The sequence below is a fragment of the Adiantum capillus-veneris genome, chromosome 18 (genome assembly GCF_014529385.1).
Source record: "Adiantum capillus-veneris isolate H3 chromosome 18, ASM1452938v2, whole genome shotgun sequence".
Taxonomy (NCBI): Eukaryota; Viridiplantae; Streptophyta; class Polypodiopsida; order Polypodiales; family Pteridaceae; genus Adiantum; species Adiantum capillus-veneris.
Window position 1 is genome coordinate 102,614,160 of NC_140948.1, and position 72,089 is coordinate 102,686,248.

General features: G+C 41.6%; 1 protein-coding gene across 2 annotated transcripts; it reads right to left on the reverse strand.

The window, feature by feature from the left end:
• Window positions 1-28,980: 28,980 nt before the first annotated feature.
• LOC147436110 (pre-mRNA-splicing factor SLU7-like) lies at window positions 28,981-46,953 on the reverse strand. 2 transcript variants are annotated; one of them, XM_086489010.1, is made up of 10 exons: window positions 46,818-46,953; window positions 46,440-46,603; window positions 46,243-46,355; window positions 30,941-31,357; window positions 30,727-30,862; window positions 30,286-30,585; window positions 29,980-30,196; window positions 29,798-29,901; window positions 29,640-29,708; window positions 28,981-29,563 (listed from the first exon to the last, which is right to left on the reverse strand). In XM_086489010.1, the coding sequence occupies exons 1-10, from the start codon at window positions 46,831-46,833 to the stop codon at window positions 29,486-29,488; spliced, it is 1,614 nt and encodes a 537-aa protein (XP_086345136.1). In that variant the 5' UTR covers window positions 46,834-46,953; the 3' UTR covers window positions 28,981-29,485. The 2 variants fall into 2 exon arrangements, with proteins under 2 accessions (XP_086345136.1, XP_086345135.1); XM_086489009.1 differs by having other exon boundaries at window positions 46,691-46,823.
• Window positions 46,954-72,089: the final 25,136 nt, after the last annotated feature.

Below are 72,089 nucleotides of genomic sequence, written 5' to 3' on the forward strand. Positions count from 1 at the left end.
AAACAAAGGACTGTGAGGCTAACACTCATCATTATGACAAGAAGAATCCAAGAGGGAAGAAACTAGAATCAGCAAGACCAAGGAACATTCTATTGATTTTTCCTTTCCTATATTCAAAGGAGGAAAGAAGGATGACCCCGATGTTCACATACAAGATTTTGAGCAGTATGCTAAACTAAAAGACATAGACAAAAATTAATGGGGGGGATAAATTTTCCTCAAATATGGAAGGATGCAACTAGGAAATGGTATTACCATTACCGAGCCTGCCAACTCACATCATATCAGAAGCTCATTAAAGCCTTCAAACTAGAATACTCAAAGAATAGGGGAGGTGAAGATATTTTGTGTGAGCTAGATAAGATCAAGCAAAGCAACTTGCCCGTCAGAATGTATGTGGAAAAGATAAAAGAACTAACCAGACAATTACAAGAACTTCCCTCAGAGAAAAGGATGAGAGCTTGGTTCCTGAATGGCTTTAAGAGTAGGAAGCTATGAGAGCAAGAAGTACCAGCACCAACAAGAAAATTCAATGACTTGGTATAGAGAGCATTGAAGGTGGAACGGCATGCGAAAAAGGAAAAGAGGCATAGAAGAAGGCAATCCAGTGATGATGAATCATTTGCTAAAGAAAGTTCAGAAACCAGAATCGGCAAGTGTAAAACTAAGAAAGGGTCTTAGACCAGGAAGATTGAAGAAATGTCCAAGCAAATTACCGAAATAGCCAAAACAAGATCCTTAGTGAGGAAAACAAAAATATGGTGTTCTAAGTGCAGGTCAAAGGACCATATGTCAAATGAGTGTTCTTAATGCACATATTGCAAAGCCTTTGGTTATGTATGTAGCAATTGTGGAATTTGGATTCATCACTTCAAAAAGGAAAGGACCTATCAATGATTGCCCTCACAAATCCAGAAGTGCGCAAGGCAGATGGAGGCAGGGGGACTAGGGAAAATGAAGCTACTACAAGCACTAGAGGAGACATGGGATGCTACCAAAATGGGATTGGAAGGGGTAGAGGCAAGGGAGACATTTCTAAAAGAAACATGAACTACTACACTTTTGGCAAGTATGGCCACTTCGTAGCTCAGTGTCCAAATTTACCAAAGCCAGAGGTAGCTGACCAAAAATTGCAAGAACCAGTACCCATAAGAGTAGTTAGAAGGAGCAGAGGAGAAGTGATTGAGGAAATCCCTACTGAAGAAGATATTCAAACTGATGAGACCAGAAAGTGGGAACAGCAGAGGAAAGTGTGGAAGGCTAAGGGTAAACAAAAGATTGTAGATGAATGGCAAGAACAAAGGGAGCTTGCAGCAAAAATCACTGAGAACTTATCAAGGAAGCTTCCAGAACAACTAAAAACTTCAGATACTTGGACCATTCACAAAATACCATCTCAGCCTTCAGAACCAAAACCGGAGAAGGCAGCAAACTGACCAGATGAGTCTATGATTGTTGCATTAGAGAGTTTGAGAGAAGAATCAAGGCAAGTCAGAGCAGACTTGGTCGAGGATGAACATATTGGCCTGGGAAGGAATCAATGGATTTATCACAAAGCCAGCTAGCAAGTATAAGAAAACCAGTAGTGGAACTGTGAAGATTCTCAAGAGAAGTCTTTTGGTTTGGATAGCGAGAGCTTAGACAATGAGCAGGATGAGATATATGTCAAGGTCTGTGATCCGATACAAAAATTAGTTCTAGAGTTGGATGACATTCGACGCACATTGCCTGAGGCGGCCAAATTTATCGGACGGAAGAGGAAAGTTAAAGCAAATGCCAAAACAATGGATCTAGCGGCTATCAGAGATGATGACATTCCAGTAATGCAAATAGACTATAAGCTCCAAAAACAATGGGAACCATTATCTGGTGTTATTCTGGATGGGAGATCAGGAGTGAATATTCTTGGCGAGCATCTTCGATAAAAGTTAGGAAAAAACCAAGATGAAGCCAACTCCATTCAGAATAAGAATGGCACATCACAGAGTGGTGTAAACCACTAGTCTCATTGAAAACATGCAGATAAGGGTGGGGAAAGAGAAATTCAAAACCAGTTTTGTAGTGTTGGATGTCCAAGGGGCTTATGGAATTTTATTGGGAAGACCATGGCTCAAAACTGTTGGGGCTATACATGATTATGCAAACCAGACATTGACTATTCAAGGCTCTAGCATGAGAATCTAGGTCAAGACAAATAACACCAAGTCATCAAAGGCATTAAGACTAGAAGAGATCTGTAAGAAGTATGGTACAAAAAAGATCGAGAGGATGCTAGCCTCCATGAATATCTTCCTTTAACAAAGATCGACCTCAGCATGGTGCTAATGGACAAACAACAAGCTAAACAATAGAAATAGAAATAGCCCAATCAGTTCACTGAAGTAAATGCTGGGGAGAGATTGGTACAGATAGATGTTCGAGAACCAGACCAATTTGTACCACAAAAGCTCAATGAAAGAGAAAAAACTAGTTCAAAGGATCATTCAGAGGTAAATGAAGAAACTCCAGTAGTACCACAACAAAATCTTCAGAATGATCTCCCGGAGGTCGGAAACCATTTAATGATTATGCTATGGGTATTCAAACAGACTAGGAAGCTAAATCATTGGCCAAGAGAAAAGGAGGTGGACAAAATTAGTTGCTTCCAGATGGTCAAGAACTTGAATAACAGAATCTTGGCTGAGAGGAGGAGCCCAGAATGATTAAAATCAACAAACGTCTAAAGCCAGAGATCAAGGAAAAATCAAAATCAATGTTCCATAAGTATAAAGACGTATTTTCTTGGGAGCATACAGATATGAAGGGAGTGGATCCGGAAGTATGCCATCACCACATACCACTGAAACCTAATGCCAGACCAGTAAGACTGCAAAGATACAGAATGAATCCTAATTATGCAAAGAAGGTCAAGGAGGAGATTGATAATTTGCTTTAAGGCATGATTTATTACAGAGGTAGCAAGCACTGACTAGTTATTTCCTATAGTGGTAGTCCCAAAGAAGAACTGTGAGGTCCCTGCCCCTTGTCGAGAGGAGCGGAGTACCTTTGATAGGTCTCCAATCCTGAGAAGGAAAAACCAACGGACATTGCCTTAGCTACTACGTAGCCACGGGCATGAACCGTTAGTGAAGGATTGGTCCTATCTCGCTATGGCGGAGCGTGACCACGATAACCCTATCTAAAAACTATCTATAATCAATTATACCTAAAAGTATAAATCTTAGAGTGACCAACCTGTGCGCTTTTTTCCCCATGTTTCAGAAGCACAGCCGCCAAGGTTTGTCTCTTTTAAGATTTATGACTAAAAAAAAATTCTAGCGTTGGAAAGTTACCCGACTCATCGGGTCCACCCGTCCATGGAATGATATCGTCGGGGTATCATTCTCCCACTTTCCACACCACACTCACCCTTCTTTTGTTATCTAATTACTACCACACTGTTTAAACATACATGTTCCTTTACTTTATTTATGATACTGGTTCGTTAAAACAGCCCTTCAAACAGTATTACAAACAATTGTCAAACAAGAAGTCGTCCAATTTTTAAACCAACAACCCTTGGATTAGGTTCACTCAAGAATCTCTACTGGCGCTATTATGTCCGATCGGTGTATACATTATTCATAAAAACCCTTGTCCTCATGAGCGTCCCATACCGCTCGACAAGTACTCGTTGTGCTAATCTGGACGTACTCCCGTCACAGCAACAACGGTGCCAATCTGGGCGTCATCCTCACGCCACGGCAAAACAAAACCGCAGTATCCCGCTGGGCTAATCTGGGTGTATTCCCACCACAGCATCAGCGGTGCCATCTTGGGCGTCATCTCACGCCTCGGCAACTGCCACATAATACCAGCGCTAATAAGTAGAGATACTTGAGAAAAACCATACCGAAGGTTTTGGACAAACATTCTTTCCTATAGCAACCAGTTTAACCAGACAATCTTTCCTACTTGTCAAACATATGACGCATTTCTTGGGGTTAAGCCCCGTGGTTTCGGTCCGTATTTTCTTTTCATAAGGTAAATAATATATTCCTATGGTCTCGCATATGCAATGATGTATAACTTGAAACTGCAATACTAACCTGTACCATAGCTCCGATTGGTCCGATTGGTGGAGACATAGCATTTTCCGCAGGGATTCCATCGTTACTTGTACCAGCTTCATGATCATTAGTGCCTTGTGTTCGAGCACGCTTTGGAGCCATTTTTTTGTACTACACTTATGTTATACACTTAGAACTTTAAATTGGTCAATTTCCCTAGTAATCTCCTTGTTTTCAAAGAGAGTCTGTAATTTGAACCCTCGCCAACTCGGATTCACACTTAGTGTTGTTGTTCTACATATAATTTCTATACACCAAATATTTGCTAATCTTAAATTAATAAATTAAGTGTGTAAATTATGAGTGAAAGTTTAGGAATGCATTACTTTTATGCTTGACATTTCTAATCCAATTCTAACTTCAATTCTATACTTCAACTAAATCAATTTTTAGTTATTATTCAAAATTCTATTTAACCTAATTGACAATAACACTGGTGAATGAGAATTTCATCATGTATGATAAGAATACGATGAGTTCTCTTATGTATTAACTTTCAATTAACAATATATAAGTTAATAGTGAAGATGTACTAACTAGAGAGAATAGGTATACTTAGAGAGATTAGAGTAAGAGAAAACATACACACACATCTATTCTAAAGTTAATTGAATATCCCCAATCTATTAGAGAGATTAGAGTAAAAGATAACACACACACACACACACACACATATCCTTCTTAAACTAATTGAATCTTACTAATCTATTAGAAGATTAGAGTAATAATAGATAGCACACACACACACATAACTAATTGAATCTTACTAATCTATTAGAGAGATTAGAGTAAGAGATAGCACATACACACACATAACTAATTGAATCTTACTAATCTATTAGAGATTAGAGTAAGAGATAGCACACATACACATTACTAATTGAATCTTACTAATCTATTAGAGATTAGAGTAATAGATAGCACACACACACACACATAACTAATTGAATCTTACTAATCTATTAGAGATATTAGAGTAAGAGATAGCACACATACACACATATCCTTCTTAGAACTAATTGAATGCTCAATTAATACATACCTTATTAGTCCACTAGAGTTTTTACTCTCTTAGTGGTTTGTGGACGCCTTCTCTCTAAGAGAAGTGGCAGCACTTCGTGAGCGCTATAGAGGCAATCTCTATGTCCAAAGTGTGAGCATGGATGCTCTATTTATAGCAGAAAGAAAAACGTCCAACTTTTTTTTTCAAAAAAAAAATTTTTAAATAAAAAAATATTTTTTTATTTTTTTTTCAAAAATCATATCCGCGTTTTTGGTACCCTTGTGGTACCCATGAGCTTGACCACTTTGTCATTATCATCAAAAGATAAGGCCACTCCTTTCCATGTGATAGTGTGTCCCACTTTGTCCCCTCCTATGTGATCCATGTGCCTTCATTTGTCATCCCTATGTATTATTTTATTTATTTCCTTGATGATAATTTACTTTACATTTTTAAGTTAAACTTTACAGTCTTATATTAACTTTACAATAGTAAAAGAAAATTCTACAATCAGTAAATAAGTCTTGCAATAAGTTAGTTAGTGATTCATATAGCTAAACATGTCAGAATTTTGTAGCGTAAATTTTAAATTCTAGGTTTTCTCAACCTACGATTCATAATTTGAACTTGAATATCTTAATTAATGAGTGATGGTTAAAAAAATTCAAGTGCGTAATAGAACTTGTGTGAAATTTGAAAGTAGAGACCTTACAAGAACGGCAAGCTCAAAGTCTCTCTCGACTATAGGAAACTCAATGCCCATACCGTTAAAAGACCCCTATCCATTACCGTTTATAGATATGGCGCAGGACAAAATTGCAGGCCATGAGATGTATAACTTTATGGATGGCTATAGTGGTTATAACCAACTGAAGATTGCACCAGAAGACAGAAAAAATGACATTCATAATTGAGTGGGGATCATTTATGTATCTGGTAATGCCATTCGGACTTTGCAATGCTCCAGCTACATTTCAAAGGTGTATAATGGAAATTTTCAGTGAGTTTGTGCATAAATTTTTAGCCATCTTTGTGGATGATTTCACTGTGTTTCCACTAAAGAGATGCACGAGATGGTTTTTGAAAGGTGTAAGGAGAAAAGAATCTGTTTAAACCCATTCAAGTTTTTGTTTTATGGTCTGGAAAGGTCAGTTATTGTGACACATTTTTTCGAGAAATGGAATCGAGATGGCTGAGGATAAGATCAAGAGTATTCAACAAGCTAGAGCACCAACTAAGGTTTCAAAATTGAGTTCATTCTCGCGGCACATAAATTTTTATCGAAGATTTGTATACAGTTTTTAGCTAAAGCCTTACCACTTTATGAGCTCACAAAGAAAGGAACTAAATACATCTAGACTAAAGAATGTGAGAGAAGCTTTCAATGCTTGAAAGATGCGATTAGCAGGAAGCCAGTCCTTTGCCAGTCCCCAACTGGGATATTATCTTTCACGTACATGTTGACACTGCAGGAATGGCAATGGGTCCTATACTGGCTCACTCTGATGGGAAGAAAAACTACCCACTCTACTTTGCCAGTCGTAGACTCAATTCTGCTGAACAAGGATATTCAACAATATAAAGAGAGGCACTTGGAATGGTGTTTAGTGCAACCAAGTTCATACATTATCTACTGGGGAAATTATTTCACTTTTATGTTGATCGGGCTTTATTGGTTTTAATTAAGAAGGTGATCATACAAGGAAGATTGATCAAGTGGATGATGCTCTTAATGGAATTTGTCTTCAAAATTTTCCACAAACTAGGAAAGTCACATTGCAGAGCTGACTTTCTTTTCAAAAGCACTATTGGTCACTCTGACACATCCTTGAGAGATGAACCAGTAGACAATGAACTATTTCAAAGCACAGCTAAGGAAGAGCCAGACCTAGAATGGAAAGAAGTATATGATTTCCTTCAGTTGGGAAAATTCCCAGAAGATTGGCCTCAAAACAAGAAAAGGGCACTTATCATCAAAAGTCTAAAGTTCACCATTATTGCAAGAGTGCTTTACAAATTGGGAATTGATGGAGTGCTTTGGTGTTGGGTACCTTTAAAATGACACATGCAAGTTATCACTGAAGCACATATGGTGATTCCGGAGTTCATTTCTTAGTTGACGTCACATACAAGAAAATCCTTCAAGCAGGATTATGGTGGTAGTCGATATGGCTGATTTCTGAACATTTTGTAAAACTTGTGACATCTGCCAAAGGATGGGTAGACCTACAACAGCTAACATGACACCACTAACTCTACTTATATCATTGGGAATCTTTATGAAATGGGGACTTGACTTCATGGGACCATTCAAAAAGATAACTCCCAGAAAGAACAAGTACATCATTATGGCTACCTGCTATGTCAGCAAATGGGTGAGGCAAAATCTCTACCAGATAACACTACTAAGTCAAGTGCTTCATTCCTATGAAAATATCATATGCAGATATGGTTGTCCCATTGAGATAGTGTCAGACCAAGGCACTCATTTCATTAATGATACAATGGAAATTCTCATGGGAATGTTTTCAGTCCAACGAGAGTCAAACACAAGAAGTCAAAAGCATATTATCCCACATGCGATGGTCAGGTTGAAAGTAGTAATTAAACCATCCAAATCATTGTTACAAAAATTGTTCAAAAGAACCACACCACTGGGATACCAGACTTCACACATCATTATGGGCCTACTGAACTGCTTACAAAGTCACAACGGGCATGACTCCATTTAAATTGGTTTATGGCATAGAAGCAATTGTACCCATGGAATTTATGATTCCAAGATTAAGACTGGCAATTGAATATGGCACGAATTTCAATAAGAACCTTAAGCAATGACTGGATGATATACTATAGCTAAATGGAATCCGACAAAGGGCTATCTTAGAACAAGAAGTGGTACAACAAAGGAGAAATAATTGGCATGACAGTAGGATCAAGGTCAAAGAGTTCCAGAGAGGTGACCTAGCTCTACTTTACCATTCCAAATTGGGGCCAAAGAAATCGAATCTAAAAATAATATGGTCAAGGCCCTATGAAGTGGATTGGGTATTTCAAATGGAACATTGAGACTCAAAGATTTGTCTGGTCTACCGTTGCCAAAAGTGTACAATGGGGCCAAGATTAAGCTCTATTATTCAAGAATAGAAGGGGTTCCAGAACAAGAACTAGAAGGGGAACTACTCGACTTGTTGTATGTTAGTTCGGTGAGGGAACCAATACCAATGCAATACTCAACCAGCCATCTGATCGGTTCAGTGAAGGAACTAGCACCAGTCATCCAATCAGTCTAGTCCTAAACAAATAAACAATTTAAAGTCCCAGTTAGCAGTAAGTGTAGAATGAACCAAATCCCAAAGCAAATCTCTCTAGTAATGATTAAGACAAGACAATGCATGTTTGACACATCACAAATAGAGCACAGAGATCAAGGGTGGCCAGCTAGTTGAGCATTCCTGGCAAGGATACGCATAAGTATGCAACGGGTTCACCCATCCACAATTTACTTACAACCCTTGGCGCCCACTTGCTCCTCCACCTGCAAAGAGTATGTCTGACCCACAATTACCTCCTTTGTCTGCACAAAGTGTAGCTCCTTCAACCATAACCATACCCAGCACGCCACATTACTCCTTCAATGACTCATCACGACATCAACAACAAGTAGGTCTTCTTCAACCAAAACTTATTTGTCTGAGTCGTGTATGGGCAGAAAGAAAATGTCACAGTATATGAAGGAATCCATGGACAAGATGCACGCTCACACAGAGAGACTTAAGGATTTTCTAGGTCTCATACCACTCAACAAAATAGCAAAGTATGTATTCCAAGAAAGTGAGCAGAAATTGCTCAAACTATGGGGTTTAGAGGTAACAATAGGAAACCCAGTGGAGCAACATGACCCACTAGTAGGAGACCATCTAGATTCACAATAGCAAACTGGATAGCAAGACCAAGTGGATTCAACTCTGAATAAAGGGAAAGTTATGCTACTCATCACTAATTCTGATTCTGACCCTACCCGATCCACTGAGTTGCTAGCACTTAATAAGAGTCTGCGAAGAGCAAAAAGTCTTCAGATTGACCAGTTTTTGGATGATGATTTAGTATACTCAGATCTGGAGCAATTTCAAATGCTCTATGTGGGAGCCAAATGGATGGTGGCAGACTGGAAGTCGGCCAATTATCATGATCGGCCAATCTGTCGGCTACCAGCTCACCCTGCATGTATAAATTTTTGGAAAGGATTCTAGAGTGAGACCTCACTAGCAATGAGAGAGCACTGCATCCCAAATCCACATATTTAACCACATCAAATCTTCAGCCAGCGGGACTTCAAGTGGAAATACTGATAGGCAACAAGCGTACATACTAGTGTATGAAGGAGATCAAACGCCAATTTAAGGATGTGCTCATTCAAATGCAAAGTGCTAGAGGAGTACTAGATCACAAAGTCAAGGACTTAATAGAATGCAATGAGGCTAGTAGTAGAGGACCCAAGACCAAGATGTTGCCAGAGAACAGGAAACACACCTCAAGAGCCTATTTCACTTGGTTTGACTTACAAGGAAGATGATGCAGTAGGAAAATCAGACAGTGCTGAACTTCTTAGAATTTGTCTTTGACTTTCCAGCCTTGCTCTATGCCATTCCAGTTCAGAAATCTGAGTTGCCTCAATTCTTTCTTGCTCTCTTTCCACCTCACATGGAGCCAACATACCAAAAGAAATATCTGGAGATAGCAAATGGGCTTTGGACATGGTATGAAGAGGCAACTACAAAATGGCTTGCATGGAATTGAGTAGTGCAAGATGCAAAACACAAGACCATGGCCAGTGAACTAAGGAATGATCTATATAGATTTTAGTTGTTGATGGGTCAATGGAGAATTCAGATCAAACGGCTCATTTTCATTACGAATCAATTGCTACCGCTGACAATTGAGGCCTGTAAAATTCAAGAGAAGGAATTGGCTAGTAATGCGAGTTCTGAACCACAATTCAAAGAAATGGTTGAGATTTTGTTTGAAGCCCGTATCAAGTGCAGCCAGTCACTACCTTAGGGATGGATGCATACGGCCGCTTATTGTCACAAGCTAGCCACAAGTCGCCTGACAAGAGGAAGGTGCACCCTATATGATTCTGACACTAAGACTTGGGATGTGCTGACACCATATGAACTTGAAATGACAACGGTTAGGAAGGACCAGTTGGACCAAGGGAGAAACTGTTCAGACTGATTTAGAAGGGAAATGTTGGGCTCGCTACTTTTGAAGCATCCCAAGCACCTAAGAGGAAGAAGGCAACTCACAAGAAGAAGGTTTTCTGGGTGAGGCAGTCCACTATTGCTCAGGTGGAGGGTGCTAACAAGGAGGCGATTAAGGAAGCTAGAGATGCATGGTATAAGACAATGATTGTCTAGAGCCAACACCTTTGGAGTCCTACACTGACAAAGGAGAGTTGGCTGTCCAAATACAAAAGAAGCAACAAGCAACTAAGAAACCTTATTGACACCACCACTAGGCAAGTGGAAAGCAGTCTGAAAATCGTTTACTAGAAATTTTGGTATATACCAAAATTCAAGAAAGGAGAGGAGGAATGTAGAAGGAGGGAACCAACCCTAAGTTGAGTGCCAGGTGAAGGAAGCTTCTAGGAGCAGTATCCAATGAGTTACTGCAGTAACTGACATTGCACAGTCAATGAGACACCAGTCCACCGACATCCTATAAATAGGACCCATTACTCAATTTGTATAGGTTTTGAGTCTTTAGAATCTTCACTAGTCTATGTCTAGAGCTACTTGTGCTCTTGTAATCATTTTGGTGCGCTCTTTCTCTTTTGTAATGATAAAGCCAGCTTCCGGGATATCAAATTCTCTCCAATGTATTTTGCATATCTAAAATACAATCCCAGTTTTAGCTTCTTTAACAGTGTCTTGTCTTTCAGTTCTAGTGTTTCACCTTTTGGTTCTATTGTTTCCTATTTCAGTCCTAGTATTGTTTTCCAATAATCTTCAAGTTTTCTAGGCCTGATATCTTTAGTTCTAAATAACAACTTGGAATAGTTGTCCGAACGCATCCAACTCATTCCATACAACCAAATTACACCTATTCCTAGTGTTTTAAAATAAAATCACAGGAAAAGTACCATATATATGCACCCTGATACAGTCACGATCACAGACAAGGTAAGTGGGTCAAGACGTGACTTATGGTACCTCTCTCTATGAGGGCGTGGTACAAGTACACTGTTGTATACTTATTGAGATAAGCTAAGCCACAAACTTGGTCTGCACTGGATCATATGCAAGGGCATACAACACATTCAAATAGGAGTCTTACTTAGCCCAGCATTCTCTCTCTCTCTCTCTCTCTCTCTCTCTCTCTCTCTCTCTCTCTCTCTCTCTAACGCGGGAAAGGTGAAACTAGGCATGATTTTATTGACATCTTTCTATGTCAATTCGGTAATACTAGAAGGGCTACGAACCAACAAGAAGGGCTAAGGACCATCTATTGCCAACCTCTTTCGGAATGGCTAAGCGCCATCTGTTTGTAATCCATCAATCATTGATTTTAAGATCAAGCAAATCTATTCTGTTGAGTACCCATCAATTATAATGGAGAAGTAGGAGTCTTGCCATTAACGATTTTTTGGGCATTATTTTGACGCTACACACTCTAAGCGTGACAGTCAAGTTGAGTTTTTGAACGTCTTAAACTCGACAAGAATTATCTCTACCAAGGTGTATAGATGATGCAAGAGTTTCAGACAGCACAGTTGTTCACAAAAATCCAAGATTCTAGATTTTTTGGGTCTACCAAAACCTAGTTGTGAATACGATTCCAACTTCAGTTGATCTCCTATTTTATCTACAGCACTAAGAGTGTCTGTATGAGTACGGTTTTGGGGGTACGACCCAACTCCTGGTTACTAAATCACTTATTAAGTGTTGATAATCAATTCTTGGAACCTTCGCACTTTCAGCTTCAAAGAAAGAAGTCCACATATTGCCACGGGATTGTAGACAATTCTAACTTCCCATTCTAACTTCCAAAGTAATAAAGGCAAACCCAAGGGGGGTCACGGACATAGGCCAAGGGCCGACTGCTAGTTAAGCAGTTTTCCTGCAAAGTTTAACCAAGGGGCTTGACAATGTTGATTCTAACCAAGGAGTCTGAATTGCAAAGGCAACACCCAAGGTTACATGTGTAATACTACTTGCATTTCACTCATTTTCAATTAGTGTTTCTAGGCCTTTGCAAATGGAAAATTTGGACAGGTGCCTTTTCATTATGGATTAGTAAACACTATGTTCAACCTTCAGGTACGCATCTGATTTTGTTTTGTTTCTTTTTGTTTTCTTTTTCAACGTAGGATGCACAAACTATGTTGTCATCCATTTTTGCTCTTAAGCGAAATGACAAGGTCATGTAAGAGCCAAGAAATTTGGGTTGTAGTGTCTAAAATGAGTTTCTGCATTATAGACCCACTTGTAGGGTTTATTTGGCACATGTTGTCACATGGGATACAACATGGTCTAGGAACTCAAAGAGTTCAGTTTCGCCGGTGTGGAGCAAGGCTAATGAGGGTCCCTCTCACTCCCGTCGTAGAGTGTTTGCAATTACCACCACGCACAAGGAAGTAACATCCCCAATTTTTGGGTCTCTTTTTAAAATAATAAAAATAGCTTTTCATATCTATTTTGTCAAATTTTGATGCTTGATTGATAATATTGGAAGGTTCTAAAGTAAAAACCAAAGCCATTTCCATGTTCCAGTAGGTTAGAGGGATGTTTGGTTCAGTTTTGGAAAAAATTTCTATTTTTAGCTTTTTCATGCTCTTAGGTGCTTTTTTGCAAAAAGTAAGGTCGGATCCTTGATCTACGTGTTCCAGGGTAGCTATGGTTCAATTTTATAAAATTCTTCTTTTTGAGTGTTTTTTACACTATTTTTAGCTTTTCATGTTTTTTACTGCTTTTTAGTGAAAAGCGAGTCCGCTTTCTTATTCCAGTTGGACGAGAGAAACCCATGGTTCAATTTTAGAACATTTTGCTTTTTTTTTTAATGTTATTTTTAGCTTTTCGTGCTTTTTGGCGTTTTTAAAAAGCAATGTGTTTTTTATGATGACCTAAACATAAAAATATTAATTTTAGTCTCCGTCGGATTTAAAAATGATCACCCGAAGCAGAAACGGGACCAAACGGGATTTTTATGGAAATTATTTTTATTAAAATGGATATCGTAAATACACCAAGGCACTATGGAAAAGTCATAATTATGTCGAGACATTACGGTACGGCATAGTGTAGCTAAGGTTCCACTAGTTGGCTAAGTATTGTTCAATTGGTCAATTTTGCTATAAAAATTGAATGATAAGTGGGAAAGTTGACCACCAAAAGCAAAGGCATGTTTTTAGCAAAGTTGCCAAAGGAAGGAAGCTATTCTTGGGCCAAAAACAAGTGCTAGATTTTTGCTTGGGAGTTACTCCAGCCAGCTGCTGTAGAGCCTATAAGTTGACCTGCAAGCCTTAGTTTTCAGTGCCATCTTTGTTGCGTCTACTATCGCAAGGCTATACGTATCTATTATATGAAGTGATGCAATCTCTTCATCACCATCTCCATAAGCTCTTCTCTCGAGGAGAAGAAGAAGAAGGATATTCTCTCTCTACTTGCTTACTATCTTCTCTCTCGTTTCACGGTCTACGCGCTCTTCGGAAGGTTTCGTGGCAGATACTTGTACGTAGCTCTCATCACCGCTCTCTTGCAACAAAGCAAAGAAGCCTTTCGACAACCCCTAATCGATTCTAAAGCATGGTGAGAAGTTGTAAACTCCATAGGTATCATCTCTCTCTCTCTCTCTCTCTCTCTCTCTCTCTCTCTCTCTCTCTCTCTCTCTCTCTCTCTCTCTCTCTCTAGGTCGTTTTTCTAAGTAGTCACCCTCCCGATGATTGTTTTTTCATATACGAGTCCACGTATGGATTAACCTAGTACGTATGAAGTTTCCCCATGATTATTTCATCATGTTTAACACCTTGATTTATGCTCATGATGCGTTTATGATCATGTGCCTACATAAAAAGTGTTTTTCGTTTCATGTCATAGAGATGTAGGAACACTGTTTTGGTCATAACTTACAAACCATTATGAAACAGTCCGAACTCTTTACACCCGAAATAAAACACATCATTTAGAACAGTTTTTCTCTTTGGTGTCATGTAAAAATCACGCAGGAGCTAAGATATATGGTCAAAAAACAGCTTGCTGCCCACTGCACAACCAAAAAAAATTTGACACTAGGCTCCTTGGAGAACCACTATATAGATTCATCGGATGGGAAAACCCACTTAACCGATTGAAAATTTTGATGAAATTTGATGATAAATGTATTTAGGTCTCCGTTATCACCTCGAAAATGCGACCTATTAATCGTTCCATGATCGGTTTTGCCTACACGTTGTGAGCGGGATGAAAACACACACAGCGCCTCTATAACGACCCGACACACACTCTTGGGAAGATACACACACACACTATGGGGCACCACTTGGCTTACACAACACACCTGGCCGAGATAGGGAACACACCTCTGGAGTGAGAGGAGAGAGACTATCCACTTGCCCACTCCACACAGACACACACACACACACACACACACACAAACTCAGCTCAAAAGAGGAGAAATTCTGATGTCTAGATACAATTGAGCTTGGGCCAACACCAATGGGGCAAACAGCTCACACAATATGGGTAAAAGATACCAGATACAATCACAAACTAGAGCAGAAACTTCGCTCATAGGAGAAACTTACACAGAGAAACAGCAGAAAAAGAGTGAGAAATTGGGCAAAATGGACAGCGCCATCGCGTCCGGAACGGCCCAAAACCCTAGTCTACAATGTCAAAGTGCTCAAATCCGACCTCGGATGAGCAATTTACGGCCAAAACAGGCTCCAAAATGGACAAAAAAACACCTGCGGCTGTTCCTCCTCTCTTCTCCACGTTTTTTCTGGTCTTCTCTTTGTTTTTCAGTTCCCACACTTAGCTTTATTAGTTGGGCACCCTTGGCCTTTTAGATGACCTCAAACGGACCCCGAACAGGCCAAAAATTGACCTCGCAGTGCATAGTTGTCACCTTTTTGCATCATTCGCACACCTGGCACTCAGCTTTTTTCCAATAATGCATCTCGCCACCACGTGAAGTGGCCCCAAAAAGTGGTCATCATGATGACCTTTCTGCATAATTATCACAAGGAAACACCCACGTTGTGTCCGTACTCATCCACGTGCAAATATTGACCTCGTTCGCCCTCCTGACGCCACTAGATGCCATCTGACGCACCTGCTTACCTCATGTCGTCGGCCCGCGGATAGCTTCCTCGAGAAGTTTTACGCGCTATAAACTCCTCATTATTGTAGAAAAAACATACTGGTACTGGTGATAGTGAAAATCGATGCACTATGTACATGTTGTCCTACCTGTACACATGTGGGCCCCACGTAACCACCTGGCTCTGGAGAATGGGCAACTCTTTATTTGATGCACCATGCATGGATATGTACATATGCACAATTCCTTGCTCCAAAAAACTCCTGACATAATTTGCCCACCCCCTAGCCTGCTAGAGAATTCATGCTCAGCAGCAGCACTAGTAGATGCTCATTCCACCTGGATCAAAAGGCCAAAGGCATATTGCCTGATTCACAAGAAGCATCATAACACCACACCTACATTTGTCAACAATCAACCAAAATGCACCATAGGAATATCCAACTAAGACATCCGCCCTGTCTGGAGTTCCAAAATCATAAATATTGCATGCCACATTCAACCCAACCGATAGAGACAACTCAAGTGACTCATCACCTGGCATCTTGGGTTCACCAGCCATAGCAACAACTTGCAAATCATGCACCCAAGTAGCTAAAAGCATTGTGTGAAGGTAAAGTTGTTGATATCCAAAGCACAAAAGTATCGCCGCAGCACATATATCCCTAGCATAGGCATCCACATAGCTGAGATTGGACTCATATATGCCAAACCCCTTCTCATCATCATAAGCATACTCATCATCACACATCACTTTATCCACATCATAATCATGGCTAGCACCACTATCCATAGCTTCTAGCATGGGTTCATCAGTCTCCAAGAATACAGATCCCTGCTCTAAACCACAATCATGCTCACAAATCGGTTCAATCACTGCACATACATCAAAATATGGCTTCAAAACAGGCTCCACATCCAACAAATCCACAAAATGGATCTCAACCTTGCCATCTTCCCTAATTTCCAAGGAACTAGTATCCAAAGATACGTGCTCATCATCAATAACCTCAACCTCACACTCACACCGAGAATCACAAGGTACACAAGTATCCAATGCATCCTCTTCAAGACTTTTCAATCCTGTATCCAAAGCATTACTCACCTCTTTAGGCTCTTCCAGAAACCTTTCAACCTGCAAGACCTCTTTACGCTTCACAATAGACCTTGGCAAGAAACGAGAAACATCATAGGATAGGCTACTTTTCACCTGCTTAGGCTTAACTTCATCTTCCATGTCAAATCTATCTTGCACATGCATACCTGTACTGATACCATGTTCCTCAAGACGCTTAAACTTCCATTCCTTGTGCTTTGCAATGCATACCGCATCTTCAAAAGACTCGGGCCTCTTCAACTCAACCTCGAACCGCAACCAAGGTGACAAACCATCAACAAAAAAACTTTTCTTCAATGAATAAGGGGGGGTCTCATCCTTAAGAGAAACACACCAACGAGTCCATAAATCTGTAAAAACTTGTACATAGGCATCAACACCTTGACAAGAACCTTGCTTAAGAGCATTGAGCTCATTCTATACTGCATTTGCATCTTCAAAAACCTGGAAACGCTCTAAAAAATCTTCTATAAACTTGTCAAGACTCAAACCATAAGAAGAAGCCACTGCTTCTTTAGCTTCCAAATCCATGAACCAAACACGGGCCTCATCTTTCAAAAGCAATCCAAATAGCCTCAAAATCTTGTCCTCATCACACATATTGTTGCTTATGCATGCCACCTCGACTTGCTCCAGAAAGTCTTCCGCATCTTCACCACTTCTTCCATGAAATTCCGGATAAGAGAAAGCCATGGTTACCCAAGTTACAATGCTTTGAGAATCCCTTTGAACACACGTGCAAGAACCCAAAACTTGTCACTTCCCAATCCCCAGAAACTTCAATGGAGCTCAGGTTTAGATAAGGACAAACACATGCACATCAAATGAGTTTTCATAGTTGATCATCGGAATGACAACAGGCAAAGGACATTCCAGGATCTCTCTCAATCTTCTTGGCCCAAACATAAAGACTATGCGCTGCTGGAAAAAGATCTTCCTGGACACATGAACATTAATCTGAATCCTTTGAGTTAAATGAAAAGGAGTGAATTGAGGTCCGTTTTGATCATCCATTAGAGCCAATCATGAAGCTCCCAAGAAAGCAAACCTGACTTATCCTCTGATTTTGTCAGAATTTCAGCAGCATAACAGCATAAATGGCTCAAAAGACCAAAAAACCAGCCATCATAACTTGGAAAAATTTTGGCAGAGTTTCCCCAGAAGTAGAGCAGTAGGAACCCAAAATATAGACTGTCTATGTATGCATAAACTGTCAACAATAGAACCCGAGCATCAAGTAGGACTCACTAGTACATAGCCTATGGCGAGGTCACAAAAAGGGTGCTCCAGCTACCTATATCACCGAAAGGATCTCCACATTTGAGAATCCCCCAGCTCAATAAAAACCTCACGTTATCGACCCTCACACGAAGGCTAATGCAAATCGCATATAGTCAAGTCTCAGAAATGACTATCTTCCAGACCAAGTCTCAGAAATGGCTGGGACTGCCAAATACAACCAAGTATGGCTCCACAAATGCGTACAATGGCAGTTTCCACAAGTAACGTACAATCCAGCAGACAATGCGCTCAAATAGGCGCCAAGTGATGCATTTCCACAACAACTGCAAGTGACATCACTGCTAGTATATCACTGTACTCCAGCTACCTGTACCTGTGTGAATCACCTGGACCTGGACCTGTACCTGTCCCTGTAACCTGTAACCTGTAACCTATAATCTACAACCTGCAACCTGTAATCCCGAAGCTCGAAGCTCGAAGCTCGAAGCAGAAGGTACTCGAAGAAGATCCTCCGTGGGGGCGCCAAAAGAATGTGAGCGGGATGAAAACACACACAGCGCCTCTATAACGGCCCGACACACACTCTTGGGAAGATACACACACACACTATGGGGCACCACTCGGCTTACACAACACACCTAGCCGAGACAGGGAACACACCTCTGGAGTGAGAGGAGAGAAACTATCCACTTGCCCACTCCACACAGACACACACACACACACACAAACTCAGCTCAAAAGAGGAGAAATTTTGATGTCTAGATACAATTGAGCTTGGGCCAACACCAATGGGGCAAACAGCTCACACAATATGGGTAAAAGATACCAGATACAATCACAAACTAGAGCAGAAACTTCGCTCATAGGAGAAACTTACACAGAAAAACAACAAAAAAAGAGTGAGGAATTTGGCAAAATGGACAGCGCCATCGCGTCCGGAACGGCCCAAAACCCCAGTCTACAATGTCAAAGTGCTCAAATCCGACCTCGGATGAGCAGTTTACGGCCAAAATGGGCAAAAAAACACCTGCGGCTGTTCCTCCTCTCTTCTCCACATTTTTTCTGGTCTTCTCTCTGTTTTTTCAGTTCCCACACTTAGCTTTATTAGTTGGGCACCCTTGGCCTTTTAGATGACCTCAAACGGACCCCGAACAGGCCAAAAACTGACCTCGCAGTGCATAGTTGTCACCTTTTTGCATCATTCGCACACCTGGCACTCAGCTTTTTTTCAATAATGCATCTCGCCACCACGTGAAGTGGCCCCAAAAATTGGTCATCATGATGACCTTTCTGCATAATTATCACAAGGAAACACCCACGTTGTGTCCGTACTCATCCACGTGCAAATATTGACCTCGTTCGCCCTCCTGACGCCACTAGATGCCATCTGACGCACCTGCTTACCTCATGTCATCGGCCCGCGGATAGCTTCCTCGAGAAGTTTTACGTGCTATAAACTCCTCATTATTGTAGAAAAAACATACTGGTACTGGTGATAGTGAAAATCGATGCACTATGTACATGTTGTCCTACCTGTACACATGTGGGCCCCACGTAACCACCTGGCTCTGGAGAATGGGCAACTCTTTATTTGATGCACCATGCATGGATATGTACATATGCACAATTCCTTGCTCCAAAAAACTCCTGACAACGTATAGGGATGCTACCAAGGGGGAGTACCATACGACGTCGTGAGCTAACCGAGCCGTTTATGTATGATTTATGGTTTGTTTTGGTGAGTTGATTTCAGCTATTAGATGCCCATAAACTTATGTGAGAGTGTATGGTTAGACATCCCGAACCGCATAGGCAGATATGATTAAAGCGGCTTTCTTTTTGGGTTATCATTTGTTGTGTGAGTAACATATGGGTGAAGTGATGTGATAGAGTGCTAATCTATATTATGGAGCTGAGCTTGATGCATTGGTTTGAGGTCAAATACTTTCATTTGCATGTTATGTATGCTCCCGAATATGGTAAAAAGTTATTTTTTGCATATGTGTGAAGTTATGGTTTAAGGTTGACCTAAAGGTCGGAGATGTTTTGCATCATGTTTAGGGTGATGGAATGTTATCATATAATGTATGGGAAATCATGGGTTTGATGTGGATGCCTCATATGCATGGTTATGATTGCTTTCCACCTTTCTAGGTCAAAACTAGCTCTATATACTAGGGAGGTGAAGTGCAGACGTGATGCATCAACTTTGCGTGGTTGGATGTTGTCAAAATTGGATTTTTATATCATGATTAGTTGCTGGTCAGACTCTTTTTATGCATGAAAGGATCGTGTCTTAAGGGTCATATGTGTGTGGACTTTGCTTGATTGCAGAGGATATGCCAAACTCCAAGTGTGGAAATTGGTTCAGTGTAATTATGATTTATGGTTAAGGGCTGAGATTCCCTCATGGATTATGGTTGTGATTTTATGGTGAAAGCCGGTGTGGTTCATGGTTTTCTTTTTTTTACGGTTATGCTATGTTATATTTTAAAGTGGTTATGCAGGATTGGTCATGCCTCACCCAAGTTGGGTGGAGTGCTCAACAGTGTGATGTGATTGGATTATGGTTTATGGTTTTGGGATTGGATCATGAAGTGATCTAGATGGTTCATGGTAAACATGTAAGGGTAGAGACCCTGTACAGTCTAACTGCTTGGAAAAGATTGTTTGTGCATATGGGAAGTGCTATTGTGATTGGACTCATGTGTTATGTTTCTCGTGGCAGCGTCACTACAAACACTAGGATCACCTACATCGCTTAGCCTTAGACTAAAGGGTCATTGACTGGGGCTTTGCTAGATCCGGGGTGTTACCTAGGTCTTCTTTTTTTTGTTAAGCTCATGTGCACGGTTAGTGTGTTGGGGGTTGAATGACCCACACGGCTAACGTGTCAGAAATTTAGCCTTGGCTTTGCCTAAACACCCGGTGTTGGGCATCGAAGAGGCGTGGTGCCTAAGCTGGTATGGTTGGTGTTGATATCCTACCACCTATTGGTACTTGGGATCCTTTCAGAGCTCGGGTTCATGGTGGGAGGCGAAGCGGCCTTAGCTTATGTCTGGCTCAGGTAGGTTGGAGGTGTTTTGGCTCGCTCTTGGTGAAGTGAAATTCTCTCTGTCCATAGAAGAGTGGATGTGGACGGGTGGACCGGTCAATCCCTACACAGGGTCCGTTCCTCTGCTAGTTATTTTGTCATAAACTTTTTTATGTTATGGTATAACCAGATTTTTTCATTGCATTAATACATGGTTGCCTGTTTCATTTAAACGGGGCATTTAAAGATTCTTTGTTGTCATTCTCTCATGTCTCTGAACACTCTATTTCACCCTCCACTATATTCTCTCTCTCTCTCTCTCTCTCTCTCTCTCTCTCTCTCTCTCTCTCTCTCTCCACTTTCATTCATAACACCCATTTAGAGGTAACACTAGTCACTAGGTACCTCTGGATGCAGTCCGGCTCATGGTCTAAACTCCATGCTTGGTCGAGCGCTGAGAACTCCTCCCCTATGCAAATGCTTTCACAACTCTGATGTATATTGAAAATTGTATAAAAGTGTAAATTGTATATATTGTGCATAAACCCCTGGGGAGGGGTGTCTCTACCTAGCGTCAGAGCCTATGCTTAAGGTTATGGGATAGCTTAAAGCCTAATACTAGTTGGGTTAGTTATGCATCGTGCATGCATTCATGCATGATGTTTGAGAAAGGATATTGTATTCATGATGCATCTATAAGTGACATTGGTTGGTGGTACTTGTTTGACTTGTCTTCTTGAGTGGAAGTGTTTGGTTTGAGTTATGGTGAACTGGTTGAAGCGTTCGACGGCATTGTAATTTCTTTGAATGTTTTTTTTGTAGTAACAAATGGCTCCCAGAGTGACGTCTGAATGCTTTAGCCAAGGGAATGAGATTTTGGTCATAGTGTTCAACAATATGCCGAACGGTTGTCAAGGGATGAACGAGAACTCTGTTACTTAGAAATTGGGGACCAAAGTCTTTGGTATGTAAGGAAGCACAACTTGTTGGAAGAGTGTTGATCGTAGTTACCTTACCCATCAACAAGAACCCTTCCGTCAATCCTTCATCTATGTTGAAAACAGTCCAAGAGATTGGTTTGCCAACCTCATGCTACTTCAACTCAGAATATGGTTAGGCCTAGAAGACATGTTCTACTGCTTGACGATGCGCTCCCAAATGTTAAGGATTGCCAAAGTTGCTAAGAAGTTTGAAGCTCTTGCAGTTGTCATAGGAAAAGAAAAGCTATAAGATAACTACAGACCACGTTGTCACGTGGGAGGTCTAAAAGAATACCCTGTCATGAGAGTTAAAATAATATTTGGAGAATTAGCTCCAAGACACCCATAATATTGTAATGAAATCATAAAAATCAAACTTTGATGAATTAAAGAAGCGTAGACTCAATTTTGGTTCACATGTATACTAAGTTTAGTTTTCTCTCTCTCTCTTTGTCTTGTTTTTAGATGGATCTTCTTAATTGTCTAGATGAACTCCCGAGTGACTTTGCACAAAGGGTCTTTTTCAATTATGCGGTTGGATTCAGTCTCCATTGGGAAATTAAAGTAGATCGAGTTTCAAAGGGGACTAGAGATTACCTTGTACCAAACACTTACGTAGCATGGGAGTTATATGTTAAGGCTCAGCCTGAACATAGAACACAAGTGCCTGATAGGTTTATGACCAACCCACAGCTTTGGGTAAAGGAAAAGATCCAAGAAGGCGATGTTAAAGTGCAAGGATATGTTCTTTACCTTAACTTATGTTCTCTTTTGGACATACCAAGTCGATAACTCATACTTAGTAAGAAGGCCCTTATGCTAAACCAAAGATACGGTTTTTGTGAGAAGGTCATAATTAGAGTATGGAAGAAGTCAAATGGCGGCAACCGATTTATTATGTACCCCAAGATTGGTTCATTACAGTCTATGGACCTATTCTCAAATACAACCCTCACAATGTTACTGTTACCTTTGATGACTACGAGAAATCAAGGTGCATTAGTGACTTTGCCCAAGACAACCAATGGCAGTGAACTCGAGTAGATATTTTCTACAGAGGTGATATAAATGAATGGCATGCTCATCTAAACTGCTTTAATGGATTACCACCCACGGATGTATTACGAGGGGAGGAATGGTACGAAAAGGAAGACATGAATTTCAATGTACAAATTGAAGTGTTGAACTTTGATACTTGAGATGTGAACAAATATAGGGGTGGACCTCGGTTGTAGGAACCAAGAATTGGTTCATAGGACCCTTTCATATTTATGTATCTCGTTAGAAACACTATGTACCTTTTTAGTCTTCTGCGTTTATAAAAAATTGATTTTGATATGACACATATTGTTTTGAGAATATGATAATTGACTTTGAATCTTGATTTTATCATTCTAACTAACTTAAGTGATGGGGTGTGTGTATAGATGACTGACATCTTACCTCAAGGGATATGGACGAATATACTCTCTCGTCTTATGGTGAAAGAGCATTTCCAAACTGGAGTGGAAGTGCAAAGTTTTGTCACTACTACGTATAATGGGAAGAGAAGAAAATGTTGATGTCTATGGATTTTATTGTAGGGAACCCTGAGTTTAGACCACCTGAGCATAAACCCTCGCCTATTGGGAGTATCGAGTAGATACAATCCAAGTTGGGAACGGAGATTGTTGTCACTAATCAAATAATATACATAAGCGCTTATGAACTTACCCTAAGACCAACAAAGGAAACTTGGATAGCCAAAAACATACTTCCTTTGGCTAAGGGATGCTTCAACATTGTTATGTTTGATATATGGGGCCCTCAATGCAAAAAACAAAGACCGACATTCCTTTAGTCCGTGGGTACCTTAGAAGTTGTTCTTTGACTTATTTGTGGAAATTATCTAATCTACAACCCTCGCCATGTAAAGGTTATATACAATGCCTACAACAGACCTTAGTGCCTTGCAGAGTGTGCAAATATACACAGCTCAGTTGGATGGGACACATCGTATGTGTTTCCAAAAGAATCTGCTTACTTCGATGATTATTTCCGGTAGAAGAAGGCAATTATTCACACCAAAATTGGGGTACTTGTAACAAACAAATCCCTTACTCAGGAATGGTATGACTGACATGCCAATGAAGAAATGTTCCAACCAAAGATAAAAAAAGATTATTGAGATCACCCATCCGATATACTCAAGGAATGGGACGACTGTACTCCATTGGTGGAAGGATGTCACAATGGATATTATCGAGTGTATTATGTCAGAGCCATTAGGATTTATTAGAAACTTTCAGGACACTTGTAGACTTTTTGAAAACCCAAATTTTTGTGATATAGAAATTGGATTAATTTATTCGTTATTCTTTCTCTTATTTTTCTCTCATGTTATCTTCAACTGTCTATTCTATTTGATTTAAGGACTTCGAGCAGATTAGAATACTTTACTAAGCGTGACCTTGGTTGATATGGTGTAGCAAGTTACCATGCCTCCTAGAGAAAATGTGGCTGCTGCTAATGCAAATGCGTCTATTGTTCTTCAACACACCATCATTGATAGAGACATCGATACTATGCTTCGCAAGTCTCAACCTAGAAATTTCAACGGGTAAGGCAAAGATGTAGGCAAAGTTCTTGAAGATTGGATTGAGCGCATGGATGACTGATTTGATTTGGCTCATTCGTCAGTAGTAAACAAAGCTATCATCGCTAAGTTCAAACTAGAGAAAACAGCCAAGCGTTGGTGGAGAGACCATTACACAAAAAACAATGTTGATACTAATGTTGTAACTTGGGATTACCTTAAAACCCAGCTGAAGAAGAACTATTTGGCCAATGGTCGGGGCTCGTCTCCATATTCTGTAACCCAGGTTTGGTCCATCCCGAGTGTCGGTGGAGATTAAAACCATTGAACTCGAATGTGAGCTTGATGTGAACTATAAGTGCAAACTCGGGTGTTCGTGAACATGCTGTGAACTTGCATGTGAACTATGTTCGAACTATAGGTATGTGAACTCTGCAAGGTATGTGCACTGCATTTTGATAGTGTAAACTAAATGTGAACTTGGTGTAAAACCAAAGTGAGCTTGGTGTGAACTAGGAAAATTGATGTGCCGAAGCTACTTAATATAATGCTACCTTTTTCTTTGAATAACAAAACGTGTGCACCAACGTAGTGATAGGATATTCGCTCTATGATGGGGAGGTCAAGAGGTCAAACCCCACCCAATCCTTATCAGATGATCCACGATCAACAATGATTGGGACCGTAGGTCCCCTCCCAAAAAGGAGGAGTCAATTGGTCCCCAGTAGCTGCACAGGCACGCAGCAGTAGTGAGTTTCAAGATTTGAAGGGCTCCCTATTACCTTTCAAAAGACCAACACTCAGAAGAAGTGCCCTTCCCCACAAAAGCGCATACTTTTATTTTTCCCTTCTAATGAGATAATATCACAAAAGTAACAAGTCAATTTTGTAATTTGGCGACATGTTTGGGGAAGAATATAAGAAGGTAACGTGTTTATTGAACAATATATAAGTACAATTTTCTTTTAGAAATCGTAATGTGGTCAAAACATTCTCTAGGAGCATTTTTGAAACACATCCTATTTCTAAATGCTACTTTCCCGTTGTCAATTCTATATCATGTCCAGCTGCATAAAGCCCCGGTACTTTTAAGACATTCACGGCCCTTTAGTAAGATAGTAAGAAATAAGATATATAGTAAGTTCAAATGTACACTCATTCAGGTGCTCATTTGAGCATATCAACAATGTTTGCCACAAATTAAGGTAAGGGGGGCAATATTGTGGCGGCCCTCTCGTTACTAGTGTCTATAATAGTGCACCAGCATTTCAAGCCTACGAATGACCTTTCCCTTCCATCAAGTGTCGGGAAGAGGGGGGCCATGCAATGATTGGGAGAGATATATTATAGATGCTGACATGTCAACAGCACAGTACAGTAGCTCGGATTACAAAAACAACTTCAATTCCAATTGTTGAGGCGCGATGATTGATTGAGTACGATGTCGTTGTCGATGTTGTGGGTCTCATTTTTAAGATGGCTCCTGAGCTGGCAGCAATCGAATGGCCAACCTTCGTATTCCGTTGAATAATGCAAGTGGAATGGAGGGTGCAGATTTGCTGCCCTCCAACCCCCTGACTTTTGACGGTTAGGGAATGGTCTTACAGTGACCATTCCCTGTTTTAATCAGGTCGATCGGCGGAGGCCGGGAGCGTTGATTTAAACAGGAAATGGTCATTGTAAGACCATTGTTAGCCATCAAATGTCCAGGGCGAGGGGGGCCAGACAGTGACGTGCCATGGATTCTGTGCATCGAAATAGATGCCTTGGCGATTACACACAAAGACGGCGACATGTCCTTATTACGCCCGCTTATGTGCTTGTGAATGGTTGGCTTGAGAGCTAATTATTATACGTGCTGATCTGTCTCATTATCGAGCGGCTATAGTGCTGAATTCCGAAGCAGAATATAGATATATATCTCAAAAGGGAGCTTCCAAACTCTATGGAGGAAATTCATTACTTGGAATGAGGATTCAATCTCCATGGGTGTTTCAGCCTTTATCTGTAATCCAATTATGTTTTTCTGCGGAAGCAAGAATTTTGTCATCATACATACCCATGACCTTGACGATATCATAAACGACGAGTTATCTCTCTTCAAGCTGTGAAATGGTACATGGATCATGGAAATATAAATGTGGACATTGGCTCTCTAATGGTATACACAACTTTGCAACAAAGCAAATCATGTTGCACAAACAAGCTGAGCGTTCCAAGAGTCAACCTTAGACCTCTACTGGTGCAAAAGACCTATAATGTATTTGAATGGTCTTATAGTCCCTTTTTCAAGTCGTTTGCACACATCGATATTGATATGACCCCCAAGCTAAAGTGATTGCCTCATCCCCTTCTCTTATGATACAATTTCAAAGCTCGTCTATGTCAAGTGCAAATGGTATTACCAATAAACATGACCTACCTCCAAGGCCACATTTTGGTTGTCTCATTACCACATAGAAGACATAAATATGCCATGGAATCTCGACAAGGCCCCCACTGTGCTCTTCAATCTTGTACATGGGATCGTGTTAATGCTTTACAAAGATCTAAGAAGTAGCAATATATCATCTTTCCCCGTGATTGATCTTACAAGGCCCTCCTCAATGATCTCAATACAAAAATATGGTCGAGAATAATGTATCTCTGTCCATGTCAAAACTTGAACCACCAATCTCATGTCATGCCTTTTGTCCCAAATACCTAAAGTTTGTTCTACATAGATCCATATATCTTAGCCAATAGATGACCAGCCATAATGGCCTTATAGTTGGTGTTGACCAACAATCTCCATCTTTTGGGTACAATCATGTGGCTTTACTAGCAAGCTAGAAATCACGGGCTACCCTTTCTATAATGTGAGCCAATGTCGTTATCTCACAAGCATGTACAAAATGCTCTCCTACTAAGCTCTCATGCTCTCCCATTCTTTGATCATGTTTCACCTACTTGTCTTTTAAGGAAGTACAATGAGTTGGAGAGGGACCCCACTTGGAGCATCATATAGTATGCCAGCATAGCCATGCCAAACTTCAGCAACGGTAACTCTCATGCAACCGTCTCCATGCCCTCAAACTGCCCTATCACACAAACAATGATATATATCTTTGCATCCAAACCAACCAAGAATCTTGCTACGTATCTCGAACAAGCCTACACAAATCGGTATGAGTTTGTGGCAACCATTTTCTTGGGCAGCACATCGTGACAACAGAATATATGGCACACTATGCATAAAAGCATGAATCGCTGACATATCCAATACGTTTACCACATGTTTTGTTTATTCATTCATGGATTGTGCACATTCAACTATGTGCATCTCTACAGTCATCTTTGCAAACTCAAATCATGGGAATAGAGGTAGACATTGACTCCCAAATCTTGGTCTAGGCCATCACAAAATGCACCAAAGTTTATGGCCAAAAACATGGGACTACTAACTCAACTAATGTGGCAGTTCTACGCATGCTTACATGCCATGATGCTTTCGCAATTCCACTACCAGGCCAATCGATCCACCTAAGTTGGATGTATCTTGTATGGTTATTCACTCAAAGAATCTATCGTACTTATCCCTTCTTCATATTCCTGCGCGCGAAACCATACACTAGTGTTTTCAAGGACCTGAATAATATGCAATGAGCATCTTAACAAGAATCTCAAAATGTACTTTTTAATGGTCTGTTATACAGTATTCATGGTATTTCTTCAAAGCGAGAGAGAGAGAGAGAGAGAGAGAGAGAGAGAGAGAGAGAGAGAGAGAGAGATGGCCTATGGGACCAAATCTTTCTCTATTCATGAGTTTTTTTTTTTAAGAGAGAATTAGAAAAGGATAAATTAACAAACAAAAAAGAAAAAAGAAAACAACAGTGCTCTCCAGGAAGGGCTGAGAGCTGGCCAATTCTATTCATGAGTTGTTAACCAAACCTTGCAATATTGCATCATGTGGTCCCTTCCATCGTTGCCTCGTACAATTCAAACCCTTTAATTCAAGGGACGACCATGTGCAGAAAACTTCAACTTCTAATCTCTTGGGGAGATACTTTTTCAGAAAACCTTCGTCAATGGTGTGGAGAAAGAAGCATCATGTTATTTCAATTATCCCACCACTTTTTTCTTTATTTTTCACATAGAATCCATACGTCTATCCTTACATAACTTCAGCTCAATTTCTAGAAAGACAGCGAAATCGAAACAACGTGAAGCCCCACCCAGGCGTTTTAAAACGAATATAAAAGAAGCCAGCGGCCCTTCAACAAAGGGACCCATCCACTAAGCAAGCAAAAGCACAGAAAAAAAATCTGCACATCTTTCACCCTTCTCTTGTAGGGCATGTGGCCATGTGTAACATGACCATGTCACCATCCATTCCATAATTCTTTCAAGGAAAAGAGAAAATGAACATTCCAAATCAAGGTAGGTAGTTGCGTTAGGTACCATACATTCTGCACAAGTATGACATGCGAATCGTTCATCACCATCAAATAAAGTACATAAGGAACATCATGTATTAAAAAAAGACAAAAACTTATGTTATCTTTGGCATACTCGATCAAAGATGAAACTTTAGATTAACTACATACACATTCTCAACAGACCCAAAGGTGCAATTGAACTATAACGAAGGACTTCAATGCGTGAAGTATGGCTCTCACGCCACAGAATACGTGCGGTACGTGTACAACATATGGTATGGAAAAAAGGGGTTCGGTACGCAAATGGATGCAACCATGACGCAAATCCTCTCTACATTTCTAATTCAAGGATGACACCTAGAAAGGCTATGTAGAAATACAGTGGGGCCACCCCTTTTGACTCTGATAGTGACTATTGGCATTTGCTTAGCATTACTACACACGATGAAGTCGCAACTAGTGCTTGCAGAATAAGGGCAAGCTCTGCGCGCACACAAACTCTAGAAGATCTGGGATTTTGGTGATCGCACCTCACCCAGCAGCCCAAAACACAAAATTATGAATGCAATTGCTTTCTAAGAGACCCTACTTTAGCCGATTCATGCTGTACATATCTCATAATTATACACAACTTGAAAGGCGCTTTCCTTTCAAAATCCCATACCCAGGTGTTCATTTGTGAGTCTAATGTAAGAAATCTTTCATTGGGTCATCGAAGTGCACTTTCTTCATTCGATAAGCTTCCATGTCCTCCACCGTCACCTAAAACACAATAAAGTCAGTGCATTGTACTACATGCGACTATACTATCAATAATAATAATGCAGATAATCCATACCTGGTCATTCCAAGTGACGTTGTACTTCCGCTTCCTTTCATCTTTCTCTTCCCTCTTCTTTTCATCCTCCTGTAATAGCAAAAGGAGAGAAAAACCTTAGCCAGTCCATGAAAAACCATGCAAAAAATAAATAACCTGGAACTGGGGCAGATCTTTACCCTCTTCAACGCTTCTTTAAGAAGCTTGGGGTCCAGGTTTAATTCCTCATTAGTTTCTGTACCCCACGGTGCCAAGTTTTTCTCTTCTTGGACAATTGGAGCATCTGAACGTAAAATCAAAAAAAATTTAATATTGACCTTTTAAACTAAATAAACCAAAGAAGGCAAGCAACAACAGAAACCTGGAAGGCTCTCTTTCCGGGCCATGTTTGCCTTCATCAGCTCTACTGAAGCTTCAGCAGCTTCAATACCCGCTGAGCCCGTACAATAACTGTTGCGAATCATTTGCTTGCAGCACTTGTAACCCCACTTGCCATCCTTCCACCATGAGCCCCATACTGAGGTGTGATTGTTAATGAAAACATCCTCTTCATATTTGCTCTTGGGAACTGCCTTTTCCTGCAGATCATCATAAACCTTAAGCCAGCAAACAGGACATAATCGAGACCAATCTGTTTACACAATGAGAATGGGTACTACATGCTTACCTGTCCTCGTATTATTCGCCCCGCTCTGTCATATTCGACTTGTTTTTCGGTTTGACCAAGAAGAAGCTCCATTGGAGGCTTGTCTTCAGAAGCAGCATTTCCATACTTATCCATGATGTCGCTCTTCAATTGCCCTTTCAGGCTTTCTTTCTTTACCTTGAACTCTTTATATAACAGCTCTGCCTGTGAGGGTGCTGCTTGCATATGTATATCTTGGCCTTTTTCATATGCCTCCCAGGAGTGAATTGTCAGCTGCTTGAATTCCTGAGCTTGGCCACTTGTTCTATTTTGATTGTCGCCCTGAAACACACGTAAAAAGAGATCTCAAATACAAAGGATGAGAACGGCCCAACTTTCACTTATAACTGGAATCATAATTAAAACATTACAAAAAGCCCTCTGTCCACAAGTACATTACTTATGAAGATTTGAATCACTTACACAGTAAAACTTATCATTCGGGTCAGTATCTGGAAGAGGATCTTCACGCATGGATCTAGTTTTTGGATCATAATACGCAGAGTTTGTATCTAAATTAAGTAGGTATTTGGCCGTGTCTTCCCGAATACGCAAATTCCTGCATGACAATCATTTTAGAATAGAAAAGCATATACAGACAGAATGAATGGACCATCTATACCAGCAAAATACTCACCGGACTGTTCCAGTGCTTCCTCCTCCAGTCGTACGAACACGTTTTTCCACCTTTGCAAAATCCATTTGTTTGCTTTCATCAACCTTTGCCTCATCCATCTCAAGATCTTCATCCTCTTCCTCCTCGCTCTGCAACTCTGATACCTTAGTATCATCACCTCTGTCTTTTCCTTCAAGTTTTTTCAGCTGCTGCTCTTTCTGATATTTCCTTCTTGCCTCATCTCTAGCCTCGTAAGAATTATAAACATGGATGTATGATGTTGCATCATACCCATTCCACCGGTCACGTTTCCCATCATAGTCCAACTCAAAAGCTTCTATCTTTTCATCGGGTGCAATGTGCTTGTTTGTCCATTTTGCTCCCAGCTTACGTGGTCTTTCCATGCATGCCTTGCTATCATGTGTCATGGCTCCACAGCTGCAAAATATAGAGACAACGTTATAAAACAGAGAATTATTGAGGTTAAACCAAATTGCAAGCTTGGTATGAAGAACTCAACATTGTATCAACACTACAGAGAGCAACGAAGCAGCTGCTCACATGTTCAGTTAGCAGACAGATCTGTAATTCCACACATACTCTTAGATAAACACATGAAACACGATATTCAATGCTAAGCGAAGTGCAAGTTAAACTCATGGCAAAACCATCCACTACAAAATTGGCACCAAGGTCATCAGTACCCAATTGCATGCGAATCAAGTTCTCCATAGTCGGAACAATTATTTTGTACTAGAGCTAAAATTCGTGCCGCCCCCTTTTAATATGATGCCACCTTTCATTTCCCTATGCCTGCTTAACTTTCCGAATATGTTTCTCTGCGCTTACGTTGTGTGCACTTATTCTCTAGCGTGTGCATTGTGTGTTGGTCATGGGGTCAAGCTGTTTGTAAATGTGTAATAGACTTGGACACTCCAAGCCAAAGATTTACAGCAACACATGTGAGAAAACTGCAAACAACTAAATAAACTTAAGTAGAGGGAGAGAAAGAAGAGGAAAATCGACATGGCATTGTGGAATTCCGAGCCGAGATGCACTAGTCCCAAAGACTGGCGCTCCCAGCACTCCCAAGCTAATCTGCTGAGAGGAGAGGCCCTAGAACACTTGTGAAGGCCCTTGGTCTGTCCAAAAGCAGTTACAATGAAAAGAACCAATTCTAGAAGTGCAAGATACAATATCTGGCACCCCCAGGGCAGCATCAGGCCTATCCGTACAGTCAATGCAAAATCAGGACCTGTCCGTACAGCCTACCCCGTCAGCATGGTCTACACAATTTGGCCTCCTGCTTGATTTCAAAAGGGTTTAGGCCCCTCAGCCGGGCCCTATAAGTTAGTAGAGTTAGGTTTATAACCCTAACCCCCTTTGGGCCACTCAGCCAGAATCTGCAAGTTATTGGGGTTTAAACCCTAACCCGCCAAGTGTTTGCTCGGTCAAACACTTCAAGTTTGGGTGTGCCACGTCATCACTTGGTGACATACTCCCCTCTTGAAAGAATTGTAATCGCCCTCGATTACACCTGCAAAACAAACATAGGACAAAAACTAGTTCGAAGGACACTCTCTTATGTACTAACGCACTAGACCCCACATATCCAACACTTGCACAAAGACAACAGTCACTAAACATTCACATCATTATCCCTGTCGAGATCTTAGATAAGAATCACGATCATTATAACTTATTTAGCAATCACATCTAGACCAAGATAATCTTTTCACGGATGTCTTGATCTACTAAATCTCGTTACTATCACATTCGCATCACCCTTAGGTGCTCAGACAAAATGTTGTAGTCATTTGATCTTTCCAAACAATACAACTGCGCCACTTAAATGGCTGAAATTCAAGAGGCTTTTTATTTCTTCTTGGTTGACTCGAGAGTATGAACGCGATATACGAACTGCTTGGAACCATCTTCGGATGACCAAGAAGGATACAATGGACACTTATTGCGAGAGATTCTGGAGCTCTTTTCTACCCGCCTCTTCATTTAAGAAGATCTCGTTCAAGGAGCAGATTGAGCGGTTTACCTTGGGTATACCTACAGAGATCCGAGATCACTGCTTAGAACAGAAGTCAGCTTCTATTCAGTAGTTGATGAGTCATGCGAAACGGGGTTTTACCATCCACTCTGGCAGTTTAACCTACCTCACCGATGAGATCATGACACAAAGAGCCAAACAGACTTCGACAAATAAAAGTAGAAAGAGGAAGAGCAACCCAGAAAATAAAGATGCAAAGCCCAAGCTTATTCCTTAGGAGCGAGCTCGCTTCATCAGGGAGGGGAAGTGCTTTGGATGCGGGGAAACTGGACATATCTCCGCGAAGTGCCCTAACAAGGCACCGAATCAACAGAATCAAGAAAGGCCAGAAAGTTCTAAAGCAGCTGAGGGACGTGGCAGAAAAGGCAAATAACAAGCAGAATTGGTACCACATTGCGTGGCACCCGAACCGAATCAAAAGGAATGAAAGTACAAACTTTGCCGCTTTTAGGGCAAAGGGAAAGATCGGGAAGCTCTTTGAGGGAGCCAAGGCCAACTTCTTGAATTGGCGGCTCGATTTGGAATTACGCTCGACAGGCTGAGGCCACAGGCGAAGGTAGTTCGAGCGGCACCCGGAAGGGATGTTGCCATTACACCGAGCATTGGCAAACTTTGTTTGCAATGACAGGGGTGTTTAGGGCACGAGGAGTTTTTACGTATTTGCCTTGGAAGGTTGTGACGTTCTACTCGAAATCCCTTGGTACCACAACAACAACACCGTGGTTGACTACCGGGCCGAGTGCGACTTTGACAAATGAAGGGCTTAGATATTGTACTTGATGAACTTCAGTTTCTTTACTCACTTTTTGGGAGAGAACTGAATGATGATTGAAGGTCAAATATGTTTTGACCTGAACAAACAACGCCAAGATTTTTCTCCACACTCATGCCGATTGCTTTTTAGAGGGCCTGAGGATCATACCATTGATCTGATACCTGGAAGCACGCCACCGGACCGGCCACCTTACCGTGTGAGCCGAGCCCAGAACGAAGAGATTATGAACCAAGTGCAAGACCTCTTGGAAAAGGGAGGGTCTTGTCCAACCTAGTACTTTACCGTATTGCCCTCCAGTGTTGTTGGTTTTGGAAAAAAAAAAGACGGATCTTGGAGAATGTGCATCGATTATAGAGCTCTCAACAAAATCACCATCAAGAACAGATTTCCGATTCCTAGGATCCATGATATACTCGACACATTACAGGGATCCTCGTGTTTTAGCAGGATTGATTTGAAGAGTGAATATCATCAGGATAGACAGGATTTTTCGAGAGTACAGGCTATTTGTTGGCACTTCTTTTGACGCTATCTTTGTTTTCTCCAAGAATGAGGCAGAACATAAAGATCATCTGCTTCAGGTCTTTCAGGCATTACGAGATCACAAGTTAGTGATTAATGCAAAGAAAAGTGAATTTTTTCCTACCAGAGATACACTTTTTGGGACACTTTGTCTCAATAGCACGAGTGCAAATGGATTTGGCCAAGATTGAGACTATCCGTGATTGGCCCGATTTGAAGAATGTCCAAGGAGTTGGAAGCTTCTTGGGACTGTGTTCGTACTATAGGCGGTTCATTTGAAATTTTGCAAAGGTTGCTTCCCCTTTGCATATCTTGACACAGAAAGGAGTCCCTTTCTCGTGGGGACCCACAGAGGTGACTGCCTTTCAGGCTTTGAAAGAGAAATTGACTACGGGACCAGTTTTGACTTTGCCGGATTTGCAGAAGTCGTTTGAAGTATATTGTGATACTTGTGGTCGTAGTTTGGATGCGGTCTTAATGCAAGAAGGCCAATGTCATTGCCTACGAGAGCTGATTGTTCTCAAGGCTGGAATTGACAACACAAATTTGTGAGAAAGAGCTTTTGGTAGCTATCCATGCTCTTATTCAGTGGCAACATTACCTACTTGGAGCCGATTTTACGGTTTTTCACAGATGATGGGAGTTTATGCTACTTCTTGTCATGAAAGCAGCTATCGGAAAAGCAGATGCGGTGGGCAAACATCTTGTCACAGTTTACTTCCGGATTGTCCATGTGCAGGGACAAAAGAAATTGGTACCACCTTGAAGGGGGTAGAGAGATACGTCTTTTGGCCGAGACTCGAGAAGAATGTGGACGAGTTTGTGCGCAATTGCTTGGTATGCCAGAAGGTCAAGTTTGACAGGCATAAAGCACAGGGATTGTTACAACCTTTTTACCCATACCCACCCGCCCTGGAAAAGTATTGCAATGGATTTCATCTCCCGAGAACACAGCGTTGGCACGATTGTTCATTACCCAAGTCTTTAGATTACATGGCATGTCTGAGACGATTGTCTCCGACAGGGACCCACGTTCACGAGTTTGTTTTCGGACGGCTATTTGGGGAGAACATAGGCACGCAGTTGCAGTTCTCTTCATCGTTCCACCGGCAGACTGACGGGCAATCAGAGATTGCTAATTCAATGAAACATGTTTGACTCTTTGATGGGGAAGATGCCATTTGAGATTTTTGAATTTGCTACGAAGGTTCTACCCTTCCTTAGCGCGAAAGATAAGATTTTTCTTTGAAGCCGACCAGTTCACAAGAGACTTGCTCCGGAAGGCTTTGCAAAAATTTCAGGAAAGACAGAAAAAGGCAGCAGATCGCCATTGTCACAATTTAAAATTGAAGGAGAAGGATTGGGTGCTCTTACATTATGGGAAGGCACGCGCAAGAAAGAAAAAAAATGGGAAAGGAATTTGAAAGCTTAATATGAAATAGTGTGGACCTTACCAAATTTTCCGAAAAGATGAATGATATCTCCTTTGGATTGAAGCTGCCAGAATACTTGGAGGATTCACAATGTTTTTCATGTGAGTCTCTTGAAGCCTTTTGAAGAATATGTGCCTGATGATGAACAACTCCAATTGGACGAAAACGAGCAGATACTCGTTCCAGAACAGAAATTGGCACAGAAAGAAAGAAAGAAGGTAAAGCGAACTGACGGTTCTTGGTTAAATTCAAGACCTACTTCGCATTGGATACCAAGCGAATGGACCTAGCAGATATTCCTCGAAATGTGAATCTTTACCTTGAAGCTTTGGTTTAGCATAGTCTACTCCAAATGGAACCCAGAATTCACCTTGGCTAGAGATCTGGTGCAGTGGGTTTGCACAACAGGGGAGTTACTCCGCTCCTTTGGCAACAGATGCCTCGATTTTTGAAGACTAGAGTCATTGATGTCTCTTTGAGCTTCAGGGATACTGAGAGCTGACAGTATTCTGCTGGATGACTTTATAAAATGGAATTCCGGAACTTGTCTTTGACTTGTTTAAGTGAAGGAACTGATAGACGAAATGACTACAACATTTCGGTCCAATTGATCTCGAGTAGATATGGTTGCAATAGGGGTTAGTCAATGGGCATCGATGAGGTCCCGACTGGATCTAGATGCGATCGCTAGCTACATTGCCGATAAATCATGGTCTAAGATCCGAATGAATGTTGAATGTCATGTGATGTCCTGTGATGTCTAGTGATGTCCTGTGATGTCGTGTGAGTGACTGTCAATTGGTACATGTGCTAGATGTGTGTTACTAGTACGTAGGTACTAACAGTCAGTGTCTACTAAGACGGTTTATGGCCTCTGTCTATTTTGCAGGCGTAATCGAGGGCGATTACTATGCTTTCAAGAGGGGAAGTGATGACGTGGCTGCCAAGAACCCTAATTCTGTTGAAGCCCTAACCCTAAAACCAAAAACCCTAATTTTGTTGAAACCCTAATCCTAAAACCAGAAACCCTAATTCTGCCCTAACCCTAACCCTGATTTGTTGGACATCAGCGTGATTTACGAAAAGCTGGGCAGCTTTTTGGCGTTGCTTTTTCTACACAAATTGCTGAGAAAGAGAGAGAGAACCCTCTTTGCTTTATTTTAGCAAGAGAGAGAAAGAGAAAGCCTCTCTACTTTATTTATTAAAAGAAAGGAGAGAGGAAGAACTTTTGCTTTATTTGCCAAGCTTTTGAGCTTTTGATTTTCAGCTTTTGGGGCTCTGCTTTTGGCAACCCTTCTAACTTTAAATAAGTGAGCAAGCCTCTCACAACTCAGAGCATCTGGACGCAGAGTCTGAGTGTAAGCGTCTACTCGCACTCTTGTACTTTGAACACGGATTAATACAAAAAGAAATACCGAAAGGGGCGCCAGTCCTTGGGGCCAATATCTCTAGGCACGGAACTCCGCCGGGCCAGTGTCGAATAAATTGTGAATTGTGAACTGTTTTGAAGTGGTTATTTGGTGCTGTCGCGGTAGATTCTTGACTTGGAGTGTCCAAGTCTGTTACAGGCATCACGTCTCGGCACCTTCATGCGGAAGAGTGCCCTAGAGTGAGCCCTAACCGCAAATTTAAAGGCTCTAGGCCTATTTAAAAGCAATACAAGAAAAGCATTCAACTCTAGAAGCATCTGGGTCCAAAAGCACACTCGTCAAACTGCCTAAAATCTGCTAGCGTGAAGCACAGAATGTCACTAACTGCTGACTTGTCAAGCGCCTGAAGAACGGGGCTAACCTGTAGATCTTGGCCAAGGGGCCTAAACCCTAAGAAGAAGAAGCACAAGAAGAAGAAGTCCTACCAACTTATAGGACCCCGTCCGATGGGGCCTAGAGAACCTAAAGGCATTAAAACTATAGCGCGACCAACACACACAAAGCATAGAAGATGATGATGTGGCAACTGTACAGACGCCCGCGATTTGCGCTGGCAGTGCCACATGACAACATGTACAAATTTTCGTGTTTTGTGTTGCTACATGTTGACGTGGCAGTTGTACGGATTCCCATGAGTTAGTGCTAGGCTGCTTTTGGAAGGCCTGATGCTTTTAGATTTTGATGCTTTTCATGTAATTGCTTTTGAGAGGCCAAGGGCCTTTAAATATGAGCCAAGGGCTCATTCTCGAGCATGCTTCCAAGTGAAGGTACAGAGGATGGAGTATCTGCGTTATACTAAGTTCAAGCAATATAAAGAAATACTAAATGGGGCGCCAACATTTGGGGCCAGTGCTCTCTTGGCCACTCCCCGTCTCGTGTCATGCATCTCTTTCAGTTCAATTGTTATTTGAAGTGCTTAAAGTTGTTCAGTCTGTTCTTTTCCGTTGGCACGTGGTCCTCGTGCCCGTGACACGGAATTCCGTACGGGCTGCCACGTCAACAATCAACGCAAAATGCAGTGTCCGTACAACCTATCAACATGAATTACACGACCGCCGTACAGTCATACCATGTCATCAATTTGTTACACTAGCCTTTTGTGTGTGTTGAGTACAGGTCCTACTTTTATTATTATGGCCCCATCGGACGGGAACCCATAAGTTGGTGACACTATTATTTGTCCCACTCCACGAGGTTCCATAAGTTGGTGAGACTCCTGTTGCTTCTACTGCTTTCATTCAACAGAGAGTTCTTTTCCTTGTTGTTACCACCAGCAAGATTTTCCTGACACCCATCGACAGTTCGTGGCTCGTGATGGTTCTTCCTGTTCCTTCCCAGAATCGTCGTCCTTTGCAAAAAAAGAGAGGCGGCCGAGCTCTAACATCACTCTCACATGCCACAAACTGCTCATGTGTCAAGCCACAAAAGAACGGAGCCAACTTGCAAATCCTAGACAAGGGGGCTATATCCTAAGAAGCAACGGTAGAAGAAATCTTACCAATTTACAGAGTCTTGCTGAGTGGCCTATTTTCCAAGAAGAGCTTACGGGACCACGTCCGATGGGGGCCCAAGTAACCTAAAGAGATTAATAAAAACACACAAACAGATTTACGTGGAGAATGCTGACGTGGCAACTATACGGACGCCTGCGTTTTGCGTTGCAGTGCCGCGTGGCAGACTGTACGGACTTCCGCAATTTGCGTTGCTGGCATGACAGGTGTATGGATTTCCATGAAACGTGCTGGCAACTTTTGGGCATTAGCTTTTGGACCAGGCTTTTAAAACTTGAAGCTTATATGTGACTGCTTTTCATGGCCAAGGGCTTGCGATTCACGGCCAAGAGCCTCTAAATATGAGCCAAGGGCTCATTCTCTGGCACACGTTCAGGTGAAGGTGCAAAGCGCGAGTATCGGCATTGTACTGAGTTCAAGCAATATAAAGAGATACCGAAAGGGACACCAAGGTTTGGGGCCAGTGCTCTCTAGGGGTGGAACTCCACCACTCCTCGTCTCGTGTGTCGTGCATCTCTTTCAATTCAGTGTTATTTGAAGTGCTTAAAGTTGTTCGGTCGATTCTTTTCAGTTGACACGTGGTGCCCGTCCCTGTGACAGTCACAAGCGGGAGCACACACAAACTATCAATAAGTTGAACTAAATAGACTTCCAACCAAAAGAGACAAGAGAGAAAATTGACACAATATTGGGGACGAAGAGATGGGCTAGTCCCCCCTCCTCCCCTCCCCCTTTACTGAGAATTTTTATTAAGGAGAATCTTTTTACAAGCACAAGAACCGGAGAAAGTTGAAACCCCTCCATTCTAATTCTCAGACTCGATGGTCGATTCCTTCCCATACGGGAATTTCCAAGAGGCGAGCATGTTACCACCTTTGATGCCCCAGGTGGTACCTCCTCCTCTAGCACCAGAAAGTACAAGAGCTTCCAATCGGTAACTGTCCCAGCCATCTGTTCCGATCAGGGGAGTCTTCAGGAATATAGTGCAGCCATCTCATGCAGTGCAACCGCCGTTGCCCCCACCACCACTGCCACCAGGTTACAATAGTTGGAGCCTGTATGGATACCCTTATTATCCATACCCGGGATACACGCCTAACCAATCGAAAGATTTCAAGGATGGCAGCTCGACAGTCAAATTTTTTACCTTTTTTGGGATGAAAAATCGGAAGAAAGCATTGCAGTTCCTACAGCAATTTGACAACGTCTATGCTTTGGAAAACTATACAAAAGAATCCAAAGATTTCTTGAGCAACGGAATTTCTTAAAGATAATGTCATGCAATGGTGGAGTTCAATCTCGAAGCAACCGCATGCTCCAAGGACCTGGCAAGCTTTCAAGACAATATTTGCACGCAATTATATGACCTCTCTTTGAGGTTCAAATCTTGGCAGAATGGGGCAACATGAGAATGTTTGCCACAGAAGAAATGGAAGATTATAACCTAAGGTTCTCAATATCTAAAGTCCAATGTCCTCCTTTAAGTTCATTTCCTTGGAGAACCAATGCGAGTGATACACCATTGGACTACCATCACCGTTGCAAGAGTATTATCTATCCAAGCAAGTTTCAACCATGCAAGAGCACTACATGTCCTATGCGAGCCTCGACGTCTTAGAGCAACCTTCTGGTCCCAGGATAGAAAAATCCAAAGGGCCACAACCAGCTAAGAGAGATAGACCCGCTATTGGACTAGTCCCCGATATCTACGGCATACGCCTTGAAAGTACAAATGAATTGTGTCGAGCATATGACAAAATCAACGGCTTGAAAGAACTTATTTTCCTTGACCCCAGTGCTACAAAGAACTTCATCCCTCCAGAATTCTTGAAGCAGATGCACTTTGATTATGATGCAGAGGGTCGAGTTAGCCACGGGGCAAACTCAGAAAGTGGTACCGCTCATTGGTGCTCTTCTAGTGATTATCCAAGATGTCATGGAAAAGCCGATTTCCACAGTAGGAAGTTGGGCAATTGCGACATTCTCTTGGGCATGTCTTGGCGCGACAAGAATGATGCGACTCTCCACATCCGGAACCGAACCATTACCCTGATGCAGAAGGACAATCCAATCGTCCTCAAAGTTCAGTTGTCCGAACAAAAACCTAAATGAATTTTCTAGTTGTTTTGTAGTAAATACTTTTGAACTCTAATTGAGAAAGTATTGTTTGAAATTTGTTTAAATTTGATGGTATCTGTTTTAAACCTGTCTTGGTGCCGATTTGAAATAATTGATTTTGGTTTTAATATTGGTTTCATTGATTGGTGATTTTACTTACGAGTGTAGTAGTGAGAAATGTTGTTTTGGGATTGTCTGAACCTTGGAACGACGCAGACGGGATGTCTTGGGAGCGTTTCGTTGTATGTCAGAAAATCTCCAAACGACGTAGGTAGGATGTCTGGGCCCTGGGGAGCCTCTGGTTGTATGCTTCAACCTCCAAGCGACACGGGCTGTGGTCAGGGGAGCTGGAGCGTTTGGTTGTACCAGTCCTCTGAACTCATGGCCCGGACCTTTTTAGGTTATTTGCCGGGGGAGTGTCGTTGACTAGCTTCATACCGCAGACCGTGTGTCTCGAGAGACCGTCTACCCAAAGAAGATTGTAAAGGACCTAATCTGCAGAAAATTTCACTAACAAAAATTCTACATAAAAGGACGAAATTGCCTGCACAGTACTGCCAGATAGAAACGGAGGCCGAAATGAGCCCAAATGGAAATTCTCAACAGACGGCTATGCTCGAGAGGACGCAATGTCACGGAGACGGGTACCACGTTCCAACGAAAAAGAACAGATTGAACAACTTTAAGCACTTCAAATAAGAACTGAACTAAAAGAGAGAGAGAGAGAGTGCACGACACACAAGATGGGAAGTGGCGGAGTTGCACCAGAGCACTAGCCCCAAACCCTCGCTCCCCTTTCGGTATCTCTTTATATTGCTTGAACTCAATACATTGCCGATACTTCAAGCTCTGCACCTCACGTAGAAGCGTGTCAGAGTATCAGCCCTCTTTACATATTTAAAGGCCCTTGGCCTATGAAAAACAATTACATGAAAAGCTTTAAACACAAAAGCTTCCAGTCCCAAAACACATGCTGAAATCAGCCAGCACGATTTTAGGAAATCCATACACCTGCCACGTCAACAGTGTCAGCACGAAATTCGAAATCCGTACAAGTTGCCACGTGGCATTGCCATCGCAAATCGTGGGCGTCCCTACAGCTACCACATCATCATCTTCTACGCCATAGATTTTTGTGTGTGTGTATTGGTCCTGCTTTATTTTAAGGTCTTTAGGTCACTTGGGTTCCGTCGGACGAGGTCCCATATGCTGGTGGGAACTTCTTCTTCTTCTTCTGTTGTTACTGCTTCTTCTTAGGGTTTAGGCCCCTCGGTCAGGATGTGCAGGTTGGCTCCGTTCTTCAGTGGCATGTCAGCAGTTTGTGACATCCCCCCTTCTTGAAAGAAAGTAATCGTTTGCGATTACAGCACATCTGCAAAACAACTCAAATTAGCTTAAAAATTTTTGAGGGTCATTCGAGAGACATTCCGAGATACAATCAGTTTTCTCGTTCCAAATTGGAGCTCTTAATATCCTGGATTGTTGGCTTCCCATAAAAATCTCATTGAATAAGGAGTCTCATTCCATATTGGAACTCTTGATATCCCGAGTTGTTGGTTTCCCAGAAAAATCTCATCAAAATAGGAGTATTCAATGGTTGGCACATCACGATGCAACAAAGATACTCACATATGCATGTTACAAGATATAGAAACATAAGTCGTCGATGAACATTCCCCCCGCAAATAACCATCTTGGATCAGGCCATGTGCTGTTCAACGACTACCCCGGTTACCTGGGCCATCAATCTTCTTTTGCATCTGCATGAAAACAGAAGAAGCGTGGCGTTTTGAAGGACTATCCAGTTCTTCTTCCTCTCCTTCTGACAGTTCTTCTAGCTCTTCCTCTTCCAGCTCGAGTGAGGAGGACAGAAAGGGCAAGAAGCGAAGCTTTGGAAAGAACAAGTAAAAGGCAAAGAAGATCAGATTCCGACCAATTTCTGATAGTTCTACGAAGGAGTCATCCTCTGACAGTTCGGACACCAACGATCACATGTTTTATGCAAAGAAGCACTTTTACAGAGCCAACCACAACCATTTCCTCGAAGATAAGAGCAAGAAGAAAAAGGAATTTAAAGAGGGTGGACGGTCAATAAAATTTGAATCCTTTTCTGGATTCCGAGATGCTCCGAGGGCTTTGGCTTTCATTCAACAGTTTGACACTTCAGTTTGACATAGCCTTCTCCAGAGGACATTACTCAGAGCACTCCAAGATCAAGAGGGCCGCATCGTTCTTAAAAGGAAATGCTCGAACATGATGGTCCACTCTTCTTCTGAGGAACGAAGCCCCGGTCAAGTGGTTGAAGTTCAAACAGCTCTTTATTTCTTCTTGGTTGACTCAGGAGTACGAACGAGATGTGAGAACCGCTTGGAACCATCTTCGGATGACCAAGGGTGATCATTTGGACGCATATTGCGAGATCCTTTTCTACCGACCTCTTCATTTAAGAAGGTCACTTTTGAAGAACAAAGTGAGCGGTTTTGCTACGGACTCCCTACACAAATCCGAGATTACTACCTTGAACAAGTCTGAATTTATACAACTAATGGGACATGCAAAACGGAATTCCAAAAATTGAATATGATTGATTTGTACTCTCTCATTTGACTTGTTTGAGTGCAGGAATTGAAAGACAAAATAACTGCAACATTTCGGTCTCATAAATCTCTATAGACATGATCGCAATAAGGATAAGCATACCCCCCTCTTGAAAGAGTTGTAATCGCCCTCGATCGCTCGCAAAATCAAAAATAAGCCATAAACCAGTTCAGTAGACACCGACTCTTAAGTACCGACGCACTAGACGAAACAAATCTAACACTTGTACAAAGACGACAGTCACATCACATTCAGATCATAACACATAGAATCCATTCTGATCTAGGACCATGATTCCTAGTAACATATTTAGCAATCGCATCTAGATCCACACCGGAAACTAATCCTTATTGCGATCATGACCATAGATTTCCCAAGACCGAAATGTTGCAGTCGTTTCGTCAATCATTCCGTCTTTCAATCCTGCACTCAACACAATCACATATGAGAGTAATCATTTCCGGGGATTCTAGTTCATCAATCAGACATTGAGTTCATACTGAACAGAGTGTTTTAATCATTCTATCTAGTCATCTTTTCTCTGTGTAGCCATCTCAGCATTCACCACACTATCCAGTCATATCATTCATTATCAATCAACATCAGCATTCAAAATTCATGATTCTTATCTCGAATCGTGATCGAGTTCAATCTAGAGTTGGCATTGCTCTCGTTTGCATTCAGATGCAAATTCATCATAATCTCATTCTCGATTTCATCTGCTATCTGTTCACAAACAACTAGATCTTCCAAAAAACATTAATTTCATAAATCAAAATCATCTTCGAGAATTTCTATTTCAAAATTCTATTCATAAAGTCATAAAGTAGGATACTGTCAAAACATCAGTATCCCTTTCCGTGTCCTTTCCAGTATCTGGTTCATCTTCTGGTCAACAGCTCTTCCTACGAGTAAAGCTTTTGCTTTTCTGCACTCATCTATCCTTTCAGCTTTCCTCCCGTCCTAAGAGGAGAATCAATGGCCTCACGGCATCTCGAGTGAATCTCATCAATCGAGTAATTCTTCAGGTGTTTTGCAAATCTCGGGCCTCTGGAGTACTTGATCAACCTTTCCACACACGTGTCAACCTATAGTGGACGCTTGTACTTCGCTTTGGCAAACTTCTCCACCGAAAAATTTGTCCAAATCCATTCTTTTCTTCACTTCCCGCGCCGAAATTCAACTTTTCTTTGCCTTCTCACTGAGAGGCTGAGAGGTGTTCTTTCTGTCAAATTCTCTACGAGAACCCATGTGTAATTTGGGATTCCTAATGGCTTATGTCCTTTAAGATAAAGCGATGAAGAGGGGAGCGCAACCGATGAGCGATGAAGTAAGGGTTGAAGTGGCTAATAAGTTTAAGGTCTGAAAACGAAAATTCTTTAATAAAATTTCCAGTAAACTTTGAAGGACCGGTATGCTTTGAGAAAAGCACACGCCTAAAGCTCTAATACCACTGTAACGGGCTCCCTAAGTCGTTAATCTGACACGACACACGAGACAATTACTTAAAATACTTCACAACTTTATCACACTTTTAAAACAGTCGACACGGCCCGGCGTAGTTCCGTGCCCATAGGGATTGGCCCCAAAATCTGATGCCCCTTTCAGTATTTATTTTTATATTAATGCTTGAGCTAAGGACAATCCCCACGGGACCTCTACTCTCCGACTCTGCGTCTAGATGCTCTGCAAAGTGAGGCCCCAGGGACTCGATTTATTCTTTCAAGGGATGCCCCAAAAGCAGAGCCCTAAAAGCAATTAGTTCAAAAGCAGTCAATCCCAAAAGCATCTTGTCCAAAAACTGCCCCCAATAGCAGTCAGCACAAATTGCGGGAATCTGTACAATCTGCCACGTGGCACAGCCAGCGTATTGCTCAGAATTTCCGTACGGTTGTCCACGTCAGCATGTCAGCAGATTTTCCGGGCATGTCCGTATTGCCACGTCATCAGCAGTTCATACTGCCACGTCATCAGTTTGTGACACTCTCTCTCTCTCTCTCTCTCTCTCTCTCTCTCTCTCTCTCTCTCTCTCTCTCTCTCTCTCTCTCTCTCTCTCTCTCTCTCAAACAAAAAAAGGATTGAAACTCCTTTTTGGACATGGACATGGGTGTGAGCACTAGTTATGCTTGGGGTCATCTGCTTTTGGTTTAGGACAAGTACACGAGTCATTAGTGTAGGCAATTGGACACACATAAGAATGTGTGGGGTGTGTGTATGTGCACACGTACACACTTGGTGCATGAAGATTGCAACTTCGCAAAAGAAGACTGCAAATTCCATTGCTTGTTGTAAATACTCAAGCAATAAATAATTACCCCACGGCCGGCGCCGATAGTGGCAGTTTCAAGGCCAGCGACTCTAGTGTGTAGGCCCACTCCACCGATCTTCTCCATCCCACCTTCATTCTTCGGTTATTCACTTCTTTTGAAGTGCAAAGTGTATCAAGTCTAATGTGTTCCCATCCGCCCATTCACCAGAACTGGTTACAGTGGTATCAAAGCTCAAGTGCTTCCTTGCCCTCTGCAAATCGAAGCCCGGTCCTTCAAAAAACTACCATGGCTTCCAAGCACAGAGACAACAGGACGGAAAAGCAGGTTTTTTTAAAAAAAAATTCCCACTCAAAAGAATCAGATCCAAGAGGACGACAAGTACTTAGGCTCGTGTTCTAAGATAAACAAGCCTGCCTTAAATTACCCAATAGTATTTAACACCAGGTAAAAGTAAAGATGAGAAATGGAGATTTGAGCTCTAATCATACAACATCTTGTAGACTTTTAAACCAGTATCCCTTCACCAATCACTACAAAAGCCTGAATTCTGCTACACACACACAGAACTCAGAATTTGGGACAGACATTTGACAACTGAGCTTACTTGAGACAAGCGCCTTTTCTGTATTTCTCAGCCTGGTAGACCTTTGCACCACGGTCGTACCATTCTCTGGTGTAGTTGGGGTCTGATTTCCATTTACGCTGATGCTTTAAACTCTGAAATAGGGACAAGACACAAAATGAAAATAGGCAAAACATGGGTTGAGAACGCAGCACACATGGTGTGGTGAGGTTGCATACCGGTCTTTCTGCATTAAGATACCATGGGGCAGAGGACATATACTGGGGAATGTGAGGGTTAATCTCCTTTCCATCCTCGTCAAGCTCAGCAGGAGCAAGCCCGGCCTTTCGAGCTTCTTCCAACTCCAACTGCTTCCTGTGATCCTCTCTAGACTTAAATCCCACTGCACAAATTTGATTATGATAAGAAACCCTCGGAATCATATGCAAAATTCTACGATGCATAATCTGAGGGAGCCGAAAAAAGTGACCTCGTGCAAAAGCGACCATCACATGACACAGCTTTGGATGGAGGCTACGAGATCGCACGCAGACAAACACAAGCTTGTACGCCATGATGGCCAAAATCACACAGCGCGCAGAAAGAGAGAGAGCTACCTGCTGCTGTCGCCATGGTTGGGGAACACTAGACGTGACTCCTGAATAATGCAAAAGAGCAGTGCTCGAACGAGCCTGAGACAAACTCTTGAACCGACTCCCAGCTTTCCTTCCTTCGATGGCGTACTTAATTTATTTTGGAAAAATTACCAAACCCAAATACCCCTGAAATTTTAGTAATTCCCAAAATATTCCCCTATATTTTGCCAGAAATTCTCAAATTGTCTCAAAGACATCTTTTTTTTTTTTTCCCGACACACCAGAGGGCCCACAGGGGGAGGTGCTTATCCCTTCCAAATATTAGCCATGTTACATGGTCGGGCAAGGGCTGCGTACCATCGGGCAAGAGCCACGCGTAGGCATCACCATGGCCACCTAATTGTTGCACCACATGCTGGGAACGACGGAGAGAACTCGTAGCAACCAGCTAGGAACCTCCTCCTCGAGTGACCCACCCCAGGAGGAGGATGCACTCGAGTGTCCAAGGGCAAGAGCCCTAGCAACGTGAACACTAGGTGAGCACAAGGTGTCCCTCTAGAGTGTGACCCAACAGGGGATTTGAACCCACAACCCGTAGGTTGAGAGGCCAAAGCCTTACCGTTAGACCAACTCTTTGGGGACTTACTGTTAGACCAACTCTTTGGGGACCCAAAGACATCTTTTTTTGTAGCTCTTGATAGGAAAATTGGTTCTCCATCAACAAACTAATCTTGCTTGATGGGCATTGCTATAGAACATAACAAGACATATGCAGATTGACATCAAGTATCTTAGCACTGAGGTAAACAAGTACAAAGTGCATTGGCAAATTTTTTAAAAAAGAATTACATATATAATGATTGATTACCTCTATAGTTGTGATCCAATTCCGCGACTTTCTCTACAATTGTTTGAGCAATGAGACCATGGCACTACCGCTCTTTGTCGTACGTATTTAGATAGATTTTGGAGCACAGTTGGTTACTTGCTTAGTTGGTTGTGATTGCTTTCACCTCAGCTTTTGTTATGGAGCACAAGCGCATGAGTAGAACCAATTGATAGGCAACAACAATAGCTCAGCTTGGGATTTGATAAGAAGCAAGTCGTGTCCCATAGGGCTCACTATACAACATAGGGGTACTAAAGGGGGTAATTGAATCGTGTGAAGGGTTGCACCTTAATCATTCTACTTAAACCCTACTAGTTAACCTACTTTGGTAGTTATTTGCAGAATTCCATTTAGCCTGGTAATATTAGCCATTTAGTCTCTAAACCGAGGACCCATCTATGAGGCACCAATCTTACTCTAAATCAAGTGTAGTCAATTTTTCCTTATTTCTCGTAGAACCAGAGAGACAAACAGAGAGAGAGAGAGAGAGAGAGAGAGAGAGAGAGAGAGTTGCGTGATGTCATAGTCGGAGGGATCAAGGAGTCTCGGTTGTCGATCACAGAACTTGTGCAAAACATATGTGAGGAGGAAAACACTGGGATAAAGGGTTGTCCTCGTGCTAAAGAACGGTTAAGTAGAGGAGAACGTTGGGCTGCCATACATAAAATACATTACCAAATAAGGACATATGTAGATTGATATTAACCACCTAGGAATAAAGTAAACATATACATAGTACATTGAGTATTACTATACACAAGTTAAATTTCCCAACTATGAGAAAAGAAGTGTGTATCTATTTGACATATAGATATGATGATTGAGATTGAGCATGTACTAGTGAGGAAAATATGTAGCTAAATAAACTTAAGGAAGCATTGACAAACTCAAAAAAATGCAGAAAGCATCAAAAGACTATAAAAATTAAACTACACTACCGACCTGATAATCATGTGTGAGTGTCGTCCAATTGTGCAAGTCAAAGGACAATGTCGTGTCAAGCTACATCAAAGCAATCTAAATAGCTAAACATCTCGTGTTGCAATGAAGCATCACATAGCACAAATGCTAATTATACAGTGCATGTCATGCAAAAATTCCATACAAAAGTATGGTGGAGAGTTGGCATTGCGGTCTCTCCAAAAATTATAAGAAACAGAAGCCGTGCCCTGCCCCATAGGCTTTATGTGTTGACCAAGCAAATGCATAGTCATGGGGAATTTGATGCTAATAATGGACCTTGCAGTGTTGTCGAGTTGGAGTCATCAACAAGTGAGCAGTGCACCCATGGTTGAGCCTATTGTGCATAGGAGTGGGACCAAAGGTTGTTATTACTACTAAAACATCAATAAAGCTTGCTCAAGTTCATTTGATTGGTGCCTTCTTGAAGAGCTATCATCTCAATCCCTCCTACTCTGTCTTTGCATTTATCAGCATCATCACTCCCAGCATATCCCTCTTTGTATCTATCCTTGCGATCATCATGCTCTTTGTGAATCCTTCAATCACCATCCCTATGCCACAATCGGCGGCATGGTCTATTCGTCTTTCCTACCTCGTCTCACATCGATCTTCACCATGGTGTTGATCATGTCTAATGTAATCTCCATCATCATCTCTTTCATGAGTTCTGCCATCGTGTTGATTGTCATGTATCATGTCTACCATCACCACTCCTTCCATGATGTTGTCTACCACGATCTCCATCATCATATTGATCATGTCTATTACAATTTCCATCATGATCTCTGCAACTTTTTCTCCATTATCACATTAAACGTCTACTATCATGTTTTCCACTCGTCTTCATCAACACTACTTATGTGTTCTTCCTCTTCAATCAACTTAGCTTCATGCTCAAGATCCATTTGCAGATCTTTGATCATTCATCTATCATCAGGGACACTAAAAAGCGTTGAATGTGAATGCTTACTTTCTCCTCGTCTAGAGTTTTGCTTTTAGGGCGAACAACAACACAAATGTTGGTGAGTCTAGGGGGTTGCTCCATACTCTTGTCCTGACAATGCTGGACAATATTGAACATTACTATTGGAAATATTGAACAGGTTTAGGTTTTGACTTATTCCAATATTGTCTCTTCTCTAGTGTATCTGTTAAGAAATGCAAAATGCGATATCCAAAAGAGAGAAGCGTGGTCAATTTCTAATGTGACCTCCGGAGGCATTCCTGAACAAATTGAAAATTTGTTCATTCAAGTTTTGCACAAATTCCCTGTGTGATTCATTGTCTTGCTCCAATACTTGTGTAATTACCATATGCTTGAAGGTCCTGGAATACCAATTGACTGTTGGTGAAGGAGAGAAAGACTTGGGCAACACAAGGGGTGTCAACGTCTTTGCTCAAATTGGTGACGATGTTGAAGGCATAAAAAATGGAGAAATTATAGACAATTTGTTGCCACTTGTAGCACTGCAAGTATGGACAAGTATGTAGTGGAAACGGTGTCATCCCTTGAAATTGTAGATGAAATCACTTCTATTAGTACGTACAATGTTTTTTATGAGCTAGATAATCCACACAAGAGATTAGAAAAGCAGTTAGTTGTGAGATCCAAAAGGGAGCAGCGTGGGCAATTCTTAATGTGACCTCCAGAGGCACTCCTGAACAAATCGAATATTTGTTCATTCAAGTTTGTATAAATTCCCTGTGTTATTCGTTGACTTGATCCAATACTTGTGTAATTACCATATTCTTGAAGGGCCTGGAATACCTATTGAGTGTTGGTGAAGCAGAGAAAGACTTGGGCAACCAAGGAGTGTCGACATCTTTGCTCAAATTGGTTACGATGTTGAAGGCATAAAAAATGGAGAAATTATAGACAATTTGTTGCCACTTGTAGCACTGCAAGTATGGACAAGTACGTAGTGGAAACGGTGTCACCCCTTGAAATTGTAGATGAAATCACTTCTATTAGTAAGTACAGTGTTGTTTATGAGCTAGATAATCCACACAAGAGATTAGAAAAGCAGTCAGTTGCGAGATCCAAAAGGGAGCAGCGTGGGCAATTCTTAATGTGACCTCCGGAGGCGCTCCTGAACAAATCGAATATTTGTTCATTCAAGTTTTCATAAATTCCCTGTGTGATTCATTGACTTGCTCCAATACTTGTGTAATTACCATATGCTTGAAGGGCCTGGAATACCTATTGAGTGTTGGTGAAGCAGAGAAAGACTTGGGCAACACAAGGGGTGTCGACGTCTTTGCTCAAATTGGTGACGATGTTGAAGGCATAAAAAATGGAGAAATTATAGACAATCTGTTGCCACTTGTAGCACTGCAAGTATGGCCAAGTACGTAGTGGAAACGGTGTCATCCCTTGAAATTGTAGATGAAATCACTTCTATTAGTACATACAATGTTGTTTATGAGCTAGATAATCCACACAAGAGATTAGAAAAGCAGTCAGTTGCGAGATAAGCCTTAATGTCATTAACGACAACAGTCAACGCAAGACAAAGTACATAGGAAGCTAAGTGCCATGCTTCTAGCAAACCTTTCTTGCTTATTACTATTTTGGGTGAGGTCGAACACTTTGTCGGAACACACGATGTTGGCTTTATAGTACTTGTCCCCCGTTTCTCTATAATACAAAGCTAGAAGCTCAGTGCCATGCTTCGAGCAAACCTTTCCTGCTTCTCCTCTTTTATTGGATGGGAGGCAGCCTTCTTCATCTCCTCTTTTGATAGACGAGAGACAATCACTCTTCATCTCCACTTGGTAGGCTAGGAGGTAGCCTTCTTCATATCGTCTTTGTTATGGATGTTGGTTTGGAAACCTAGACTTAGAGGGTGTTGCTTCACGCATTACATCTTGGCCTTTGTAATGCTTTTTCCTCAGGCTCATAGGTTATGGGTTGCGGCTCGGCACCTTGGTCTCCTTCTTGTGTGTGAGGCTCCGAGGATGAGTGTTTCTCATCTTGGCCTTCTCCTTCATCGACTTTGTCAGAGGCTTTTGGGAAACGTTTCATGTTTTTACTCTTTTGGAGTTGTGCTAGCGCTTTGTCACAGCAACCAATGTTGGCTTATAGTTTTGTGCAAAGGCCTAGTGTTTGTCATTTTGGCCTTCTCCTCCATTGACTTTGTCAAAGGTTTTTGGGAAACTTTTCTTGCTTCTCACCTAGCAAGTGGGTGAGAGAGGCTCAAGCTTCCCATGGCCAATAACTGCCTCTCGGAGTCCATTCCAAGCAACTAGGGTTAGCTCCATGGCATGGCCAATGCAAGTAAAAATTCAATCAAGGGAACCGTGGATTCTGGCTATGACGCGTACTGTGTTGAGCCCTTCATTGAGCTATCCATCTCAATGAAGGGCTCAAAGCAGGTGTTGAAGGATTCCTACACTATGCCTGTAATAACCTGCTTGGACTTTTCAGGAACAAGCTACGAGGTCCCATACCTCCTCGAATTGGGAGCCTCAAGGGACTCCATTCCATCAATCTTTCGCATAAATTGTTGACGGGCTGCATTCTAGGCACTTTGGGACAGCTCTCAACAAGCCTCGAGTCGTTGGATCTTTCTAACAAAAGGTTGAGAAGAAGGATTATATCAGAGCTTTGCTTGCTACTATGACACTCACCAAGCTGCAAGGAAGATGTTGATTGTTGCTGGTTACAAGTGCAATAGAAGGCGCAGCTATTGCTTGATTAAAAACGCAAGAGAGACAGCGGCTTGGAGTTGTTGTTGGGTTAGCTCGGGTTCCAGAGCTTTGCTATATACACAAGAAGATTTAGAAATTTTCTCATGTAGGAAAACTAAGTCTTTTCCAGTGTTTTTCATACAATGCATAACATCATGAGCTTCTGCTCGAGAGGCACCGCATACCTAGCTAGATACGATTGGGGGCAGGGGACCACCGGCCCGGTGGGGGGGCCGGTGGTCCCCTACCCCCAATCGTACCTAGCTAGGTATGCGGTGCCTCCCTCACAGAAGCTCATGATGTTGAAGTAAGTCACAATGTGGGAATTATTGTGAGAATTTGTCCAAAATTTCTTGTGTATCGCTTTGTTAGAACATCAATGTGCAAACCTTCTAAAACAAGGGCAACGTGGCACTCTTCCTAGCCGTGCAATTTGGTTGGGAATGCTCAACAAAGGGAGAAAACACATTAGGCTCGCCAAGTAGAGATGATAGAATTATAAGTTTAGATGGTATTATGGGATCTCAAGAGGAAATAACTCTTTGTTGGTAGAAACAAATGCCTTTATTTGTGTTCTCATTAGTGAATGTTTTTTGTTCAAGGTACTTAAAAATAGATCTCTATGGTAAAAAAGAATAAACTATGCAAAAATTGGGCAATCCATGTACAAGGATATTTTGGGGATTTTTTGAACTTTGAGGGGTATTTTTGGAAATTCCCATAAATTAAAGGGTATTTTACAAATATTTAACATCTCGCAGTGTTTTTTTGGCATGCAAAATTCATGTTTATGATACACGTTTACCAAGCATGTTACCATGTATATGGTAGTGATGTTTGTGAACACGCTTAAGATCGCCTAGGCACTTTTTCCCCTCGCTAGGAGGTTTTTCCTCCCGTGCTTTGTATATACACCCATCACTCTTGAGCTCCTTCTCCATCTCCAAGTTGTGTGTGCATTCCTACAACCCTAACTCCAACAATTGGTATTACAGAAGGTCACCTCCTCCCAGTAATAGTCGCCAACGTCATGATGGGGAGGAGTTGGGAGCACAACGGAAGAAGAATACGCACGCACACAGTCACACACACACCACCATAGCCACACACACAGATTGAAGGGGGAGAGCCAACGTACTGTGTGCCCCCTTTCTTTCTTATCTTATCTTATGCACTAAGGCACAATACACATTGTACTTAGTGTTAGTGGCTCACACAAGTGTATAGCTGTACACTTAGGGTTAGTGGCAGTTAGTGATGGGCGGTCGGCCACATGGCCATTAAACCTAGCAGTCTCCCACTTGATGGCCAATGTGTGAGACTATAAGAATGGAAGAGAACCACTCTTCACCCAATGCCCATCAACTGACGACAGTGCTGAAACTGATGGCTGGAGAGACTCTTAGTAAGTGCATCCACTATGTTTTCTGACGTAGGAATCTTCACAAAATCAAGGCTCTTGTTTGCCAGGAATTCATGACTGAAGTGATAACGCACATCAATGTGTTTCGTTCTAGAATGAAACACTGGATTATTAGCCAAGGCAATAGCACTCTTACTGTCACAATGAAGAACTGGTGTACACTGCTCCAATCCAAGATCTTTCACTAGGCGAGCAAGCCAAATAGCTTCTTTGCATGCTTCACTCAATGCAACATACTCTGCCTCTGTGGTAGAAATGGATGTACAACCTTGAAGAACAGATCTCCAAGAAATAGCAAAACCAACAAATGTGTAAATCCAACCTGTTGTTGATTTACGACTGTCAACACAGCCTGCATAGTCACTGTCTACAAATCCCTCAATGGATGACTCTCCACGACCATAGCATAACTGTCTATCTGTTGTGCCACTCAAGTATCTAAGAATCGACTTGACAGCATCCCAATGCTTTTTACCAGGGTTAGACATAAACCTGCTGACAACTCCCACTGCATGTGCAATGTCAGGTCTTGTAGCCACCATGGCATACATTGTTGAAGATGATGAAACAGGAAACAGAAGGAAGACAGCAACTCAGAGTAGGAAGAAGATGGAGAAGGAGAAGACACAGAGCTTGTGTACGAGATCTCTGTAGTCTCTCTCTCTCTGTATTGGAATAATAATTTTGTATACAAACTCAGGGCTACAAAGCTTATATGAAACCCTAAGAGATAAGGTGTCCTTTCACACCAGATGTCCACGGGGAAAAACCCAGTGGGAGAAAAGTGCCCCTGGTGAAGCGCGTATACACACTAACACTACTACATGTCTACAAATCCCCCCTGTAGTGATAGTGTGAATCTGTACAAGGTAGCAGATCATCATGTGTATGAGAGTAAGCCCAAAGCTTTTCGGAAAGCTTCAAACTTTTCTCGTGATAACGCCTTCGTAAATAGATCTGCAATGTTATCCTGTGTAGGACAGTAAGTTAGTGTGATCTCCCCTGCATGTAGCCTTTCCCTGACATAGCGGTAGTGAACCTCTATGTGCTTTGTTCTTGCATGAAATACTGGATTCCTTGCAACTGCCATAGCACTCTGACTGTCAGTGAAAATGGTAGTGGGTGCCTGTTGACACTCACAAAGATCTGCCAATAACCTGCGTATCCATACACAATCAACTGTTGCCGTGAAAGCTGCCCTGTACTCAGCTTCACAAGTTGATGTAGCCACTGTGGGTTGCTTCTTGCTTAGCCAAGATATACATGCATTTCCCAAGAAAAAACAATTTCCACTTGTGGAATGTCGTGTGTCAAAATCACCAGCCCAATCTGAATCGCTGTAACCAAGAAGCTGCATAGAACTGTGCTTTCCATACATATCCCCCCTTGGAAAGAACATGGCAAGATTAGGGGTACCTGAAAGGTAACGAAGTATGCGCTTCACAGCCTGCCAATGATGCATACCTGGGCTGTGCATAAATCTGCTTGCTTGTGAAACCGCAAATTGAATGTCTGGACGAGTGTTGCCTGCCAAATATATCAAGCAACCAACCGCTGCTGCATAAGTATGTACATCAAAAGGTTCTCCAGCATCGTGCATGCTCAACTTTGATCCAGTTTCTACGAGTGTAGAGATTGGTTTACAATTTTGCATACCAAACTTGTCCAAAATTTTATGCAAATATTTTGCCTGCAACATGTATATGCCATCCTCTGATTGCACAAACTGAATACCCAAGTAATAATGTAGCAAACCAAGATCATACATCTCAAAGGTTTTTCTCAAAGCATCTTTAAACGCTTCAATTTCATTTGCATTATTGCCTGTAAGAAGCATATCATCCACATAAAGTGTTAGCATAATGAGAACTCCATCTCTCTTTTTGACATACAAAGTACTTTCTGTTGGACTATTCTGAAATCCCTGGCCAATCAAATAAGTATGTATCTTCTCATACCATGCTCTTGGAGCCTGTTTGAGACCATACAAAGCTTTACGCAATCTACATACCTTTTGCTCTTGACCTTTTACAACAAAACCACTTGGTTGACTTACATAAACTTCTTCCTGCAAATCACCATTCAAAAAAGCAGTTTTGATATCCAACTGATGCACTTTCCAACCATGATGAGCAGCAATTGCAACTAGTGATCTAACTGTGGACGCACGAGAAGTAGGAGCAAAGGTTTCATCATAATCTATGCCTTTCTGTTGCGCATAGCCTTTTGCCACAAGCCTTGCTTTGTACCTGTCAACAGTACCATCTTGTTTCCTTTTTACCTTAAAAACCCACTTTGTACCAATAGGCTTTTTACCTGTAGGCAAGTCCACTAGATCCCATGTATGATTCTTATGAATAGAATCAATTTCTTGCTGCATAGCATCTTTCCATTGAACACACTCTAAAGCTTGTTCAAATGAATCAGGCTCATCTGCATCACAAAGAGTGCTAAAGCAAGCCAAATCTACTTGCTCTCTGCCAAAAGTAGTACCAGCACGTGTTTTTCGTGGCAACGGTGCATCCAACTTGCTATCCTGCAAAGTTTTCTGAACCCATTTAGGCAAGGTTCTTTCTTCCCTGAGAACTTCTTGCTCTTCACGCACAATTTCCTCTACATCATGAGGTGTCACATGCTGATCAAAAGATTGATCAAGATTATCAACCTGTTGTGATTCTTGATTCTCCACAAAAGAAGGAAGCAAACCTTCAAATACATCATGTGTCTGCATATGAGGTACATCAAAAGCAACCATAGGTTGAGCAGTAGTTTCTGCAAAAATTACATCACGACTTTCAAAAATCTTGTTTGTAGCAGGATTGTAAAGTCTATAACCTTTACTTCCACTACTGTACCCCACAAATATACATTTGATTGCCTTATCATCAAGCTTTCCACGTAACTGCTGAGGGATGTGAGCATATGCAAGACAACCAAAAACACGAAGATAACTGACTGAAGGTTTTTTGTCATACCAAGCTTCATATGCAGTAATGGTCTTCAAGGCACGAGTAGGACACCTGTTCAAAACATGTGCTGCACAAGCAACTGCCTCCATCCATAGTTTATGAGGCAAACTCTTAGCCTTGAGCATACATCTAGCTGTCTCCATTAAAGACCTATTCTTCCTTTCTGCAACACCATTCTGTTGTGGTGTGTATGGCATAGTGCATTGGTGTTTAATGCCTTTCTTTCCCAAAAAATCCTTAAATGCACCTGACATGTATTCACCTCCTCGATCGGTACGAAGAGTCTGTACTTTGCAACCTGTTTCATTTTCAACCATGGCGACATAATGTTGAAAAACTGCAAACACGTCTGACTTTGCTTTGAGTGGATACACCCAACAAAACCTGGAAAAGTCATCAATGAAGGTCACAAAATAAAGGCTGTTTCCCAAAGATGGCGTCCTCATAGGACCACATACATCACTGTGTACAAGCTGCAACTTTCGTGTCGCTCTAACTGAACCATCCTGCGAAAATGCAAATCTGTGCATCTTTCCAAGAACGCAACCTTCACATACATGTCTTGGTGGCATCTCCAATAAAGACAAATCATGCACCATATTATGACGTTGTAAAGTCATCAAACTGCCATAACTAACATGCCCAAATCTAGCATGCCACAACTCAGCATCCTGCATGGCCTGAGTCTTTGTTTCTGCAATACATACCTGAATCTGCTTTTCATAACGATCTAGCACAAATAGTCCATTGTCCAGCGTACCTGTAGTGATAAGAGAATAACCATTCTCTCGATCTCGTACAACACATCTGTCATCCTCAAAAATGACCCGAAGACCAATTTTTGCAAGAGAGGATACAGACAACAAATTCTTCTTGATCCCTGGAACATATAAGACATATGGCAAGCATAAATCTGAACCATCTGAAATGGTAATCAAAATCTTACCAACGCCTTTGATTGGATAAGAAGCATTATTTGCACATGTCACCTTCTTTCCTGCTGGAGCTGCATCCAATGAACAAAACAAATCCTTCCTTGAAGTAATATGCCTGGATGCACCACTATCAAAGTACCAAATCATTTGTGTCTTGTCAACACTGTAAGCAGAAAAATTTGAACATACTACAAAAGCATAAGAATCCTGCACAAAGTTTGCAGACTCTTCTTTAGCTGTAGAAGAATCACCAGAAGCTGAAACAACCAAACTTGACTCTTTCTTCTTTTCTTTAGCAATTCGCTTTTTACACTCACTAATGTAGTGACCAGGTTTCTTGCAGTAGTGACATTTACCTTTCTTCTTGGACTTGTCGGAATCACCTTTAGACTTCTCTGAAGATTGTCCTGCACTAGATTTGGAGTGATGAGCACTCTCTTTACCCCTGTTTTTGTTCTGTACAACAAGAGCATGATCCATACCATCCACCTGTAAAGACTTGTTCTTACGTGATTGATCCTCCTGCAATAGCAAAGCCACTAACTCTTCAAAATGAAGAGGGTCAGGATTAGCTCGCAAAGACAGAGTCAAAGAAGTCTGAAAAGTCAAATAAGATGGTGGTAGTGAATTGAGTGTTTTGGAAACCAAGTCCTTCTCTGGAATCACTTCATCAATGCTAAGCAATTGCTCTTTAAGATCCCTGATTTTTGTAAGATGCTCGACAATATCGTCACCTTCGTCCATCTGTATTTTGTCAAGTTGTTTCTTCAAAAACTCTATTCTGGCAGCGTTTCTTCCTCCAAACATAGCTTGCAGAGTGTTCCAAGCATCCTCAGAAGTTCTGCAAGATCTGATATGTGGTGTGATTGTCCTCTTTATGGTTAAGGCAATCACAGCCATAGCCTGTGCATCTTTAGTATCCCATCTCTTTTGCTCTGGAGTGACTTGTGAGGGTCCTGCACCAACAGCTGCACCACGACCAGGCGTGGCAGGTGCAATGCTACCTGGACGAACTTCATCTCCAGATACATAATCCCACAATCCTTTACCAACCAAAACATTTTTGGCCATAAAAGACCAAAGAGAATAGTTGGTACCATCCAATTTGTCTTCGGATGTAAACGCACCAAAAATCTCTTTCTCCGTAGATTGAGCCATACTGTAGATGCACACAAGAGAGCAAAAGAACCTCCAAGAGATTCACAAATCTCCTCTCCAATCCAAGCAAAACTCTACACAAAATCTCAGCACAAAGCTAAGACAAGCTGCTTCCCAAAAGAACTGTTTACCTGAAGAAAATCTGTCAAAAAGCACACCCTCTTGATCTAAACGCCTCGGAAAAGTAACTTCTGCTACGCTGCTCAGAACGAAATTCTGAGGGCTCGAACGGCTTCGAAAGGGGGGTAAAACCGCAGGTCACCTGGTCAGAATACTCCCGGAACGTCGAGGATGCTCCCACGAACAAATTTTCCGAACACTGCCTGAAAACTGCGATTGCGCGCGCGGACGCGAAAACGCAAGTAGAGGCTCTGAAAATCACCTCGCTCTGATACCAATTGTTGAAGATGATGAAACGGGAAACAGAAGGAAGACAGCAACTCAGAGTAGGAAGAAGATGGAGAAGGAGAAGACACAGAGCTTGTGTACGAGATCTCTGTAGTCTCTCTCTCTCTGTATTGGAATAATAATTTTGTATACAAACTCAGGGCTACAAAGCTTATATGAAACCCTAAGAGATAAGGTGTCCTTTCACACCAGATGTCTAGGGGGAAAAACCCAGTGGGAGAAAAGTGCCCCTGGTGAAGCGCGTATACACACTAACACTACTACATGTCTACATACATGAGACTACCACAAGCTGAAGCGTAAGGAATTTTAGCCATCGCAGCTTTTTCCTCAGCAGATTTGGGACAATCATTCTTGCTAAGTTTCAAATATCCAGGCAATGGAGTACTCAAGGCCTTCCCCTTCTGCATGTTGAAACGATCAAGAACCTTGTGCACATACTCTTTTTGAGAAAGGTACAACAACCTCTTCTTACGATCACGAGTAATGCGCATACCCAAAATGTGAATGGCTTCACCCAAATCTTTCATGTCGAATTGACATTTCAGCTTGATTTTCAAGTCAACAATGTCCTTCTTAGAATGACCAGCAATAAGCATGTCATTTACATAAAGGATAAGCATAATAAGCTGTCCATTTGGTTGTCTTTTCACGTAAAGACATGGATCCTCATTACTACGCTTATAGCCTAGGGAACGCACAAATACATCAAACTTTTGATTGTCTGGACGATTGCTTCAAGCCATAGAGACTTTTCAGAAGCTTACAGACCAAATGTTCCTTGCCCTTGAGCACAAACCCTTTAGGTTGCTGCATATAAATCTCTTCCTTGAGATCACCATGTAAGAAAGCTGTAATGACATCCATTTGATCAAGCTCCATATCTTCAGTGGAAACCAAAGCAAGCAACATTCTTAGTGTGGTCATCTGACCACTAGAGAAAAGATTTCCTGGAAATCGACACCATATTCTTGCTTGAAACCTTTGGCCACTAAACAAACTTTCTAATTGTCAGTCTTCTTCTTGTAAATCCATTTACAAGGCAATGCTTTCCTACCTTTTGGCAATGGAACAAGTTCTCATGTTTTGTTCTTTGCAATACTGGACATCTCCCTCTTCATAGCATGTTCCCACTGAACCTTATCATTGGCTAGTATAGCCTCTTTGTAACAAGAAGGCTCACCACTGTCTGTCAGCAAAACAAAATCCACGCTTGGAACAAAATGTTTTCGCTGATGTGAGACTCTTTGAGATCTCCGCGGCTGATCAGAACTCGTACTAGCCTGTGTAGTAAGGGGCTCGAGAGCTGTCTGGACAAGAGGTGATACATCCGAAAATGTCACTTTCCGCAATTCAACCTCTTTCACTAGCTGTTTATGCATCTTAGTCTCATTAAAGACAACACCACTACTACGGATCACTGATCGACTTTCCGGATCCCATAAACAATAGCAAAATTGACCATCTACACCATAGCCAATGAAGATGCATTTCCTGGATTTAGGATCTAGCTTATCATGCAACTCCTTGGGTACATGTGCATAAGCTTCACAACCAAATGTGCAGAGTTTTTCATAAGACAATTTATGTCCTAACCATAACTCCAAAGGTACACGAAATGGTAATGAAGCATGTGGTGATCTATTGATCAAGTACACGGTTGTGTATAATGCTTCAGCCCAAAACTCTAGCGGTAAATTAGCTTGTGATAGCATAGACATAATCCACCCTTGGATGGTCCTATTCATTTGTTCGACAACACCATTTTGTGCAGGGGTATAAGGAGCTGTAAACTTGTGCTTAATTCCCCTACTTGAACAGAAGTCTGCAAACTCTTTGGAGACATATTCTCCACCATTTTCTGAGCGTAAAGCTTTCAACGTATGTTCAGACTGAGTTTCCACACTAGATAAGAATTTTTTGAAACAAGAAAAAGTCTCATCTTTAGACTTCATGGCATAAACCCAAACATGTCATGTTGCATCGTCGATGAATGTAACATAATAAGACTCACCGCCATGGGATTTAGAAGGCATAGGCCCACATAAATCTCTATGCACAAGCTCTAAGGGCTTTCTTTCTTTGTCAAAGACTGTGTAGGATGTGCTCATGTTCAGTCCGTGTTGCATAAATAATAGGCAATTTCTATTTCTTTTGGACAAGCACATCTTGCATCTGATTCTTCCAAAGCTGAAAATTAGTCCCATCAAACTTCTTTATGTCATAAATGTCACGGTCTTTGCTAGTAGACATGGTGACAAAACTACCAAAAGATTCTGGGAAAATTTTGGCAGAGTCTCCTTTGTATTTGGGACTATGTCAACCAAAATACGAGACAAAATGACCAATTATGTCACTCATAAAGCATAGAAGAGAGCAATGCCTCTCAACATCACACTACATAGAGACCAACCGAGGTGCATAAACAATCAAACTGACCATAGACCGCCAACTCGGCGTCAAAAGCACCTATACCACTCTATACATGTCCTATGGCGAGGCCTCGTAAGGGATGCTCCGGCTACTTGTATCACCGAAGGTATCTTCACATTTGAGAATACCCCAGCTCAATGAAAACCTCACACTATCGACCCTCAACAATGTAGGTTATGCAGCAAAAATGTATAGCCAAGTCTCATAAATGGCTATCTTCCGAACCAAGTCTCAGAAATGGCCGGGACTGCTGTACTGGCCAAAAGATGGCTCCACAAAAGCATACAATGGCAGTATCCACAAAGACGTACAAGTCTGTCAAGACGCTCAAACAGGCATCAAAAGCATGTCCTTGCAACTAAACATCCCTGTGGGGAGTCAATCCGCTCTTAAAAGAGCTCAAACACTGTCAAAAGTGTCAACATATGCATGTACGCATAAACAACTGCTCCCACTGGAACCATAATATCGCAAGCACTGAAACCTGTAGCCTGTGAGTCGATGCCAATGTCGTAAGCCCAAAGTTGAAAGCGAGGTCAAGAAGCACAAAGAAAGCTAACCAAGCCGCTCTATGTAGCTGTACCTGTACCTGTATTTGTACATGTAGTCGAAGAAAACAATGATGTCAAGCTCCCACTCTATGTGTGTGTATGAGGCCACTCCGAAAGAGGCTACACACTCCCGAATGAGCCGTGGGCTCTCGTAGATGGAAGAGACTGCAACAATGGTATCTGTAAGCGCCGCAACACGAACTGGCTATGGAAGCACCGCATCACAAACTACCACAAGAGGGCTGAAAATTTCAGCTCCTGAACCGTAGCTCGAATGGGGTTTCTGATGGCTCGAATGGCTCCGAAAGGGGGGTAAAACTGTGAAACACCTACGAGAAATGCTCTCGGGAAGCTGAACTTGCCAATGGCGAAATCGGAATCCTGTTTGCACTCTTGAAAGTGTGCGCGTGCGCGAAAACGATTTCGGGAATGAAACCGCTCTGATACCAGATGATGGGGAGGAGCTGGGAGCACAACAAAAGAAGAATACGTACGCACACACTCACACACACACCACCATAGCCACACACACACAGGTTGAAGGGGGAGAACCAACATACTGTGTGTCCCCCTTTCTTTCTTCCCTTATCTTATGCACTAAGGCACAATACACATTGTACTTAGTGTTAGGGGCTCACACAAGTGTACAGCTGTACACTTAGGGTTAGTGGCAGTTAGTGATGGGCGGTCGGCCACATGGCCATTAAACCTAACACGTCACCAGTATTCGTACTCACTTTTTTCAATTTTGGTGAGTTTTGGTGAGCATCAACACATTGATAGACACTTGGGGTGAGCTTGTGAAGCTTAGTTTGCTTAGAATTTTGATTTGGGGTCATTTTGGCCTCCATTTCCACTAGTACACACATCAATCTGTGTAGAATTTCTTATAGTGTAAATTTTTGCATAACAAGCTTTTGAAAATCTACTATGGTTTATGCTATATAGCACGTGCAGTTTTCCTTCCATTTCTACTCAGTTTTTGGGCATTTGCTACATCAGGTTCAATTTTTCATTGTGGCTAAAAGCAGTGATATTTTCAAGGTGTTGTCTGCTGATGACAAACTAGATCGAGACAATTATTATCCATTGTTGGCTTACATTATGCAGCATGTACTTGGTTTTAAGAGTGTATGGAACATTGTTAAAGGTTTTGATGTTTGTCCAAGTTCTCTGGATCTAGGTTATGTGGAGGATGTTGCAGGCTCTAACAACTTTGCTCCTATTATGAGTGCCATTTTACCAACATTTGTACATGCTCGTTAAGATAGTGGAGATGTGCAAGCACATGCATTGATTGTGTTTTCTATGAAGTGCACCATTACTCCTCACATTCATTCAACAAAAAAGAGCAAAATACGCATGGGACATTCTAGCTCGATTGTCACGTCGATTGCAATGAGGCAAAAATATTATTCTACGCAAAGAGCTAGAGTCAAAGTTCATGTATGAGGAATATAAAATGGAAAATTTCCTTGTTGAAATCAAAGATATTGATGAGCAACTTATTGCTATAGGTGAAGCCATTCCCAACCATTTACTTGTGCAGACGGCCTTGGATGCAGTACCAAAAACATATGACTTTTGCTTCAATTTTGAGGCTTGTTGCACATGGCAATGATAATGCTATTAAGTTTGATGTGTTGGTCACTTTGCAGTCACTAGAGGCTATGTCAAGAAAAAACTAGACTAAGCAATGTGTTGTTGTCATAAAATCTTATATCTAACCAACCCAAACAATTTTCTCATATTAAATTGATAATTTGATGTGGGAGAATAAACGGAAACAAGGGTTAGGACATGTGCTTATGGATCTATCTCAACATGGGGCCAAGGTTAAAGGGGTCCAAATGAGAGATGGTTCGTCAAAGAGCAAGGATAGCTAATGGAGCTTAAATACCTTAGGGTTAGCTTCATTAAAGACCTCCAAAGGTTAGTGTTAAAATTCCTTTCACCTTAGGCAAGCAAGGGTTGTGCTTGAGGTGAGAACCCGACCCATGCTTGATGTGCTTGTCGTGCTTGCCGACTAAGGTGCTTGAGATGCTTGTTGTGCTTGCTGACTAAGGTGCTAAGGTGATCCATGACTAAGGTGTTTGAGGGGCTTGAGGTGTTCCACGAAGCCAAAGCACATCCCTACACAAGGGGGGGCGAGCCCTCATTGTAGGAGCTAGAGAGAGAACACACACACCCTCACACAAGTCAAGTCTTCCCTAATGAAGCAACATGGACACATGTCAAGTTCCTCTCCATGTTGCCCTCATAAGGTGCCTAAAGCCTATTGGTTGGCCTCTCAAGGGGTCCAATGATAATTTAGATTATTTAATTAATTGTGTATGCATTTATCAAGTCCTCTCTCTTAAAGGGGAAAGGGGGACACTTGTCCCAAGGCTAGCATGCTTGCTTGATATGCAATCTGCATGTGATTAGCCAAGCTTGAAGGGGTCCAATGTGCTTCCATCATGAGCTAGAAGAGGGGGTCGACCAAGGAAGCTAGGGGCTAGCTTGGGGGGTATACTCTCCCACTCTCTCTCTCTCTCTCTCTCTCTCTCTCTCTCTCTCTCTCTCTCTCTCTCTCTCGCGTGCACTTTCTCTCTCTCATTGTGTGAGGTGCAAAGTGCAAGAGCTCCATCTCCTTCTCCAAGCTTGTAGAGAAGTTGAGAGCTTACACCAACACTCTTGGATATGGAATGCAAATACAACCAAGAGCCATGCTTCAATGCTTAAGCTTGCCATCTTCTCCATCTTCATTACTATGCTATTATTTATGCTAAGCAAGAAGAGTGATGATAAGTGAGGAACTTTTTCTTTCTCCCATGAATGTTTCTTCTTCCTCTTCCCTACCCTCATTCCCCGCTAGCTCTCTCCACCTTTGAAGGCGTTTGAGGCTTTTTGCAAAGATTATGTTATGCTCGTGATGCACGAAGCTCTCCATCTTCATTGCATCACCTAGGTCACAAGGAACACAAAGATTGTATTGTACCAAGTCTCTCTTGATGGGAGAATCTATAATACAAAAGCCTATTGAAGGGGGGACCGGCTCCACATAAATCCGATCCTCAACTGTTGTCAGGTTCTCTAAATCTCTCTCTTGAAAAATTATTGTTCATGCCAAGTTAATTAAGTATTATGGTTATGTTGCTACCACTAATTAAGTTCACCCTCTATGTTCTCAAAGTAGTCTCACAAAAATAATTCTCTTAATTCCGCTATTCTCAAAGTTCATAGGCCATTTCCATTACATTGGGATCAGAGCTATTGGTTTCTCTTTTCTTGCTTAAGAAGAGAGGTCCTTAAGTTGTCCATGAAAGGTTGAGCATGTTCATTGCAATACGGTAAGTGGGACAGGGATCTATTATCTTGGTTGAGAAGGACTTAATTCGAGGTACACCGTTGGGAACTATAGTCTTAATAATGGAGCCTCTTGGGGCTTGCCTTTGGCTTAACCATTATTGAGCTAGGAGCAAGCTCAACAGGAACCATAATCAACCAAGCAATGCTAGATCTTTGCAATCAACATTGTCTAAACCACGGGTGTGGCTGCTTGAGAACTAATTTTCAAAGGTAAAGAAGAGTAGGGACTAAGGTTTTTGAGGGTAGCAAAGCACAAAGTAATCTATACATAAGTTTAATTAGCACGGCTGACAATAACCAAGAGAGTAGAATGAACATTGATAACTTTGATTTTGCACATGAAGGTGCTATTGATGATGCCCCCATGTTTGTGAATTATCTTGTTATTAGGTTGCAGCAAGCTATGGGCAACCCTGCTTTACAAGCTGAAGTTACTCAACAACTTCGTGCTTATGGGATTTCCCTTCCTCTCCAAGAGGAGAGAGAGCTTATGACGCCTCTTGATGAGACTCCCAAAAGAAGACTCTCTCCCATAAGAGAGGAGGAATCCAAAGAATGAGAAACAAGCGGATCCCTAAGTTCCTCTGAAGATGTGCTCCACGAAGACGACGGTCTAAACGATTGCCAACTCCTTCCAAGAGGAAACGATCAACCCACAATCCTTCTCCTTGTCACTTCAAAAGGGAAGAGAGGAAACAAAGGAAGAAAAGGGAAAGAAAGAGGTCACCCTCTTCTCCTTCTTTTTCACCTTCCTCCTCTTCCGACGAAAGCAATAGATATTCTCCTAGAGAATACAAGAGGAGAGGACATTGAAAATCTTACCCTACTTGGCGAAGGTCCCAAAAGCTCAAGAAGTTCAAAGAGGGATGAAAGAGCATCTCTTTTCTCACCTATGATGGCACCTTTGGTGTTACTGACAAAGTATTGGCCTTCATCCAGTAATTTGATGCGGCCTTTGGAGACGAGGGCTTCACAGAGTTCTCTAAGCTACGTCGTGTATCTATGCACTTCCAAAAGTCTATTCGTCAATGGTGGGCTAGTATTCGTGGCAATGGTGAGGCCCCAAAGACATGGAAAACTCTACGAGTTTCCATCAGGAAGCAATTCCTGGAAAGCGATGCAAAGGACGAAGTGCTTACCGAATGGCGAAGTTTGAAGCTGCTCTCCAACGAGTCTATCCACAAATATGTGGATAAGTTTTGGGATTTATATCTCAAGGCTACAGTCTTTCAAAAGATAGACCTCGTCGTGAAAAAGCAACAATTCTGTGCAAGATTATGTGAAGAGATGGCCGAATACGTCAACTCCCAATGGCATGGTTCTATCACCAAAGTAATCCACCACACTGTGGTTGCTTTGTGCATCAATTTCCAACAAGGGGCTAGAAGGAATGCCAAGCCAATGGAAAGCAAAGACAAAAGTGATGGAAAGGGGAAAACCAATGCCCCAAATTCTTCCCAAAGCAATTTCAACAACAACAATAACAACAACAATCGATCCAAGGAGAAGGGAGTTTACAAAGTTAAAAATAAACTCTCTCCTGAAGAGCTTGAAGCTTTTCGTAAGGACCACAAATGTTTTAAGTGTGGGGAGCAAGGACATGGCTATCGTTTTTGCTCCAAGAGAAATGCCGGCAATGAGACTCCGAGAGCTTCCACGATCGAAGCTTAGAGGATGCTCATTGCACAGGATTACCTCTCTCCTATGCTTGGGGAAAAGTAAGGGAGCATGATGTCTTCATCTTGTTTGATCCTGGCTCTACTCACAACTTCATATCAATGGAGTTGGCCACTAAGCTGGGCATTCAAGCTTTAGAGATGGGAGATATTGTAACTACCGATGCAGCTTTCAAGGGACATCAAGCCTCCGTTACTCCCTTGATTGGGAAGTTGAGGCTTCATGTCCAAAGATACATCAACAAAGAAGACCTTTTCATCTCTCCTCTCCAACATGAGGATAATATCCTAGGGGCACCATGGTTCAACCGCATGGCTGCCAACATGAAGTTCCCTAAAAGGAGAATCTACTTCACTTACAGGGAAAAGAGCATGTATATAGATTCTATTGAGTCTAGTTGTACTATACCACTCGTAAACTCTCTTGCTTTTGACAAATCAATGAAAAGCTTAGTTTTTGCATACATGATTTTTGTCAAAGAGTCCCTAAAAGGTCCTAATGTTTCATTAAATGTAAATGGTAGGAATCAAGAAGAGTTAGACTTCTCTAATTTTCTGAATGGATTCAAAGATGTGTTCATCGATGATATCCCTATGAAATTACCTAAAAAACGAGGGGATGATGACCATTGAATTGAGCTCCTACCAAGAAGCTAACCGCCTAACAATCCTCCTTATCGAGTTTCCCAAGCTCAACAAGAGGAGATCATGAGATAAGTACAAAAATTGATAGACAAAGAAATGGTGAGGCCTAGCTCCTCTCCCTTTTGTTCTCAGTCCTTTTAGTGCAAAAGAAAGATGATACATATTGCATGTGTGTGGACTATCAAGCACTAAACCATATCACTATCAAAAATAGATTTCCCATACCCTGGGTAAAAGATATATTTGATAAGCGACAAGGCTCTACCTACTTGAGTAGGATTGACCTTAAAAGTGGATATCATCAAATAAGGATAGTGAATGAAGATATTTTAAAGACCGCTTTTTGTACAACGTTTGGTCTTTATGAATATGTAGTCATGCGTTTTGGCTTGACTAATGTACCAGCCACATTCAATCATTTAATGGAGAAAATCTTTAGACCCTATCGCAAATTCACGGATCTCGGTCTACTAAAGACTTATGTTACAAAAGTATATCAACTCTCATAATGGGAGAAGTACCTACCCCTTGTAGAGTATGCATACAATAATACTGTCCATACTTCTACGGGAAAAGCACCTCTTTAAATCATAGAGGGAAGATCTAAAAGTCCCTTGCTACTTAAAGTACATGGAAAGATCTTCGCTGCCAATGAGAATAGCCATGACCTACAAGAATCTTTTCAAACAATTAAGGAGGCTATATCCATCTCTCAACAAAGGCAAAAAGCTGTTGCTGACAAGCACAAAAGGGCCTTAACGTTCAAAGGAAATGATTGGGTCTTACTTAAGTTTCTCAAGGCTCGATTAAGGCAAACGACATGCAAAAATCCTACGGGTCATCAAAAGTATTATGCTAAACTAGCAAAAAGATACTATGATCCTTTTCAAATCTTGAAGCCAATCAATAAGATGGCTTATCAACTCAAGTTGCCCAACCATTGGCTCATACACAATGCTTTTCATGTGAGCTTACTTAAGCCCTACAAAGGAGAGTCACCAAGTGAACCAATTATTGAAGACCCTCCAAAAATCGAAGATCAAGAAGAGGTGCTACAACCCAAAGCTATCCTTCGGCATAAAGACAAGATACTACGACATGGTAAGATTATCCGACGATATCTTATTAAGTTCAAGAATTATCCTTTTGAAGATGCTGGGTGGATGCATGGAATACAACTAAAGGATAGTATGAACCTTGTTAATGCTTACAATACTACAGTAGAGTAAGCAAATGTACGTGTTTCTTTTAAATGATTAATGTTTTTGTCTTATAAGACTAATTCTCTTTTAATTGTGCACAAATTAAAATAGCATGCATGCTTAGAATCATGTTTGTGATGACGACGTCTCTCAAACACCAAGTAGAATTTGCCACTCTACTTTGGGAGAATGAAAGGGACTAAAGAGCAGACATGCTTGTGGCAGCTATGTCTCCCAAGCACCAAATGGATTATTCATCCATCTTGGAATGACGTCGTAGGGTAAAAAGGGATCCTCTACGGGCTAAGAAACATTGACTAATGACTAAGGCTTTATCGCTTCTACCTCATAGTCAAGGACGACTATGATTTCAAGAGACAAGTAATGTCATAAAATCTAATATTGCACCAACCCAAATGATTTTCTTATATTAAACTCATCATCTAATGTGGGAGAATAAACGGGAACAAGGGTTATAATATAGACATGTGCTTATGGATCTATCTCAACACGGGCCAAGGTTAAAGGGGTCTAAATGAGAGATGGTCTATCAAAGAGAAAGGCTAGCTAATGGAACTTAAATACTTTAGGGTTAGCTTCATTAAAGACCTACAAAGTTTAGTGTTAAAAGTACTTTGACCTTAGGCAAGCAAGGGCTGTGCTTGAGGTGGGAACCCGGCCCAAGCTGGAGGTGCTTAATGACTAAGACTAAGGTGCTCCATGACTAAGGTGCTTGAGGTGTTCCACAAAGTCAAAGCACGTCCCTACACAAGGGGGGGCGAGCCCTCATTGTAGGAGCTAGAGAGAGAACACACACACACACACCCTCACACAAGTTAAGCCTTGCCTAATGAAGCAACAAGGACACATGTCAAGTTCCTCTCCATGTTGCCCTCATAAGGTGCCTAAAGCTTATTGGTTGGCCTCTCAAGGGGTTCAATGATAATTTAGTTAATTTAATTAATTGTGTATGCATTTATCAAGTCCTCTATCTCAAAGGGGAAAGGGGGACACTTGTCCCAAGGCTAGCATGCTTGCTTGATATGCACTCTGCATGTGATTGGCCAAGCTTGAAGGGGTCCACTGAGTTTCCATCATGAGCTAGAAGAGGGGGTCGACCAAGGAAGCTAGGGGATAGCTTGGGGGGTATACTCTCCCCCCCCCCCCCCCCCCCCCCCCCCCCACACACACACACACACACACACTCACACTCATTGTGTGAGGTGCAAAGTGCAAGAGCTCCATCTCCTTCTCCAAGCTTGTAGAGAAAGTTGAGAGCCTACACCAATACTCTTGGCTATGGAATGTAAATCCAACCAAAAGCCATGCTCCAATGCTTAAGCTTGCCATCTTCTCCATCCGCTATTATGTCTGCTAAGCAAGAAGAGTGATGATAAGTGAGGAACTATCTCTTTCTCCTATGAATGTCTCTTCTCTACCCTCGTTCCCTAATAGCTCTATCCACCTTTGAAGGTGTTTGAGGCCTTGGGACTGAGGCCGGGGATGGTTAATGCTTTTCGCAAAGATTATGTTATGCTTGTGGTGCATGAAGCTTTCCATATTCATTGCATCACCTAGGTCACAAGGAACACAGATTGTATTGTACCAAGTCTTTCTTGATGGAAGAATCTATAATACAAAAGCCTACTGGAGGGGGGACCGGCTCCACATAAATTCGGTCCTCAAGTGTTGTCAAGTTCTCTAAATCTCTCTCTTGCAAAAGTATTGTTCATGCCAAGTTAATTAAGTATTATGGCTATGTTGCTACCGCTAATTAAGTTCACCCTCTATGTTCTCAAAGTAGTCTCACCAAAATACTCTCTAATTCTCTTAATTCCATTGTTCTCAAAGTTCATAGGCCATTTCCATTACAATCGCTGATCGGGTCTTTTCGCTACACAAAGAAGAGGTAGCAATAACAATGTCGCGGCTACTTCCAATGTTCCTTCTTTAGGTAGCAAATCATCTGTGAGAAATGCCTCCCATAACAGAAATGCATCTCGTAAATTTGTTTAAAGAGGAAAGAAAAAAGGTTGCTTTGCATCTATTTTAGTGTTGTTGATCATTTGATAAAAGCAATGTTCTACGCTAAAGGCTAAAGAGGCACATGAAAAATAAAGTAAATCTTCTTCAAATCTGCTAATTTTGTTTTTGATGCAGAGTGGAATTTTAGTGCTCAGTGTTCGAATGACCCTTCTCTCCATGAAGCATACATAATTGAGACTACAGATTCACATATGTGGTATTTTGATAGTGATGCTACAAAGTATATTACTTCTCATCGTGATTTGTTCACTTTGTTTAATGTTGTCCCCAATGGGAATAATGTCACTTGTGCCAATAGTGCTTCTTATCCAGATTAGGGTCGAGTTGAAAAGAATGTAGTTAATGGTAGCTCCTTCACACTTTCTAAAGTAATTTTTGTACATGGGATCAAGAATTTGTTTCTTATTTTTGCATTAAAAAGGCTTGCTCTTGTTGTAAAGTTTGTGGTCAACAAATGCACTATTCACGATCTTACTTCATGTGATACTAGTGTGGTATCGGCTATAGAAGCTTAATTCTTATGACAAGTGTGTGGAAAACTTTGCAAATGTAGTTACGACTTCTGAAGCTATTTCAAATGCTAAACTATGGCATGCATGTTTTGGGCATCTTAATTTTGCCAATTTGATGCGTTTCCAAAAAATTGGTATGGTTGCCTCATTGCCCCCTTTGGAGGCCCTATGCAAGCATGTTTGTGAAGGTTGTATTTTGGGGAAACTGCAGCATTCTAGGTTTTCAAAAGATGGTTTGGTGTGGGCTACTTGCAAGTTTTAGCTTATTCACAATGATGATTGTAGCCCAATGCGCACTCCTTCTTTTAGTAATAATTTGTACTTTGTGCCTTTAATTGATGATTACTCATGGCATACACAGGTATATCTGCTTAAGGTGAAGTCTAAAGTCTTTATGTGCTTCAAGCAATTTTTTTTGTTGACTAAAATGTATCCAATTGTG

Bases quoted from the DNA above. Each gene is read 5' to 3' on its own strand.
- LOC147436110 (XM_086489009.1), bottom strand. From the start codon at position 46,775: ATGGCGTACAAGCTTGTGTTTGTCTGCGTGCGATCTCGTAGCCTCCAT. The intron at 46,356-46,439 runs GTATGCAACCTC...TCCCTATTTCAG, and splicing joins ATCTTAATGCAGAAAGACCG to AGTTTAAAGCATCAGCGTAA. The intron at 29,709-29,797 runs GTAAAGATCTGC...TTGCTATTACAG, and splicing joins TTAAAGAAGCGTTGAAGAGG to GAGGATGAAAAGAAGAGGGA.